This window comes from Abramis brama (assembly GCF_963993115.1).
Source record: "Abramis brama genome assembly, chromosome: 20".
Taxonomy (NCBI): Eukaryota; Metazoa; Chordata; class Actinopteri; order Cypriniformes; family Leuciscidae; genus Abramis; species Abramis brama.
Window position 1 is genome coordinate 372,338 of NC_139982.1, and position 72,089 is coordinate 444,426.

The window sequence follows — 72,089 nt, forward strand, 5'->3', positions numbered from 1 at the left end:
GTTTCCTGTAGCTTATTGGTTAGATAACAGTGCTAGCATAGCCCAAGGGCTTGGGTTCGATCTCAGGGATTGCACATACTTAAAACAAATGTTATTATAGTAATAAAGTAGCTTTGGATAAAAGCCAAATGCATATGTGTATATGTACCTGAAAATGGATGGTGTTTTTTTTTCCACAGGCTGATGCAGACTTCATCATGCAGAACATTCTTCCGAAAATGTCGGAGAAGGGATCAGTACGAGAGACTTATGAAACAGCTATAATCAACTTTCTGCCAAACTTTCTCCAAGAAATTGAAAGCTGTGGTATGTATGAACTGACAGAGTTGATTTAGTATAAATATTGTTAAAAAAACTGCAGATTACACAAATTAATGTTAAAATGTAATTGATCTAATTCAGACAGTACCAACCCTAGAGATAACAAGTTATTTTGCTTGTAGAGGATAACGATACTTGGTTACTCACGTAACCTCGGTTCTCTCTAGAGAGGGAACGAGTATTGCGTAAGCTCTGCTTACGCAGCGGGAAAAGCCTTCTTTTCTCGAGATACTGAAACCAAAAATTATCCTTAATTTCATATATTGTCAACGCAGTGCGGCTGCAGGCAGCTGAGCTAGAGCGGCATACTGCGCGCTCATTGGCTGCCGCGCGGCAACTGCTTAAGCCTACCAGTGAGCCTGGCGTGACGTCACGCCCAATGAGGGCGCGCGCGACCTCGCGCGTCACAGCCCGCCAGAATGGGCGGCGTCAGAGCGTATATAAGGAAGGCTCGTAGGCTATATTCTCTGTTTTCTGTCGACTGAAGCGACGCGAGCGATAGGCTCAGCACGGTCAGGGAACGCAATACTCGTTCCCTCTCTAGAGAGAACCGAGGTTACGTGAGTAACCAAGTATCGTTCTCTTACGAGAGGTTCTCTCGTATTGCGTAAGCTCTGCTTACGCAGCGGGAACCCTTTGTCCACGCCGTGCGAGCCTAACAATCACATATGACTCATAGAAAAACATAGAGGTGATTAAACAGGTGGCCAGCGGTGCGGGCCAACACATGTTCATAAGCACACATAGGGAAAAAACACAGAACGGCACTGCCGGTTCATGTTAACTGATACCCTGAGCGTGCAGCTCAACAGACAAGCTAATCGGAAATACAGCCTGACCCTTGGGCAGGACACGAATCACGACTAGACTGACAGAAGTTTAGCCTGCATAGCGGGAACTTCCAGGTTATAAAACCTAACAAATGTGGAGGGGGACGCCCAGCCCGCCGCCTTACAAATGTCATCAATGGAAATCCCACTGGACCATGCCCACGATGAGGCCATGCCTCTGGTGGAATGAGCCCGTATGCCTAACGGACATTGCAGGTCTTTTGACGCATAAGCTGCTGCAATAGCGTCTACTATCCATCTGGACAGTGTCTGTTTCGAAGCGGCGCGACCCTTGGTGCGCCCGCCAAACGAAACGAAAAGCTGCTCTGAGAACCTGAAGGCTGCAGAGCGCGTCACATAACACCTTAACGCCCTGACCGGGCAAAGGCAGTTAACCCCTTCCTCACTGCTGGAGGACGGCAGAGCCGATAGGGTAACGACCTGAGTCCTGAAGGGAGTGCCTAACACTTTGGGGACATAGCCGTGCTTCGGTTTGAGAATGGCTAACGAGTCGTTAGGTCCAAACTCGAGGCACGACGCGCTGATGGACAGCGCGTGTAAATCTCCCACACGTTTAACTGAAGCCAGAGCTAGCAGAAAAACGGTCTTAAGCGTCAAGTATTTCAACTCCACTGAGTCCAAAGGCTCAAAGGGATGCGCTTTTAAGGACTCCAGGACCAGGGACAGGTCCCAAATAGGAACCGTCGGGGGCCGTGGAGGGTTCATTCTCCTGGCCCCGCGTAGAAAGCGGGTAATGAGTTCATTTCTGCCCAGTGCACGGCCGCGCGCCGACTCAGCGAACGCTGCTATGGCCGCGACATAAACCTTGAGCGTGGAGGGGGACCTGCCCGCGTCCAACATCTCTTGGAGAAATTTCAGTACCTGTGGAACTCCACAGGTTCGAGCATTAGAACCCGTATTCACACACCACTTGTTAAACACTGACCATTTAGACGCATAGAGCCGCCTCGTCGAGGGGGCTCTGGACTGCGTGATCGTGTTAATTACCCCTTCTGGCAAGCCAACGAGTAATCGTTGATTATCCACGCATGCAGAGACCAGTGCTCTGGATGGGGATGCAGAATCGAGCCTCGGGCTTGAGAGAGGAGATCTCTCCTCACCGGAATCGGCCATGGGGCTGTGTCTGCCAGTCTCATTAGCTCGGGGAACCATGGTTGGTTTTCCCAACGCGGGGCTATGAGGAGCACTGCGCAGTTCAAACTCCTGATCCTCGCTAGCACTTGAGGTAGCATCGAGATCGGTGGGAACGCGTACAGCGGGGCGCTGGGCCAGGTCTGGGCCAGCGCGTCTTCCCTTTTCGAGAAGAACCTCTGGCACTGAGCATTCTCGCTCGTGGCGAAGAGGTCGATCTTCGCTTCGCCGAAACGACGCCAAAGCGTCTGTATCGTCTGGCGGTGTAGAGACCATTCCCCTGGGGGAACGTTGTCCCTGGACAGTCTGTCCGGGCCGTCGTTCAAACGACCGGGCACATGAGCTGCCCTTAGGGAGCGCAACGGGCCTTGAGCCCAGGATAGGAGGCGCTCTGCGAGCGCGCACAGGGTTCTGGATTTGATTCCACCCTGGCGGTTCACGTACGACACCACTGACATGTTGTCCGAGCGAACTAGCACATGGTGTCCCCGTATAAGCGGTAGAAAGTGCTTCAACGCTTTCTCGACCGCCAGCATCTCTAGACAGTTTATGTGAAGGTCTTTCTCCGTATTCGACCACGGGCCGCAAATCGGACTGCCTTCGTGAGTCGCTCCCCAACCCATGTTGGACGCGTCTGTCGAGATCACTTTGCGGTGTGCGATGGTTCCCATCGACACTCCCCGCTGATACCATTCGGCTGTCAGCCAGGGCTGCAGGGCTGTAACACAGCGCTGAGTCACTCTGATTGGAGTACGGCCTGAAATCCATGCTTTGCGGGGCGTCTCCGTTTTTAGCCAGCGTTGAAGCGGACGCATTCGGAGTAAACCCAGCTGCAGGACAGCTGCTGCTGATGCCATGTGGCCCAGCAACCTCTGAAAAGTTTTCAATGGAAAAACTTTTCCCTCCTGAAAGGAGGCGGCGAGGTGTCGAACACAGCGCGCGCGCTGTGCGGACAGTCTGGCTGTCATTGCCGCCGAGTCCAGATCTATACCCAGAAAAGTGATAGACTGGCTGGGGGCTAAAGAGCTCTTGTCCCAGTTCACGGAAAGACCCAAGCTTTGCAGGTGACCGAGAAGCGCTTCTCTGTGGGAAACTAGTTCCTCCGCCGAGTGCGCTATAATGAGCCAATCGTCCAGATAGTTCAGGATTCGCATTCCCCTCGATCTCAGGGGTGCGAGAGCCGCATCCATGCACTTCGTAAATGTACGGGGTGCCAGGGATAGGCCGAACGGCAGGACGGTGTACTGATATACCTGGCCGTCGAAGGCGAATCTCAAGAATGGCCTGTGACGGGGTATAATCTGAATCTGAAAGTACGCGTCTTTCAGGTCGAGAGATATGAACCAGTCCCCCGGGCGAATCTGCGCGAGGATTTGACTGGTTGTGAGCATTTTGAACGGCCGTTTCATAAGCGTTTTGTTCAAATATCTCAGATCCAATATAGGTCTGAGTGCTCCGCCCTTCTTGGGTACGAGGAAATAGCGGCTGTATACGCCTGCCTCGGAACCCGGAGGGAGAACCCGTTCTATCGCCCCTTTGCGCAGCAAATTCGCTATTTCTGTGTGAAGCAGATGCGCTGCATCCGCTTTCACTGTAGTCTCGGCCCGAGCGCGATAGCGCGGAGGGCGGCGAGCGAATTGAAGCGAATAGCCCTTTATCACTGTGTTCAGTACCCACTTCGACACACCCTGGATAGCTTTCCATGCATTCGCACTCATAGCTAGGGGTCGAATCGCCTCTGACTCTCGCCCGTCGCACAGCGCGGGACGGGGAATCTGTGGCGGTGTAAGCGCGCATCGCGCAGTGGCAGTGAGGGGGAACGGGGGTTCGCAGATGGCGGCAGCCGGCTGAACAGCGCTGTGAGAGAGCGTTTTGTGAGACGGCTCGCGGCGCAGAAGCGGGGCGGGCTCGTGCATGTTTATCGGAGAGTGTGCGTGCTGTAAAGCGGGCACAGAGCTCTTTATTATCACACAGCCGGTGGCTGACTTGTGCGTGTGTACATGAGGGTGCGCGCGCTGTGTAGCGGGCACAGGGCTCTTTATTAACACACCGCCGGTGGCTGGCTCGTGCATGTTTAGCTGAGAGTGTGCGTGCTGTGTAGCGGGCACAGGGCTCTTTATTAACACACAGCCGGTGGCTGGCTCGTACATGTTTAACTGAGAGTGTGCGTGCTGTGTAGCGGGCACAGGGCTCTGTATTAACACGCGGCCAGTGGCAGAATGTTCCGTTACCCAAGCGTGTGAGACAGAGCGAGCGCTGTGTAGGTGTGAGCACTGAAGTGTGGGCACGTGACCTACAGTTATCACTCGAGCGGCCGTAGCGCGCTTTATGTGAGTGCACTCTGTGGGGTACACAGGGGAATTTGTGCTTGTGTGTAGTGATGAGCACTGGGAAGTGGGCATGTTTACTACACTCATAACACTGACGGCGTGAGCCGTCTGACCAGACATTACACTCTTTATTCGATTTATCTGGGTCGCCGTAAAAACGGCGTTTGTGTGCAGGCGAGAGAGTTGCGAAACTGGCTCGTTGGCTGCTGTGGGCACTACTGCAGTAGCCTTTGACAAGGGGACTGGCAGAGGGATACATCTTAGTTTTGACGGTGGTCCGGCCGCGGCGGGAGCCGCCCGTCTTTTCCTCCCGACGGGTGCTAGGAGGACTTAGCAGGCTCGGGCTTCAGCGTTACCTTAGGCCGAGGCCCACGCGGGGGCGGCGGCCTGTGCTGGCTGGTGGAGCGGGACCTGGGGCGGCCGCGCTGGCGCTGCTTAGAGTCTGGGGGTCGAGACGGCCGCTGTGCGGAGCTGCGTGCAGGAGGCTGGCTAGAGCGGCCTGCAGCGGAGCTCGAGCGGCGGGGCAGGAAGAGGTTCATGGCCTGTGACGCTTTCTGTACCTCAGAAAAACGGTCCACGAGGCCGCTCACTGCCGGGCCGAAGAGACCAGTAGGCGAGAGCGGGGCGTTCAGGAAGACGGATCGCTCTTGTTCCCCCATATCGGCGAGAGTTAACCAAAGGTGGCGCTCGATGACGGTCAGCGAAGCCATGGATCGTCCGATCGCTTGGGCTGCTGTTTTAGTCGTGCGAAGGGAAAGGTCCGTCGCACTGCGCAGGTTGGTTAGGGCCGATCTGTCCAGTTCTCCCTCGTCAAGCTGGCGGAGGAGGTCCGCCTGGAGAACTTGAAGGACCGCCATTGTGTGCAGAGCTGAGGCGGCTTGCCCAGCGGCGGAGAAAGCGCGGCTGGCGAACGCCGAAGTAGTCCTGCAGGCTTTGGACGGGAGGGCAACCTTTGAGCGCCATCTCGCGGATGGGGGGCAAAGATGCGCTGCAACCGCCTGTTCGACCGGTGGAATCCGGTCATACCCCTTCTCCGTGGCTCCGTCCACGCGGGAGAGAGTCGATGAGGCCGGAGAGCGGAGTCTGGCCGAAACTGGAGCGTTCCAGGATTTAGAAAGCTCGTCGTGGAGCTCAGGCAGAAACGGCGCCGGTCTAGACGCTGGAGCCTGGCGACTGGTGGTCAGGAAGCATCCATCAAGTCTGTTAGGCGGGGGTACCTCCGGCGCAGACCACTCGAGGCCCAAACGCTCGACCGCCATAGTGAGGAGGTGGAGAAGCTCGGCCTCCACTCCGGCGGGAGCCCTGCTGGAAGCTCTGGTGGAGGAGGCGGATCGGGCGGAGCCGGACCACGCCTCGCTGTCCGACGCTAACAATGAGCATGTGTCCAGCCGATCGTTGTCGTCCGCTTCATCCGCTGTGTCGACGGCATCGAGGGCGAGAGCCGTCGGCTGCGCGTCGGGGAGCGGGGGCGGAGAGGGAGAGAGCGAGGCTCGCGGGAGAGGCTCCGGCGAGGCCTTGGCTCGTGTCTCAGGCTCCGGTGGGCGTTGTGAGCGGCGTTTTTTCTTTCGCGGCCCAGCAACGGCAGGAGCGGCGTCTGAAAAGAGGGCGAGTCGAGCCCGCAGGGTCGACATCTGCAGCTCTTCACAGCATTCGCAGCCGCCCGAGGAAAACGCGACGACTGCATGATCCCGTCCCAGGCAGAGAGCGCAGAGAAGATGGCGGTCTCCGTCGCTGAGCGGTGAGCGGCATGAGCCGCACGTGGTGCGAGGCATTTGAAACAACGCCTCGTGCTCTTTTAGAGTGCTGCGGAGAAAAGCAATACACACAAGAGCTTAACACGGAAGGATATGTATCGCCGGATAGCTGAGCTGGCACGGCAGGCTGAAGGCGGCGAAGAGATCGTCCGGCTTCCTCAGGCTGTCCTAAGCTGGCTCGTTAGCTTGATCCAAGAAGGCCACGGCGACGGTTTCCTCTCAGAGACCAGCGATGCGAGTGCTTCGCTGAAAAGACAGAAATCAGAGAATATAGCCTACGAGCCTTCCTTATATACGCTCTGACGCCGCCCATTCTGGCGGGCTGTGACGCGCGAGGTCGCGCGCGCCCTCATTGGGCGTGACGTCACGCCAGGCTCACTGGTAGGCTTAAGCAGTTGCCGCGCGGCAGCCAATGAGCGCGCAGTATGCCGCTCTAGCTCAGCTGCCTGCAGCCGCACTGCGTTGACAATATATGAAATTAAGGATAATTTTTGGTTTCAGTATCTCGAGAAAAGAAGGCTTTTCCCGCTGCGTAAGCAGAGCTTACGCAATACGAGAGAACCTCTCGTAAGAGAACCCTGACGGAGACATCCTGCCCTTAACTGTCCCCCGTGTAATGCAATGGCTCACTGGCCAGGGGCACAAACCTCTTCTAGTGTCAGAACTTAAAGAATTCAAAACTTCTCTTCATTTTGACCATGAGTGTATGCAGAGGATGCCAGAACATAAAATATGCTTCCCAGTTGTAAGTGCCTGTGCCAGAAAAATTACATTTCCCACAGTACACATGGGTGACTACAGTTCTTAAATCAGTCATGTTGCAAGTGTAGTGTAGGAAATATAAGCTGACTACGCCACCTCCTTGTTTAAGGCAGGAGGAGCCCTCTAGGGGTCACAAAATACGGATTATGGACAACAAATATAGTTTGTAAAAAGGTAACAATTTTATTGTTCCAATAGAACCATCAAATGTTAAAAACTGTTGATAACATTCACAAAAATTGGAATTAGCTCTCCTCAAGACTGCAAGAGGGTCGGACCTGCTCTTGTGGACCTCCTACCACCTGTAAGAGACAGAAGAAGACAGAAGAAACCCCACAGCATACACCGCAAATAAGTAGTAACCTTTAAGTCACTATTTCAGTGCCAACCTCCAGTACACACCACACAGCAGTGTCACACCACCCAAATCACCTACACCGAAGGAGGTTTAGTGTAGATGCAGGCCCGGCCCTGTACAAAGTCTCTGACCACTGGAACACACAAAAGAGGAGAGCAGTACCAAAGAAAACAAAGCAAATGACAAATAACATTTAAGATCAAAAATCAATATTGAATAACAATAACAAACCACAGTATAAATCTAAAATATACAAGAAACAGTGGCTGGTCTGCCCCTTTAACAATAAAGAAACATGCATGTTAATACACATCAATGCAGCCCACAATTTAAAACAACAAAACAAAACATAACCTACTTTTAGCGAAAGTACAACTGCAACACAGTTACCCAATCTCAGCTCTCAATCCCCAAACATGATTGATAAAAGGTACTATAAAACAAGAGAAAAGATTACCACAACATCAAATACATTTGTATATTAATTGAATCAAACTCATAAATGATCGGTCTTAAAGTGTATATACTGCGTTTACCGTTATTCAGCATTCCAACACGGCCATCAGCCCATTGAAGGTACCGCAGCAATAAATGTTTGTCTGCCTCATTTCCCAGACAGAGAATAAAACCTCTTAAATAAATCAGCCTAAAAGAAGAAAATAACAAAGATGGAATTGCACCATCAAGGAGCAGTTGGAAACTTCACGCAAACAACCCAATCAACTAAAAACATACCTATGAAAGGGTACAGAGGCTGCACGTTGAGCACAACAAATACACGCCAGGACTGCAGAAAAACCACCACCTGTTGCTGTAAGAACCCTTTATGCGATCTTAATGATAGAACTAACCACCTACACCTGAAACTGATTGCTGGCCAGTCTCCTCCCACATTCACCCCCCCGAAAAGATGTCGTCGCCTCGACGACAAGGACTAACTAATAGCCAGGGTCTAAAAGGATTAGCTTGGTTTAGACCTGTAAAAGCAGCAGCCCCTACCGCCCCAACATAAAAGCTTGTCACTGCAGATTGCGGCAGATGGTACGGATTTGAATGTTGACCAGCTGTTGGCCTTGAAGTACGTCGAAGGGTCAGCATCTCATCTTGAGGTTGTGGCATCTCCTGCTGACAACTGGCTTGATGGGAATGAGGTTGCAATATCTCTTGCTCCAATCCATCACTGACTGGACTGACATCTCCCTGAGCGTCGGAATCTGCCTCCTGGACACTTTTTTCTCTACCAGGCGTTAACACATGGTATGCCCCTTCTGGAAAGCTGTCGACAGACAGAATAGACTTTTCTTTAGTAGGCCACTCCGAATAATCCTCTTCTTCACTATCGAGTTCACCTTCTTGGGCACCAGCTTGCGGACAGGGCTGGGGTATTACTGGTTCACAGGGCTGATCTTCAAGCCGAGCTGCCCTCATCTCAGTCCTATGTACCCTGCGTGCATTACTAGCACCATCAACTGATGTAACTGTGTACGGAGCACCGGGTTTGTCTGGCACATTGACTACTTTATACAGCACTGGTGACCACACATCTTGGATCTTATGACGGCCTTGATGGCGATGGTCTTTTAAATAAATCATTTGCCCTTTGCTCAATCCACGATCATGTACCTGGTTGTTGTGATGCTGTTGTCGATATTCTGCTGCTTCTTCAAGATTTTTCCATGCTAAATTACGTGCCAGCTGAAGCCGTTCCTGGTGGTGCTGGACCCACTCTTCCCAGGAGTTAATTACTTCCTGGTCAGCCTCGGAGACATCCATCCCCAAAAGGGAATCAACCGGAAGTTGCGGGGACACCCCAAACATTAAAGAATATGGTGAATGTCCAGTGGAGCGATGAGTCGTCGTATTATATGCCCAGACCAGCTGAGAGATATACTTGGGCCACGCCTGTTTTTTTTCTGGGGGAAGGGAGCGAAGCAGGTCGTGAAGAGTCCGATTGAATCTCTCACACTGCCCATTTCCCTGAGGATGGTATGTTGTGGTCCTAGATTTTTCAATCCCATAGAGGCTACAGAGCTGTCGAATAAGAGCACTCTCAAAGTTTCTCCCCTGATCAGAGTGTATCCTTTTAGGCACTCCAAAACGATAAAACCAGCTCTCAACCAGAGTTTTGGCTACGGTAATGGCGCTTTGATCTTTAGTAGGCACCGCCTGTGTATATTTGGAAAAGACATCAGTCATGACCAACACGTTTTCTCGCCGATCCATACCAGGTTCCAAAAGAGTAAAATCTATTGCAAGAACCTCCAATGGCTGGCTAGCAAGGAGAACACCTTGATATGTCTTCACTCCTGGCTGAACAGCTTTTGAGAGTATGCAACGTTGACAATGCTGGCAGTACTTCTCTATCTCAACTCCCATTCCTGGCCAGTAGCACCTTTGCCTGATCAGATCAGTAGTCCTTCGCACCCCCTGATGCCCATGCCCATCATGAAGGTTATACAGAACTTCCTGGCGGAGGCAAGAAGGCAAAAGCAACTGAAAAAACTCTTCACCGTGAGATGTCATTGCCCGTCTATACAACAGGCCATTTTTCTCAGTTATCCGATCCCATTGACGAAGCAGACACTGAAGATCTCTTGACAGCTGTACCCGTTGTTCCTTAGTTGGTAGTTGCCCCAACCTCCAGAATGAGAGAAATGACTTCAACAGGGAATCTGCACCTTGCAGTGCCACCAAGTCAGCTCTGGAACGACTGGGAAACACCCCAATCTTTTGAGTTACATCAAGGAGGCATTGCTCATGCGGGTTAAATCCGTCACCACGATCCTCGCTGACCTGCTCACTGTATTGGCGAGAAAGAGGGTCAGCATTGCCATTGACACGACCTGGGCGGTACTGCACAGTAAAATCAAAAGCAGCCAATTGGGCTATCCATCGTTGCTCAGTGGCACCCAACTTAATCGACTGGAAATGGCTGAGAGGATTATTATCAGTATACACAGTGCATTTACTTCCCAGCAAGTACTCTCTGAATTCCTCTGATAAAGCCCACTTAAGTGCCAAGAGCTCCAATTTCATAGAGCTATAATTCTCCATGTTTCTCTCAGACCGTCGCAGCGACCGGCTGGCATAGGCTACTGGCTTCAACCTGCCCTGATTTTCTTGAGACAGGACGGCCCCTAAGCCCTGATGACTCGCATCAACTTCCACAACAAATGGCTTAGTAAAGTCGGCAAAGGCCAGAATAGGGGCACATGTGAGAGTCCTCTTTAATTCTCTGAAACTTTGCTCACACTCATCGGTCCACATGTTAGGCAAAAACGTACCTGGTTTGGCCCTGCCTTTCTTCGTACCTGGTTTGGCCCTGCCTTTCTTCGCAGTTTTAAGAACATCAGCAACCAGTTGATGGAGGGGGGCAGCTAATTGGGCAAACCCCTTCACAAAGCGACGATAGTAACTACAGAAACCCAGGAAAGACCTGACTTCCGTAACGTCACGAGGCCGCCTCCAATTTGCCACAGCGGATGTTTTTTCTGGATCAGTCGCCACCCCTTCTCTGGAAACACGATGCCACAGGTACTGCACTTCCTGTTTAAAGAAATGGCATTTACTTAACTTTGCTTTTAGTTCTTTCTTTTTCAGTCGGCTAAGAACCACCTCCAATCTCTGCAAATGCTGTTCCACAGAAGAAGAGAAGACAATAACGTCATCAAGATACAAAAGGACAGACTGTAAACTCTGGTCACCAAATATTCTTTCCATGAGCCTTTGGAAAGTCCCCGGTGCATTACATAACCCAAATGGCATTCTCTCAAACTCAAAGAGCCCAAAAGGTGTGCAAAAGGCAGTCTTTGCTTTATCTCTTTCAGCCACCGGGACCTGGTTATAACCACTTGCCAGATCTAGGGTAGAAAACCACTGTGCACCTGCCAGGGCATCCAAAGACTCTTCAATACGGGGAAGTGGATAAGCATCCTTCCGTGTCTTGGCGTTCAATTGTCGATAGTCCACACACATTCTTAATTCGCCACTCTTTTTCTGTACCAACACAATAGGTGACGCATAGGGACTACTGCTTTCTCTAATTACCTTACTGTCCAAAAGCTGCTTAATGTGATTTTTTACAGCCTGCCATTGTGTAGGGGGTATTCTCCTATATCTCTGACGCACTGGGGTATTATCAGTAAGCGGTATTTCATGTTCAATCTCATCAGTACACCCTAGGTCACCCTCACTTTTGGCAAAAACCTGTTGGTACTTCTCCAATAGCTCTTTTACTTGTCTACTCTCCGCAGATGTTAACCCTGGCCATTGTAATGCTGAAATAGTCTCTGATACAGGCACATGAGATCCCATAACTGTATGGGCATTCACTACAGTCACATGCGCAACCTCTTCACCCTCCCCAACAAAGTTCAACTGCTGTCCTTCAATTCCCTCAACATGATGTAACTTGCCCAGCACCTGTCTTGCATGCACTGTAGCCCCTGTAACTCCTACATTGACTATGGGTACATAAGTCACACCATTTACAACTGTCACTAAAGATGGTGACAGCAACAAACCTGGAGCAAGATCTGAGCCCCCTGGCTCCAACAACATAGGTTTTGGGGCGGTGTAGGGAACCTTTGGGCAAGTAACTTTTACAAATTTTAAGGACCCTGCTGGTGTAAAATCTCCTGCCCTTTCAAGCACACGGACCCTACCTTCGCTGGTTACTGGACAAACCTCTAGTCCAGGGGTCGGCAATAGGCGGCCCGCGGGCCAAAACTGGCCCGCCAGCAATATTTCCTGGCCCGCCGGATTATTTTGGAAGTCCGTTTTTTTTTTTTTTTTCAGCCCATTTTTATTTTACAATAACGGTTTACAAATAGGCCCCGTGTATCATTCGTTACTTATTATTTACTCGGGTAGGCCTATAACACACTGATCAATAATATGTATTAGCCTACATGATAAAAAATATTTGCACTAAATGCTGCACAAAACTCTTCCACTAGGCTACTTGAGAAAAGCCGTAGCCGCGCGGCGATTTCACCGCCGCATACTGTGTAAAACGCGCATGAATCATGCGGCGCGGGATTCAATTTTAAAATATAAAGACGGTAGCGGTCGGAACTCTGTAGCCTACCTATACTTTGGACGGAGCGGGCGGTCTGACTGACAATAGCCCACTCCCGACATCTTTGGCAGCGTATCCGCACTTCATTCTGACCACCTGTAGGCTCCTAGCTCTGAGGAGCTGTTTGGTACTGAAACCATTGTTAATAAATAATAAACAACATTATTTTTTTGCAAGGATGTTTGAAATAGTTGGCAGAAAATAGCATGCTTCATTTGTCAGTAGGGCAATATGGTTTTCGTTTATGTTGCTTAACAATTTGATTGATAGGCTTTGTCCTATTTAATTTATTTATATTTCATTATTTTTTTCTGTGACATTTTTTTCTCTGCTGACAGTAGCCTACAATGTTAAAATAATATTTTATGTTGACACGAACACAAAGCATTTATAATTGTTATAGGCTGCTACTTAATCTCTCAAATTTCCGTTAGAGACATTTGAATGTGAGATTCTGGAAACTAGATCTAAATTTTGCGGACCCGTCAGGTCGGGAAATAATGCGGGTGTATTTTAATTGCTGAATTGAACCTTGTGGGAGCGGGACGAGAAGAAAAAAAAAAAACAGTCCCGCGCAGACCTCCTTAAACCATAGGTGTGTAGGCTATGTGTGTGTGACAGTGTGTCCCGAATAAATAATAATAATAAAAAAGGAATAAAGTTCAAAAGTCGGACTGTAAGCAAATTAGGCATTGTATTGCTATTCACACCTTTATTAAAATAGCTGTAATATGTTAACACAATAGTACTTGATCTGTTTAAAATGATTTCATTGATATATGCAATGTAGACGTTAAGAGTATTCATTAAGAGTAGCTATTTAATTTGTATCCATAGGGCTACTCCGTGTAGCTGGCCCGCCATCTACTGGCTAAAAGAAAAATTGGCCCGCGGCCAAAGTTAATTGCCGACCCCTGCTCTAGTCTATGGCAATGGCGCAAAGCCTTCTCCCAGCCTGCTTTAGCTTGATCAGCATCTAACGAGCTAAACAATACTTCCCCTTGTTGTGCAAATAACTCTCGATAACATTCTCCAATTACATTCATTCCCAATAACCCTGGTACCGCCTCTTGTTGTGAAACACCAAGGGGATCTTTTGCCACTAAAACCCCCCGACCTGGAATGTTTCTGCCTAACACCTGGACATCCAATTCCAAGTAACCTACATAGGGAATATCTAGCCCATTAGCTGCCTTCAAGGCAAGCCACCCACATGATTGAAGTCTAGGGGCCATCAAAGGTTTAAATGCCTCTTTAAAGAATGACTCTGTAATGGTGGTGACCATAGAACCTGTATCTAACAGACATTTCACTTCTACCCCACCCATTACCACATCAACAATTGGACATTTACCTATAAGAGGTGGTGAATTCTGCATGCTACTAATCACATTATTAATGCTTGTTCTCCCCCCATCTCCCATACCTGAGGGTCCAGTAGCAGCAGGGTTGGCATTTGTCTCAACAGATGGGCTAGTGGCTCGTGGTCTCGGTCCCTGACGACACTGACGAAGAATGTGTCCAGGTTTACGGCAACGCAGGCAAATAGGCAGACCTTCTGCAGTAAACTGATAGAGTTAAGAGGACGAGAGGCAGACTGATCCAACACAGACTGTATTTTAGCTAAACTTTGTAGGATGCTATTAATTTGCAACTGCTGTTTAATTCAATTCAATTCAAAGCACTTTATTTGTCCCCAGGGGGAAATTTAAAAGGGCACATACAGTAGCTTACACAGGCACACTGCACAACCACACACTACATACCACACATCATCATACATAAAATCAGAATGCAAAAAAAGCAGATAAAAATCATTTGTTCCTGTTAACGTTCATAAGCTGGACAGCCCTCGGGATGAAGGTTGCTTTCCTCCTCTGTGTCCGACAAAGCGGACAACGGAGTCTACATCCCGAGGGTAGCCACTCAAACTCCGGAAACAGAATGTGAGAGGGGTCATTAATAATCCTGTGTGCCACCTTTACAGTCTGTTGGTCACATAAGGCAGTGAGAGTTCGGACAGGCTGGTCAATAATTTTTGAACAGACCTTAACCACACTCAACAGGCGGTTTCTGTTTTGCAGGGTGATGGAGTGGAACCAGCTAATAAATGAAAAGGTTATTACATTTTCAATAAAAGCATAGTAGAATGTGTTAAGAATGACTTTGTTAACCCCAAATGACTTCAGCTTCCTAAGTAAATATTGTCTCTGATGACACTTTTTAAGGATCTCCTCTGTGTTAGTGGAAAACCTTAGCAGGTTGTCAAAAGTTGTTCCCAGGTATTTATATGTCTCCACTATCTCCACTGGCTTCTGCTGGATGATAGTAGTGACAGCCTCCGCTAATTGTCTCTGTTTGGGTGAGAAAGTTACAATCATGTCCTTAGTTTTATCTATGTTCAGCTCGAGACAAGACTTTTCGCACCAAACTAAAAAGTCCTGCAGGGCTGGGCTGTGATGTTGTGTATTACTAGAAAGCAGAGACAGGAGAACTGTGTCATCAGCAAATTTCACACAGTGGCAATTTGGCTGGGTGGATCTACAGTCATCAGTGTAGAGGATGAAGAGAAGTGGAGATAGGACACAGCCTTGTGGAGAGCCCGTGGAGGTGAAGAGATTGTCGGATAAGGTGTGGTTCACCAACACCCTCTGTGATCTGTTGGTAAGGAAATCTATAATCCACAGGATAAGTTGGTGGTTGAGGTGGAAGCGTGTGATGAGCTTCTCTGCCAAAATGTGTGGCTGCATTGTGTTAAATGCTGATGAAAAGTCTGCGAAAAGAAGTCTGGCTGATGTGTTTGGTATTTCCAGGTGCTTGTGGATGGTGTTTAAGATGAATATTTTTGCATCATCGACACCCCTGCCAGCCTGATAAGCAAACTGCAGTGGATCCATCATCGAACTAGTTGCCTTGGTGATGTGCTCCTTGATGATCCTCTCCATGGCTTTCATGACCAGGGAGGTGAGAGCGACTGGTCTAAGGTCATTCAGGGCCCTGGTGGTGCCCTTCTTGGGGATGGGGATCACTGTTAAAAATTAATATTAAAGAGGTGTGTGAACTTGCAAGTACGATGTCAAGGACTGTAATTTGCTCTGGCCCCCTTCCTGTTCGCAGGAGTGATGAGATAGTTAGTAGATTATGTTCGCTTAACGGTTGGCTGTCTCGGTGGTGTCCGCTTAATAATATAGAATTCATAGACAATTGGAAAAGTTTTTGGGGCAAACCTGACCTGTTGAAAAGAGATGGTATTCATCCCTCCTGGGATGGTGCTGCTCTTCTCTCTAGTAATATGGCACATAGTCTTAGAGCTCAAACATGACAATCTGGGGCTCAGGTCAGGAAGCAGACAGACTGGCTTAACCGACTGTCTGCTAGCGGCCTCGCGTCACCAAGGTCAGATAAATCCTATCACATAGAGCCTCTTTCACCTAGCTATCATCATATAGAGACTGTGTCTGTTCCCCGAATTTGGAAATCCAAAAAACGTTTAAACCCATCTAAGGTTAAAAATTTAATTGATGTTCAACAAATAAAAAACAGCTATAATACAGATGAGCAAATGCTAAAGCTTGGGTTGCTGAATATTCGATCGCTTACTTCAAAAGCACTCGTTGTTAACGATATGATTTCAGATAATAACCTAGATGTGCTGTGTTTGACAGAAACCTGGCTAAAACCAAACGATTACATTACTTTAAATGAGTCCACCCCGCAAGATTACTGTTATAAACATGAGCCTCGTCTGAAACGCAAAGGGGGTGGTGTTGCTGTAATTTATAGTAATAGTTTCAAAACCACTAAGAAATCAAGTTTTAAATATAATTCTTTTGAAGCATTGGTGCTTAATGTAAAAATATATAGTGTAAACGATAAATCACGTTTGAGATTTGTGCTGGCTACTGTATACAGGCCACCAGGGCACCATACAGACTTTATCAAAGAATTTGCGGACTTTCTATCAGAATTAATATTGACTGCAGATAAAGTACTAATTGTTGGTGATTTTAATATACACATCGATAATGAAAAAGATGCATTGGGATTGGCATTTAAAGACATTGTAAATTCAATTGGAGTTAGACAACACGTGTCAGGACCTACTCATCGTCGTAATCATACTCTAGATCTAATATTATCACACGGAATAGATGTGGATGCCGTTGAAATTCTGCAGCAGAGCGATGACATCTCAGATCATTATCTAGTCTCGTGTAATTTCCATTTAGCCAAGGCTGCAAAGCCGACTCCTTGTTACAAATATGTGAGACCTATCACTTCTGCTACTAAAGATTGCTTTATTAATAATCTTCCTAATCAGTTTCATCATCTCAGCATCTCAGATAGCTTAGAAGAACTAGATATTACAACAGAAACGTTTAACTCTCTCTTTTCCAGCACTTTAGACACAGTTGCTCCGTTGCGCTTAAAGAAGATTAAAGAAAATAGTCCAACGCCGTGGTACAACGAGCACACTCGGGCCCTTAAGAGAGCAGCCAGAAAAATGGAGCGCAACTGGAAGAAAACAAAACTAGAGGTATTTCGCATTTCATGGAAGGAGAGCTCTATTGCTTACAGAGAGGCTTTAAAAGCTGCTAGATCTGCTTATTTTTCAACCCTATTAGAAGAAAATAAACATAATCCTAGGTATTTATTTGAAACGGTGGCTAAACTAACGAAAAATAAAGCTTCAAGCACCGAAGTTTCCAAGCAACACAGCAGTAATGACTTTATGAACTTCTTCACTTATAAGATTGATAATATCAGGGACAAAATTATAACTATGCAACCATCTACTACAGTATCACATCAGGCAGTGCATTGTAGTCTCCCTGAGGAAAAATTTTATTCATTCGTTGCTATAGGAGAGGAAGAATTTACTAAACTCATTAAATCATCTAAATCTACAACATGTATGTTAGACCCTATACCGACTAAGCTACTGAAAGAAATACTTCCAGAGGTCATAGATCCTCTTCTTAATATCATTAATTCATCTTTGTCTCTAGGATACGTACAAAAAACTTTAAGCTGGCTATGATTAAACCGCTTGTTAAAAAAACGCAACTTGATCCTTCAGAATTAGTCAATTACAGGCCGATCTCGAATCTACCTTTTCTGTCAAAGATATTAGAAAAAGCAGTATCCTCACAACTGTGTTCCTTTCTTGAAAGAACTGATATCTGCGAGGATTTCCAGTCAGGATTTAGACCGTACCATAGTACCGAAACAGCTCTCGTTAGAGTCACAAATGATTTGCTCTTATCATCCGATCGTGGTTGTATCTCGCTATTAGTGTTACTCGATCTTAGTGCTGCATTTGACACCATCGACCACAACGTTCTTTTAAATAGATTAGAACATTATGTTGGCATTACGGGAAATGCACTAGCATGGTTTAAATCATACTTATCTGACCGTTATCAATTTGTAGCAGTAAATGATGAGATGTCTCATCGATCACAAGTTCAGTATGGCGTACCACAAGGCTCAGTACTAGGACCGCTGCTGTTCACTCTGTACATGCTACCCTTAGGAGATATCATTAGGAAACATGGCATTAGCTTTCACTGTTATGCCGATGATACTCAGCTCTATATTTCTTCAAAACCTAACGAAACTTATCAATTCACAAAATTAACGGAATGCATAGCGGATATAAAAAATTGGATGACTTGTAATTTCCTACTTCTAAATTCTGAAAAAACAGAGTTTCTAATTATTGGACAAAAAACTTCCTCACGTAATAATCTAGAATACTGTCTAACACTTGATGGCTGCTCTGTTAAGTCTTCGTCGTCGGTCAGGAACCTGGGTGTGCTCTTTGATACCAATCTTTCATTTGAAAGTCACGTGTCTAGTATCTGTAAAACTGCATTTTTCCATCTTAAAAATATATCTAAATTACGCCATATGCTCTCATTGACAAATGCGGAACAATTGGTTCATGCGTTCATGACCTCAAGGCTAGATTATTGTAATGCTCTACTTGGTGGTTGCCCTGCACGCTTAATAAACAAACTACAGCTGGTTCAAAATGCAGCAGCTCGAGTTCTTACCAGAACCAGGAAGTATGACCATATTAGCCCAGTTCTGTCAAAACTGCATTGGCTCCCTATTAAACATCGCATCAATTTTAAAATATTGCTGATTACTTACAAAGCACTGAATGGTTTAGCTCCGCAGTACTTGAGCAAGCTCTTAACGCATTATAGTCCGTCACGTCTATTACGATCTCAAAATTCCGGCCAGTTGATAATACCTAGAATATCAAAATCGACTGCTGGCGGTAGATCCTTTTCCTATTTAGCACCAAAACTCTGGAACAGTCTTCCTACCATTGTCCGGGAAGCAGACACACTCTGTCAGTTCAAAGCCAGATTAAAGACACATCTCTTTGACCTAGCTTTCACATAATACATTATAGACTTCTATAATTTAATGTTAGGCTGCATATAGTAGGTCAGCCGGAACCGGGAACACTTCCCAAAAATCCTGATGTACTCGTTACATCATGAGAAGAATGGCATCTACGCTAATTTTAGTGTCTGTGTTTATCCCGAGGTTTTCCTGCAGCCTGCCGGATCCAGGCCGTATCCAGATCTGACGAAGGACCTTCGCCTGGACCGATGACAACGCATTGCTGAAGTGCCAACTAGTCTCTCCCTATGGAGGATCCCACTACCACTCTACAGATAAGGCGTTGTCGGGAAAATTCGTCTCGCGGTCCTACCCCAAAGCAACAAATAAAATAAAATTCCTTATCAAAATTTATAAGGAAAGACAAGTATTTTGTTTAGGCTTGGCTTGTAGGGAATTCCAAACCTGCGTATATTCAAACGCACATAACTATAGAACCCATTCTAAATGCGCATGTGAACGCCATCAGCGTTTCTCACAGGTTCGCGTTTAAAGTCTGTGTAGAGAGAATGGTGTCGTCTTAGCGGCCCCTAATTTAATAACAAATGATCATTGCGACGGAAGCAAATCAATTAAAAACTAACTTTAGATGGAAATAACTTAACTCTGCTGTAAAGCCGAAACAATCTCTGTTACCTTAAATTATACGCTTATCTCTGTGAAGCTGCTTTGAGACAATCTACATTGTTAAAAGCGCTATATAAATGAAGATGACTTGACTTGACTTGACTGTTGAGTTTTTCCACATCGCAGGGACTGTGTTGCTGTTCAAAGAGCCCTGGAACAGATGCTGGAACACACCTCCCAGCTGCTCAGCACAGTGCCAGAGGGTCCGCCCACAGATGTCATCTGGCCCTGGAGCTGTGTTCTTTTTCGTCCTTTTGAGGGCACTCACCACCTCTGATGTGTTGATGTTGATGCCGTAGTCATCCGGTCTGAGAGTGGAGATAATTGATTCTAGCTGGATGCTGTTGTCTTTTTCAAATCTAGTATAGAAGGAGTTGAGGTCATTCGGGAGTGAAGTGGAGCTACTTCCTGCTACCTGGATGGGTTTGCGGCTGGAAGAGACATAGTTCACTGCTGCCATGTTCTTGATGCCCTGCCAAGCCGCACGTAGGTTCCCTTTTTCAAAGGTCTGCTCCACTTTGTTCTTAAATTTCAGCTTGGCAATTTTTATGGCTCGCTTGACCTCTCTATTTACCTCCTTCTTCTCAGCTTCAGAACCGGTATAAAATAATCTCTTTTTCTTATTCAATATGTTTTTTAGATCTTTAGTCACCCAAGGTTTATTGTTAGGGAAAATTGTAACCTTCTTGGAGGGGATAATACTATCCACACAGAATGTAATGTATGCTGAGACTGTATCCACTTGCTCACTGATGTTGGTGGAGCAGGATGTGAGGGTATTCCAATCCGTGGTTTCAAAACACCCTTGAAGCCTGTCAATACTGTCCGGTGTCCACTGTTTGATGTCCTTAATGACTTTCTCTATTCTCTTAACCACAGGTGTGTAGGCGGGAGCAAGCAATATGCTGCTGTGGTCAGCAGAGCCTAAAGGGGGGAGGGGGACAGCTCTATAGGCATCTGGAACTGACCCATAGCATTTGTCCAGTGTTTTCCCTAAACGGGTGGTGCAGTTAACGTACTGATAAAATCCTTTAATTGATTTTTCTAAAAAACAGTTATTAAAATCGCCCATGATGAATTTGGGGGCATCCGGAGATATCAGCTCAAGTCTATCGAGCGTATTTCTTATATAATCTGTAGCAGTGGATGCATTTGCCCTGGGGTGGATGTAAACCAGAATGAAAAACAGTTGTGGAAATTCCCTGGGAAGGTAGAAGGGACGCAGGGAGACAGCCAAGAGTTCGATGTCAGGATTGCACAGTTCTTCTCTGACAACAACTGTTTTGCACCATCGTGGATTGATATAGAGACAAACACCACCACCATGGTGCTTGCCAGTCAATTCAGTGTCACGGTCTAACCTTACAGGGGACCCGAAGCCATCTATGTACATACTGTCACTGTTGTCACTTCCAGTTAGCCACGTTTCAGTGAAAGCAAGAATAGAAGCAGTCCGATATTCATACATGTGATAAACGTTAGCTTGCAGTTCATCAGTCTTGTTACGCAGTGAGCGCACATTAGCAAGAATCACTGAGGGGAGCGCACGGTGCTTATTTCCTCCTCGCCTAAGTTTTGCTTTAATTCCACCCTTCTTTTTTCTCCCCCGTCTCGTTACCTTCTTTCTGTTGTTGTGCAGAGTGTCTGTCCTGTCGGTTGGGAGTTTACGTTGTAGCTCCTCTGGCAACTTGTCAGTGCCTTGGTGGAAGTGAAATTGCAACTGCAATAAAAAATCCCTGGAATAAGTAATCCGTCGGGTGTCCGGAAGAGTATATCCATATGATGCAGTAGGCAGATAATCCAAAACGAAAAGTAAGAGCATAAAAATCCATAGTGTCCATGTAAAGTCCATACTTTGGAGCAGTGAGCGCAAAAGCTAGCTGGTTTAATTAACGCCGGCTTGTTAATCCCAGTATGTGAGGAAGTGGCAGCACCCTCACAAACACACCACGAAAGTGTTAAGCTAGACTATACGGTAGTAGTTGACAGTCGATCAATACCCGAAACAAAACACTCACAAATTCACGTTACGAAGAAACAAACATCCAAAAGCTACTTTCTGCACCAGCCGGTCAACCGCATGAGCAGTGACCCGGAAGTCTCTGGCCTCTAGGTTTATGAAGTTGCTCTTGTAGAGCAGACAAATCAAACCCCTTCCCAGTCCCCATTGAATTACAGGCCCCCTCAACATTAAAGTCAGCTCCTTGATGGTAAAGCCCTACTCGAGCCTGTCCAAAAGGTCTCTCACCCTCTTCAGCCCATTTAATAGCCTCCTGTCGGAGTGCTAAAAAAGAAATTGATGAGTTTTGTCTCACAATACTCTTTAATTCTCTGCGCAATGCCACATCACGCACATGTTCGACAAATTGGTCTCTAACCAAAATATCTGGATCTATTAGCTTATTTGGATAAGAACGCTGGATATCCCCAATTAAAGCCCACAGAGAGTGAGAAAACTCTTTTAATGACTCATTATCTTTCTGTTTTCGCTCAAAAAACTGTTTTTGGAGACCAACAAAGGAAGAGGAGGAACCATACAATTCTTTTAAAATTTGTAAAACAACCTCAGGGTTTTCCCGATCTGTCAAAGAGCGAAACCTAATTTCTGCTTTTGCTTCCCCCTCCAAATGATCATAAAGGAAGAGGGCCTTCTCTCTATTAGTAATACACCTATCCCAAAGACATGCTTCAACATTCTCGATCCAATCATAAACCGATAAATCAGTTTTGGATTTAGAGCCAGAAAAATAAGGACACTTCCTCTCCCGCTGAATATAAACAAACCTTTCAGATGTTGCTTGACTAGGGAGACTTGAGGCAATATTAGAAACCTCAGGTGGTCCACTAGTACTACTTGCAGCTGAACTGGCACCCCCTCCTTGATGAACCTGTGCATTAGCTACTCGCAACCTTTGTACCTCCTCACGTAGAGCAAGAAGTTCCTCCTGTTCCCCTTCAAAACTCATATTTACAACAAGATAAAATTACTGCACAACATATAACAAAATAATGAGAGAAAAAAAAGGAAGAAGAAAAAAATTTGGCAAGTTATTTGTAGTCACTGGCCTCTAGGTCCCCGCTTGGCATCTCCGGGCAGTCGCTCCTCTTGTTATCCTGTCCCAGCCACTGTTTCTATTTTAACAATCATACAATAAATAACAGTTAAGATTACATTAAGACCCTGCCGACTTACGCCAAAAATGTAGTGTAGGAAATATAAGCTGACTACGCCACCTCCTTGTTTAAGGCAGGAGGAGCCCTCTAGGGGTCACAAAATACGGATTATGGACAACAAATATAGTTTGTAAAAAGGTAACAATTTTATTGTTCCAATAGAACCATCAAATGTTAAAAACTGTTGATAACATTCACAAAAATTGGAATTAGCTCTCCTCAAGACTGCAAGAGGGTCGGACCTGCTCTTGTGGACCTCCTACCACCTGTAAGAGACAGAAGAAGACAGAAGAAACCCCACAGCATACACCGCAAATAAGTAGTAACCTTTAAGTCACTATTTCAGTGCCAACCTCCAGTACACACCACACAGCAGTGTCACACCACCCAAATCACCTACACCGAAGGAGGTTTAGTGTAGATGCAGGCCCGGCCCTGTACAAAGTCTCTGACCACTGGAACACACAAAAGAGGAGAGCAGTACCAAAGAAAACAAAGCAAATGACAAATAACATTTAAGATCAAAAATCAATATTGAATAACAATAACAAACCACAGTATAAATCTAAAATATACAAGAAACAGTGGCTGGTCTGCCCCTTTAACAATAAAGAAACATGCATGTTAATACACATCAATGCAGCCCACAATTTAAAACAACAAAACAAAACATAACCTACTTTTAGCGAAAGTACAACTGCAACACAGTTACCCAATCTCAGCTCTCAATCCCCAAACATGATTGATAAAAGGTACTATAAAACAAGAGAAAAGATTACCACAACATCAAATACATTTGTATATTAATTGAATCAAACTCATAAATGATCGGTCTTAAAGTGTATATACTGCGTTTACCGTTATTCAGCATTCCAACACGGCCATCAGCCCATTGAAGGTACCGCAGCAATAAATGTTTGTCTGCCTCATTTCCCAGACAGAGAATAAAACCTCTTAAATAAATCAGCCTAAAAGAAGAAAATAACAAAGATGGAATTGCACCATCAAGGAGCAGTTGGAAACTTCACGCAAACAACCCAAACAACTAAAAACATACCTATGAAAGGGTACAGAGGCTGCACGTTGAGCACAACAAATACACGCCAGGACTGCAGAAAAACCACCACCTGTTGCTGTAAGAACCCTTTATGCGATCTTAATGATAGAACTAACCACCTACACCTGAAACTGATTGTTGGCCAGTCTCCTCCCACACAAGCCATTCAGTTTGACGACGGTTTTAACAGATTTTAAAATGCTACTATATGTATGGAATTGTACATGTTCAGGAAAAAAACCTTTTATACATTGGTAAATGTTCTTATGGTTTTGAAATTTACTGTGTATGTGTAGAGAACACAATGTGTTACATATTGTAAAATGTTATATCTTAATGCATGTGTTAAGAGAACACAAGTTGTTATACAAGTCTTTTTCTGCTTTAACACTAGAAGTCCCAGAGAGCAGCCATTTGGCTTTTCTACCTATAAAACCCGCAGGACAGCCGATGGGCTGGAAGGCTTTAGGCTAATATCCTTAATCACCTGTGAACGGTTGCTTTTGTTATGTAAATAATGTGGGGCCATGCTGAGCCACTTCAAGGAAACTTGTGTTTCACTTTGCCATCTTAGGGAGAAATCAACACACATGTTTTTTTTTCCTTTGTTGCTGAGATTTATTGATAAAAACAGTACAAAATAAAATAGAAACCAACCATTTGTACACATATTTACAAATATTATTAAAAAGTGAGTGAGTACATTCCAGCAATCACTCACAATCCTGGCACTGCCATGGTATCTCCCGTCTGCATTTACCACATGTGTATCTGTAGCAGTGAACACATCGCACAGTGGCATGATTGTTCTTGCATTGGTGTTTGACTTGACACATGGCTCTTTTTCCAGGGCTAGGTGTGGAGGGTTGTGTCCGAAGCAATTGTTCTTTTCTTGCCTTCTTCGCACACATATGAGAGTTAGCCAACACTCTTGCAAGCTCCACCAGGAAGTCCACCCGTCTTTCCTGCCTTCCGGTGCATGCTTGATACAGCACATGTGCATTCAGTGCTGCCATGTCAATCATGTTATAGAACACGGCAACTGGCCAGCGCCGTGTCCCTGTGCGGACAGTGTACTCCCGCACCATCTGGTCCATCACATCCACGCCGTGTTGTAAAGGGTGACAGTGTTTGGCTTCCTTTTGGTGGTATTATCAGTCTGAATCACGCTGTGCATGCTGCTAAGAATGTAGACGGTCTTCTTCTGTTTGGGCGCATATGCCGTCAGCGTAGCAGCAGTGGTTGAAAACACCTAATAAATAAGATAAATTGTTATTTTCATAGCACTTTTACACACAATGACACACTTGGCGGTGTTGATTCTAAAAATTAGAAACACAAACATAGAACCACAAAAGACCTGCAACATACCTGAGTGGTGAATTCATTGCGATCTGTGTGTCTAGCGGATTGAGGGATTTCCTGGCGAATCTTGTTGACTGTGCCGAGGATGGTGGTTTTCCGGCTAAGAAGTTTATGCGCAAGTGACAGCGATGTGAAGAAATTGTCCGTGGTAACATTTCTGCCCTTGTCTAGGAATGGTTCCATCAGCCTCATCACTACATTTTCAGACAGTCTCTCTCCACTGGGACGACTAGGGTCCTTGCCAAGATATGGGAGGACATTACAAATGTACTTGGATTTTAGGTCGCAAGCCACCCAAAACTTGATCCCAAACTTGTCAGGTTTAGTTGCAATATACTGCAGGAAACAGCAGCGAGTCTTTGATGGGAAAAGCTGTTCATCAACGGTGATATGTAGACCAGGTCTGTAGGACGTGATGCAATTGGTGACAAATGATCCCCACACACTGGAAATTGCAGCAAACTTATCAGTCTTTGCTCGATCCCTCCAGGTGGACCTGTCATCAAAGCGTAGGTGTCGCATGATGTCTTGGAAGCGGTTTCGCGGCATTGTTCCAATGATATGTGGGTTTCCCAGGTTTGCTGACCAGCAGTCACGTAGTGATGGAACCTTGGTAAGCCCCCGCAAGATGACAATTGCAATAAATGCCATTAGTTCAGGGAGGGCCATGAACCAATGAACATGCTCCGTTTCCTGTGCATGTTGAATAGTCCATTCTTGAATGCTATGAAGCATGTCAAGAGTGATGAAACACAGGAAGCTCTGAAGGCGACTCGAGATACTTTTCCTGGCCTTAGCCGTTGGCTCTCCATCTGCAGCGTACGCTTTGATTGGGGTGAAAGGGAGACACATCCCCACCTGTTCTTCACGCCACACTGTGCCATCTTTCGCTGTCTCTGTCAGGTCAGTCCCCAAACGGGCTCTCTTTTTTGGTTGAGGAGCAGTCTCCTCATCTGCAGTGTGAACAAATTCAAATTGTGAGCAATGGAAAAGTCAAATGATATCACAAATGCATGCATAGATACTAATAATAATTCCAGTATCTCCTTCTCTGTATCGAAATAATGTCTGAAATATCTTCCTAAATAAAAAGATACAACTAAAGCAAAGAAACAACTAATAATGTTTTGCACTTCAGATGGCAGTGAATGTCTGCTAAGTAGTACAAACAAAAAAAGTGGACAATACAAAAAAGGCAGAGTAAATATTTATGTCACTCCACTCTGCTTTTTTGGTGTTTTCCACTTACTGGTTTGAAATGAAATAGGAAATAATATGAAATGAAACTTAACCTGAAGACAGATCAGACAGCTCTGAGTCTGAATCCGGCTGTAGTTCTAGGTCTTCTCCATCTGAGTCACAAGGGTTTACTTCACTCAGGATAATTTCCAAGGCCTGCCGAGTGGTGAGTCTTCTCTGCATTTTCTTTTCTTGGAGAGGAGGTTCGTACACCACAGAATTCTTGAGGGCACTGAAGTAGTAGGCTATGTGCAGTGAGATTTTATCCACCTCAGCACAAAAGGAATTACCTCTCATTTGAGAGCAAGCTGCATGCAATTAGATGTGCTAATTCATACCTGTTTACACCTGGGCAAGACCTTACATGCCAATGTGAGACATGGTCAATCAAGTTCTCTGCTTTTAACAGCCCTCCCTCCCCCACACATACAAACAAGCCACCAGCAACCATTCACACACACACCCCAACCCCCCTGCAGATTGCTCAGGTAATGACCACATTTACACATGAATTGATGCTAATGATAGCCAAAAGACTAGCCAGTTAGCATCCACTTGGCTAAAGGAGGGTTACAAATCTCTGGGACTTCTAGTGTTAAATATAGCCAATACAGAAAATAAAACAAGCATGCAATGTCAACTTAAGTTTGTTTTTTATTGACTTGGATGTTAATTTGCTTCTAAATGGATCATTTGGTAACTAGTCATTTCAATGATTGATTTAGTGTCAATTAAGAATGAAGCAGCACAACATTTAAAACTTCTGAATACTTGTCTCTTCCATAGTTTTGAGAGTGTGAGGTTGGGATAAAAAAAGCTTGAATTTTGGCCTTAAGTTCATCAGTTAAGGGGCATTCGACTGGAGGAACAACAATTCCTGTCCACGGCTGGTCAGAGATACTGTCCGTGTCCCAGTCAGAGTCGTCGTCTTGTGCAATCTGTTAAAAGTTGGTAATAGTTTATGGACATTGGGGCAATATCTTGCATGAAAACATTACATACATTAAAAGACACAAATTCTTAAAATACCTCAGATAGGACTGGAGGAGTGACAGGGTTTTGCAGAAGTCCAATTTCCCACAGCTGGTCTGGGCTTCGATTACTCTCTGTGCAGAGAGGATGGTTATTCCACCCACTAGTAAAGGAGTCAAGGCTGGCCTGGAGACGAGGCAGGAACACAGACTAAAAGAGCTGAAGGCTGTTGGTTGGCTCTAGTAATCCTTCCTCTTCAAGGCTGTGCAAAACATCATAATAGATGTTTGTAACTGCCATCCATATGTCACGCCAAAGGCGCTCAATGCCAAAAATGGAAGAGAAAACAGTGTGTGTAATGTTGAACACAAATCATCATTCTTAGAAACAGAACACTTTAAAATTCATATCAAGCTTTAACTAATTTATCTTGCTGCTTACCGCTGGTTATGCACGCTTTTTCCTGAGATGTAGCTTCCCCTGCCACAACCTCGCACAGAAAACATACATCTGGCAATCTCTACATTATCAACTCTTTGGTCTCCTCGAACTCTAAATGCAAATAATTAAATATGACAAGGTATTTTAGAAAAGAAACCTAACAGTATTTAAAAAACTTATGTTAACCATGTTTAAACAAGCAGGGATTCGTTTACATTTAGCTTACGCTTTTATCCAAAGTGACGTTCACAAAAGCAGCAATCATTACTGGAGGTAACAAAGCATTCATACACACTCATGATGTAAGTTGTCTTACCTCAATGGAAACCCATGTCTCTCCACTGACTGAAGGAAAAAACCGAGGGCAGTGGATGCCTTGTTATCTGTTGCAGCTCCAAGGTACATGATCTGAGAGACATAAAGTAAAGTTAGACTTATGCATTCCATCAGGAATTTATTTGATTTGTACAAAATGTATAGGCCAACAATGCATTAAAGAAAGAGAAAAATACCTTTCTGGAGTACCCATCAATGGCACCGAATATCACAAGGCCATATCTGATAAAAGATCATCTGTTATTACCAGTTGAAATGCGTATGTAAACTGTAGAGAGAAACGCCATACTCAGTGAGGCGACGTTTGATTGTCCTTGTTGACACACCAAGAAGCTCGGCAATACATGGAACAGACAGCTGCATATTAACTAGGTACTGAAGATGTTCTCTGGAAATAATAAACTTTGGGGGCCCCTTAACTCCAAATTCCACTTCAAGGGCAGTAACAGGTTCATTGTTATTGTCAATATGCCTATCCACTGTGTTTTTCAAGGTTGACAGTTCCTCTGGGACTGAATTAATCTGAATATCTGGGAAATTTGAATTAAAATGTAATTCATTTATTTGACAAATTCAATTCCTTAAGGCCTCTCCTCAGGAGGTTAGACCCTAATTTGTACAATAACTACAACACTCCTCTACTAGGGGTTGCACGACTACAAATAGTCGATTTCTTATCAAAACAATACTCGACTACTCGTGGTTTATGCTACTGTAAATGAAAAGACATGAAATAGCTAGGCTAGATCTTATCAATAAACATTTATTACTTCATAGCCTAATGCAACAATTACATAAGTAAACTCTCAAAACATTATAATTATGACATTTCATTTTTAAATTTTCATGTAACAGTCTAAAGCTAAATAAATAGCTGTTCTTGCCTTTCATTTCAGACTAGGGGCCGTTCACATATCGCATCTTTTTCGCGCTCAAGGTCGTTATTTCAACCGTAGGTGCGCGGCCGCGGTGAGCGCGCTCATAATGGAAGCAACGTGGTGCGCTAGTTTTTCCAGGCGGGTTTTTCCTTCTCATCTCCAGAAATATATCTAGTAGTAAAGCTAATGCGAGGGCTAGAAATCAATTAATCCTTTGCTGATACTTCTTCGTCGTCATCATGGAGAGCGCAGTTTGGTTGCATAGCAACGACAGACGCCATGGGAGCGCAAGCGTCTGGTCTGAAACGGCGCCCAGTGACGGATGGTGTAGCAATATTGTTGTCCGGGTGGAAATCGGGAGAAATTCGGGAGAAAGGTCGGTCCGGGAGATTTTCGGGAGGGGCTTTGAAATTCGGGAGTCTCCCGGACAAATCGGGAGGGTTGGCATGTAGGTAAAGGTTGCAGTTACTCTTAACGTCTCAGGTCAAAGAACATACGGGTCACATGACAACAGAACATGGCGGATGCAGTAACGTATGTCTGAATGCTATTTCCACCACACATACTATATTGTGCCTTTTTTTGCGGATTACATTTAAAGATTTCAGATGCAAAAAGCCTCTACAGGCCCATCTCCATCAAAAAATGAGATTATGATGTTCAGTGAAAGCTCTCCACACATAATAGCCTATGTGTTACTCAAATAATTTTACTTCAAAACCCCGCTAAATACCACCCTCTGGCCGGTCTGAAGTATCTGTTATTAATAATATAGGAGTCTAATAATAATAATAAGAAAGCGATCAATAATACATACCTGTGATCCATCACCCGCATGTCTCTACTCCGCCATTTCGATCGATCCACTCGGTCTGGGGCTCGCGCTGATGACGTAACGAGAGGGACGCGCCTTCGTCCCTTGTACACACCCCAACCTCTTGACCCCTCCCCCACGTCAAATCAGGGGCACAAAGCGAGGCGCAAAGAAAAATGAAGCGCAAAGGAAAGCTTGCGCCGCAGAGGCACGGATGACTGAAACGCAGATTTAACCCTCTGGGGACCAAAAACGCGACCGCGCGTTTTGCTCGTTTTTTTTTTTTAGCAATGAAAATAAACACTAAATGCTCTGTTAATTTTGATCTTTCATTTTCGTGTAATACATCAAACGATCCTGTTCAGTTTCTATTTTTTTTCTGTATACTCACAATAAAAATAAAGTGTTTTGCTTTTTGACAAATAAAGAAAAATTAACATGATGCGATTTCTGCCTTCTCTCTCTCAGTGAACTCCCATTTGAAACGCGTTCGAAAATGATCTATAACTCCGCGAAAATTCAGTCAAACAGGCAAACAGACCCACGGGCATAAAGCTTGAGATCGCATCTGTTAAATGAAGTAACTTATATAAAAAACAAATATTCTCATCTTCTGTAATCTGTATAAAAAGAGAGCGACTCCAGTCGAGCTCATTACGAGCTAATTCACAGTAATGTGACCACTCCCCGGAGAGCGCGTGCTATTCAAACGCAAATTCTGAGAACTATTGAAGATCTGTGAAACGCCCACATCAGCTGTAAACAAAGCGCGTCGCGATCGAGTGAGGCATAATATAGCCTACCTTATGGAGAAAAGATTCCTCAGAACAGTGCTGATATGAGGAGCAATATCTCCTGATATGAGGAGCAGATCCCGCTGAGGAAAGAGGTAGGCTGTTTTCTTTTCTCAAGTGTGGAATAACGTTATGGAATAACGTTAGTGTAGGCCTATGCAAACCGCAAAAAGATGAATCGCATTTCTATAATATGACTCGCCTTTCTGTGAGATGAATGAAGGGTACATATTTGTAAAGACTGTTTAGCCTAAATATAAATCGCGCGTCTGTGTGTGAAAGAATAAACTGCTTTGCTATAGCCTACTGAGATGAGTAAAAATCGACTGGAATATGTTGAAATAAAATGTATTTGTATAAGCAACGTATTAAACTGCAAATTAGCATTTATATGCCCTAATATTTCATAAAAACAACGTTACAGTCAGTCACTTGTTGACTAGATTTGGGTACAGTTTTTAGGCTACTGTAAAATATACTGCCACATAAAATAAGCTTTTGTTTAGCAATTTCTGCTCATATCTAACGTTTTATATATATATATATATATATATATATATATATATATATATATATTTGTCAAAAATAAAGTCATAGACTAAGATGTTAGATGTTCCAATGTTGGCTAAAATGTAGGCCTATAATCTTTTTTCTTTTTTACAAAGAAAGAGTACACTTGAAATATTGTTGAAATTGTAATTATTGTTGTAATTGTAACATTTTTAATAAAATAGCACAACATATGTACAAGAGAGATGTAAGCAAAATCTTAAATGGTCAATATAAGTCTTCTTCTAAATACATCCTTTGTCCTTGCATTGTGGCTCAGTCAGTGTCACACCTGAAAGAATGGCTCATTAGGCAGAGTCATTATGCAGAGTAGGTGTAAACTACTCCTCCCCCTCGCATATTGGCTTTCCAAGCAAAACCTGTTTTACACCATTTAAATCAATGTATTTTTTTTTTTGTGAACGATAAAGCAAGACTATTTTCATATAATTTTGAAGCTAGAACTCAAAGGGACCACATCCATTAGTCAAAAGTCTTGTGGACACATATTTAATATGTGTTTTGTGGTCTTAATTCAGCAACTTTCATTTTTATTTTTTCCAATAACCACGCATAAACATTATTCTCTTAAAAATACAAACATCTACATACAAGTTGCTCGCATATTATGGTAGCCCTGTTTGTGCTATATAGAGTGAATTTACACCTTTGTCATTAACATGTTTATAAATAACTGAAAAAAGCACAAATGTCAAGGCATGTCAGAACATCTCAAGGACCCCAAAAACACCTTGGTCCCCAGAGGGTTAAAGGAGCGGCGCAAAGGGAAATATGTGTTGCAAAGTCAATGCTGCTGAAGTTTTACTTTGCTAAACTTTATTTTTTCTCTCAGTGGTTAACTTTTCTTTTGCAATTATTATTTTTTACTTGCAAAAAGCAATTTTTTTTCTCAATACTCTATTTTTATTTGCAAAACATATTTTTTGTTTGCAAAACATATTTTTTGTTTGCAAACATTGTTTTATTTTGCAGATATATATGGCCCTATTTTGACTCCATAGAGCACACCGGTTTGATCTTACGTGCGAAATTCAGTGATTCCTCTGCGTACCACTAGAGGGAGCCTGCGTACCACACTTTGAGAACCACTGAGTAAGAGAAATGCGTTCAAAAAATCTAGGGTCCTTAATTTAAAGACAAACACAACTGTATATTATTCTGTATGCATCTGCATATGTAGTGCATGTATGTACTTTCTTACATGTAGATAGAATTTGTGTAGTATTTGTTTTGTTTTTATGAGCCGGTTAAGAAGAGGTAAAATAATAATAAATAATACATTTTATTTATAAAAGATTCGAAAATGGGATAGAAATTGAAATGAAATGTGGATGTGTAGACTTGATAAAAGTTCAAACTGTTCAAATAAGGAAAACAAGGAATGAATAAGGAAACCATAGGCATGTCAAATGTATGTATGTTGTTTAAATAGTTTGGCATATATAAATTAAACATATCGGTGACATATATGGTCAAAACATACAGTATTATATAAATAATAATCATATACATCATAATAATATATGTAAATATACTCATTTAAAATGGCAAATTTATATATGTTATGAACCTATATAAACCTATATCTAGAGATATATGTGATAGCAATATATTGTCTTATATTTAGCATATATGATGGCGTCACTAGCGATATAGGGACATATATGTCATATATTACATTTCCGTATGGGGAGTGCAGCTGTCTTCAGAAAGCAGAGACACAGCAAAGCTCCATGTGCAGAAACTGGTGGATTTCTCCCTAAATTGTTCAGATTGGCAACCCCAGAACAATGATAACTAATCATCTCCAGCTGAAATAATGAAGCTAGAAGGCAGATGGGTCTATATTTAGCTAGGGGGAGAGACGCAGGTTTGCAATGTCCTCTCTAAAACTAAAAATGCCTTTTATTCTACTGACATGTCATATGGTTCTATTCTCACAAAATGTACCCTGTATATGCCATTATATTTAGCAGGGCAGGTGGAGATTGCTATTATATTACAGCATCACTACAGCATCACTTACAGCATCATGGGCTTTGGGTGCACTCGTCTAAAAGCACAGGCATAAGGCCCAGGGCTCCTTTAACAAAATATAGTTTTTCTTTAGCTTACAAAACTAGATTAATGTAACAATTTAAATCATTTACAATTGTTTTAATTTGTTCTTCAAAAAACGTACACTCCTTTTTCACAGTTTTCTTTTTCATCCACTCTACTAAAAGTCATAGCCGTCACCCCTGTGAGTTAATGTGTCCATGCGTTTGCCACACAGTGATGCTTTCCCACATTCCCCATCAGATGTGCCTGTTGTAATGCGAGCTCAGTGATAATGCAGTGCTCTGCAGACTGAGGCATGTCCTCACCCAGTGTTCAGCGCTGGGGCCGAGAGCAGAGTGCTGCATTGCTTTTTTAAGTTAACTCTTTTTTTCCTGTTTGTCATATACTCGAGGAATGTGAATAAACAAATGGATGATAAACTCCCTACACTGATTATATCCGGCTTTACAAATCTCCAGAGGAAACACATAAGCTAACGGCACATTTATCCCTGTACACACACACATCCCGGTGTTTCCCCCATTAGTGTTGAATCATGGAAGCTACACCAGTTACTTTTGCCAAGAGATTTATTATGTATACATGTGTCATGTGTCAGACAGAGAGAAACAGGCATATAACAATATAAGGCTACATGAGAGGGTTTCTCCTTCCTCACCCCATCATCTCTATGTTTCCTCTTTCCTCTCAGCCCTCATGCCTTTATGTTCCTCTGAGGTGGTACAGTAAAGTTGAGCTTATATTCATCACAGAGAGACTTACAGCGTCCTTGTAAGGCAGAAAATCATGTTGTATACCTAATGCTTGTGTTTAAAACTGGAGTTTACCCCATGCTTTCACATGGGACAATCCACTATCCACATTAAGAAACTAGTTCTCAGTGTATACATTAGTGATATACATATGGTACATTTGCATCAGCTGAAACATCCCTTCTCTCGCTAAGAGCAACTCTACACATCTGAAGCATCTTCATCATCACTGGATCATCTCTGCTAGTGGACATTACCTCTAAGCTAACTATAACTCTCTCTCTGCTCAGCACACAAGTGCACACATAGTCTGACTTCACAAAAATTATAAAGAAAATGAATAAAGAATAATAATAATAATGGGAGGTCTGGTACGCCACCTCCCCTGGGGCAGATGTTAGCTCTGGGAAAGTTGCGTAGCCGTCAGTGTGGGCTCCTTATGAGCCAGATGCTTAAGCTCCACGGTTTTTATTCATTTTGGTTTTAAAATCGTTGTAATTTTTAACTGGATCACCTTCAGTTAACTTGAACTTTCTTGCCATCTCGCGTACCTTTTCAGCATCCAATACCCCACCACCTATTGTATATATCCACGAATTATACAGTCTGGCTTCTCTGCCTATGACTTCTTTAAGGGGACCCGTTGTACTAGCGGAAGCAGTTGGTGTGCTGGAAACTTCAGGTGTTGCTGAGCCGCTAAATCCACGTAGGTCCTTGTTAATCCAACTACCTCCTGTTGCCATCGAATGCTCTGTATAAAGAAACTTCTCTCCTTCCTCTCTGCCGCTTTCAACCATTTCCACGGCCATAAGAATCAGAGGAAATGTCCGGAAGTTTCGAGCAGATTCAGCTATGACCGATGCAGTGAAATATGTGGTGTACATGGCCTCATGTAGCTGTAGGAAAGTTGGCTCTCCAAGAAAAATATCTTTCACATAATTAGCATATCTTGTTTTTTTTATTTGACCTCGAAGGTTTCCGTAATCTACTCTGTCTGTCTGTCCCTCAATAAGTTTCTTGACTTTATTCTTTCCCACCTCATCTCTTTGATTTTGGTCAAGCCTTTTTCCAACTGGATACACATACATATTTACAGGATTAACAACGTATATCCAGTCTTTGACCATCAGGTATGTGAGCTCATCTTCTCCCTCCTTTGCATAATGGCGGATGATACTTCTGACATCTCCTGCTGTGTTAATCACATAACACCCGGCAAGAACATTATTTAGTCCTTGCTGATCCGTTATCCACTTGATGCCAACCAGCTGGTTATTTTCTTGTTTTGTTTTTACCCCTATTACATAATCCTGGTTTATGTTCTGGTTGACTGTTACTCTTTGTGGAAGTGGCAGGTCTGCATGAAAGAAGGCCCAGGACAGAGCTTCAAGTTCATTAAGAGCAGTTTGGTCAGCAGGGGTTAACTGGTCAAAAACATTCTGGTCAATAAATCTGCGTGGCTTATCAGGCCAGCTGTTTTTGTAGGTAACTTTAGTAGTACTTGTTGCTCCTTGACCGCCAGGCTTTGGTTTATTTTTTGGGGGGGCCTGTAGAAAGTTTCTTTCCTGAGTAAAGACTTGCTCTCCTCTACTGCCAGGCTCATTTCTGATAATTACGTCTCCGTTCCTGTCCAGGGTTGCCACCACCTTCTTGCTGTCATCATTGTGTCTCCACTGCAGCCCTTCCTCAGAGATCTCCTGGGTGATGATCTCTCCTGTGTGTCTGACCTGGAGCACAGCGCTCCTGAGGTGCAGCTCGGTCTCGATGTTGGCCGTCTCACGGAGCTCCCTCAGCAGGGCTTCAGCAAACTCTTCATCTGACCCCACCTCACAGGCCACCACACTGGTCGTTCTGATCCTGTCGCCCGTCCTGAAGGTGTGTTGAATGATTCTGGCGACGTCTCGAGCCGTGTACCCTGACAGTCTCGTCTCTCCAGAGCAGTCTCTCTCACCGTGGCCTACCAGCGTCAGTCGGCTGTCCTCTGACAGAGGCACAGAGGCACCGTGGATCAGTCTGGGTCTCTGGTGTTCATCAAGAGCGTAGACAGAGGTCACTGCTGGACGTTTCTCATAGAGAGAAGCAGCAGCTTTCCTGACAGTAGGGTCATCCTGCATAATGAGGATCTGCTGGTGGTCATACTGTGGGCTTGGTGGAGTTAGGTAGAGAGAGACTGAGTCAGGCTGATTCATGACCTGGTAGAGCTGGTGATTCTCCTGGACTGTTTCTAAGACTGCTTTAAGGCCAGACACAGTTTGTCCATCTTCTGAAACTCTTCCAGATATCTCCACTACAGTGTCGCGGTCTGCTTCTGGTCCACATGAGACATTGAACAGGCTTTCTTTGCTGACTGTTAATGAGTAATGAGGATCCACGCTGGACTCCTGCTGGACTCTGTCCTCGGCTGGCTTCTCTTTCTCAGTCATGACCAGAAGTGTTCGGCTGTAGCTGTGTGAGATCTCTGAAGCACTTATCTTCTGTTCATCAACATGCTGGAAAATGAAGATATATAAAACATTTAATATAAATAAAGTTTTGGTCAAGATAATAATTTATGAAACATGTGGTATCTCCTTGTTTTCTGATGTTGAACTCTTTTAATAACTCGTTTTATTAATTTAACACTGACTGTATGGGCAGAAATACAGGTGAAACTCGAAAAATTAGAATATCGTGCAAAAGTTATAATGTTGATGATTATGGCTTACAGCTTATGAAAACCCCAAATTCAAAATCTCAGAAAATTTGAATATTACATGAAAAAAAAAAAAGGATTTTAAATACAGAAATGTATAATCATGCATATGTATATAGTTATATATACTAAATATATTAGTTTCACCTTTTAATTTGAATTACTGAAATACATGAACTTTTGCACGATATTCTAATTTTTCGAGTTTCACCTGTATGTGTCACTAGAAACTGAGTTTAGATTTGAATTTGAATTGCTCAATTTAAATTATTGAATCATTTTAATGTATTAATTCCAATCATTTTTTAACTGACTGTATGAAATTGAATAAATTTGCTGTGAAACTGAATTTGTTTCTCACTGAAAATCCATCCATCCATTGTCATCCACTTATCCTGCGTGCAGGGTCTCGGGGGGCTGGAGCCAATCCCGGCTCACATCGGGCGTACACCCTGGACGGGTCGCCAGTCCATCGCAGGGCCACACATAGACAAACACCCACTCACACTCATACTTAAGGACAATGTTAGAGACACCTATTAACCTAGCCTGCATGTGTTTGGACGGTGGGAGGAAGCCGGAGCACCCGGAGAGAACCCACGCAGACACGGGAGAACATGCAGACTCCACACAGAGAGGCCTGGAACGACCAAGGTTCAAACCCACGACCTTCTTGCTGTGACAGTGCTAACCACCACACCGCCCCTCACTGAAAATTAATCTGTCTGTCACTCTTCGAAAACTGTGTGTGTCTAACCATTTTACAAAGAGGACCAGACATGTTACAAATGTTGATTTGATTTGCTTCACAACCGAAGTGCAAGGATGGGATGATACCGAACCTGTAAGTTTGGCATTTTTGTGTTGCTTTACTTTTTATTTAGCATGTTAGCCTGTTGAACTTGATGCTGATCTATTAATACGACTGTCACAGCCAGCACAACTGGATCACCGACCACTTGACATAATGTTGAGGGATTAATTCATTAAGGACTGAAAGCATGCAAGAACTGAGATACTGACAGAATAAGCACTTTTACTTTTGATACGCAAGTACATTTAATATGGAATACTTTTATACTTTTACTTGAGTATAATGTTGAGGACGTTTTGGTAAATATGGTATGTATTGTAATTGTACTATATTAAAAGACGATTGTTCAGCGTTTAGAGCAAACAGTGGCAGAGTTGTTGCCCTTTGAACAGCATTCCTGGGATTTACATCCTTATAAGGGTGAGCGCTCCACAGTCGCTCTACTACTGTTTATTTTCTTCTCCTGAGGAGGACAATAACTAATGTGACTGAGCAAGGCATTGCCCTCGAGCCTCAACTATGACTCCTGCTGCTAAATGCTGTCTCACCGCTTTCTCCTAGAGAATTATAGTACAGCTTTGTAGCCTGATATATTATTATTATTCATTAAATTAATTTTCCAGTGACACATATTTCTTCCCATAGATTTGTATTCCAGTATTGAATTCAGTTCTTCTAAACTCAACGGTGTTTACTGATTCTTCTTCTAAAGTCCACCAACCTGTTCCTCCTGAGTGCCACAGGACGTAAAGCCCTCCTCACACTGCTGCCAATGACCCTGCTCACTCTGGCCAATGCCCACCCTGAGAGAAGATGAACATGCTTATTATAGAGGCTGTGTTCACACTATAATCACACTAGTTCATTAGACAATGCCCACCCTGAGGAAGATGATCACTCTTATTACTGTATAGAGGCTGTGTTCACACTATAATCACACTAGTTCATTAAAACCTGATAAAGACCATGTGAAAACTTAATGACTTAAGATTGAGAGTACCTTCCCTAAGAAAGAAGAATAACAACACATTGGTATAAATTAAATATTTAGCAAAATTAAACATTTTATTTGTATAAAAATGTCAATCCTGTAAGATCTTGGTTATTATTATTCCATACTATGATCGATACGTCTACTTGTGTTTTGTTTTTACTTCAACTTAATCTGTGGATTATTTATTCATTTCATCAATTCATGAAGATTAGAGAACTGTGAAAAGGCCTGTTCACACATGTTGGTGTCATCGTATGTCTTGTTTTGGTTTTGGACAATTAGTTAAACCAAACATGTTCAATCTAATATAACCTTAACACAAAGGAAATTATTAATTATTAGAACATTATCGCTTTTGAGAGGCTGGAAACCATCAAATGTTTGGCATTTGTGCTTGGAAAATTACTACGATCAACTAATAAATAATGAGCTAATTGTCCTGGGGATTCTTTCACAACATCGATCATAACTTTTGAGAATGTTTTAAAACTACCTCGAGATGAACTGCTTTTTAAAGTTAGAATCCGCTACAATAATCGAATGAACCAAAGAACAGTAGGCGTCAGGCGCTCACGGCGAGACTCGTCTTTCAGCGGCATCAGTTTGGTGGTTCGGTCCGCACTAAAGACTGTATAAGACAGGTGGATGTAGACACCGTGATGTCACCCGCTGGTTTGTAGACTACCGCTTTGGAGCCTTGAGTTTGATATAGTGGCCGTCGCCATCTTTGATTTTTGGAACCAAGTGACCATATTAGGGTGGAGCTGTGGAGAGATATGCGTTACTATGCCTGACAGGTTGCCGTGGTAGCGACTTGTCAATCAGCTTGTAGCCCCGCCCTATAGCCTCCCCTGCTCTCTGGTCTATGTTCCTCTAAATGGGAACATAATTTACTAAATGAACATCATGCTGTGTTGAAGAAGACTTGAAACTAGCGACTGAGACCATAAACTCGTTAGGAAAGTGTTTACTGGGGTAATAAATCAGCTGAGAAGTAGCCTAATTTTCTCATAGACTTCTATGCAATCACACTTCTTTCTGCAGCCAGTGGGGGCGCCCCCTGCTGGTCGTTAGCTTTAAGCACTGGCTTCACTTTTCAGACCGAGAGGTTCCTGCTTGTTCTGCCTGAGAGTTTGAATGAAAGTATTTTCACAGATTTGAACCAAAAAGCTTAGATGAGAACAAAGAGTAAATGCATCCTCACCTGCTGCTGGATCTCTTAACTCTGGCCTCATGGATGGATGTGTCCCTAAGATGATAAAACAGTTCTTGTTTTATTTATTTTCCCTTGATTAAAAACACACTATAACAAACAGATGTGTAACCAAGTAAAGTACCAGTGTTGACACTAGAGCCTGACTGATAGACATCAAGATGGCGCTGAGTATAGCTGCCTCTGTGTTAGGTGTGCTTTGCTTTGTTCTTGTGTGTTAATTCAGTTTCCGGCTGTGCTTCCCGGTGCTCTTTATTATTCGTACATAACTTGCATTGTTTTATTCCATATTTATTGGAACGCTGGGCACGTTAACGCGTTATTATCGCGTTAACGCATTTATTAATTAACACCGACAATTTTTTTAATCGCACGTTCACGCAGTTTTTTTTTTTTATTATTTTGAAAGTCCGTTGCTCACTGGCTCTGAAAACACATAGGCCTACAGTCAACCCATGGGTCACAGGAGGGGTTTGATGTTGGTCAGCCAGAAGATAACCCTCCTGAACCAGCAGTGGAGGGAGGCTTCGGCAGGTTCTCTCAGGTAAAGGGAGACAGCGCTCCGCGAGTGAACGGCAGGCGCTCTGTGTATAGTCACCATGGCAACGGCTGCAGCCTTTTTAACTTAAATTAAAATTATACATAACTTTACCTGATAGGCCTGCGTTTAGTTTAGTGGGGATGCTCTGCCATGTGAATTCCCTCCTGTTGATGTCCTGATAACTATTTAGATTCTGGAAACTCATAAACAGCGAGGATCAGTCTCTCTTCCAATGATTTGTGCTGCGCGTCGTGTACAAAGAGTTCGAGACAATTCAACTTCGGCAGCGGGCGGGCATGTGCGCACAACCGCGCCAGTTTCACGGGAACGCACCCGCTTGTGCTCGACCACTTCACCTCACTGTAACTGGGACACTTGCTACTGAACACAGACTGCTTCTGCTGCTCCCTGATGACAGATACCTGTTGATACCTGTTCAGAAAAAAAACAAGAAAACGGGACTCTGATGGTAACTTGTTTAACAAGCTAGATAAAAGGAAATGCCCTGGCAGTGGCAAATAGCTTTGGTTTAATATTTGATTTGATTACATTAATGTTTAAGTTGAGATTTACAAGAAATATTTTATTGCTACTGTGTAAAGGGAATACTGCTGGTAAAAAGCACATTAGGCTATTTGTTTAAAGTTTCTGCAAACCACATGTTATTGCACTTTTGTGTATATAGCAGTACATTTAAATCAAAAGTGCGCAATACACTACTTTAGAATTCATTATTCAATTTAGCGTAACAATGCAATTAATCGCGATTAATTGAAAGACAGTCATGCGATTAATCGTGATTAAAAAATGTAATCGTTGCCCAGCACTAATGTTTATATATTTCTACATTTATTTATGTCGACTGTATGTTTGTCTCCGTGTAGCACCTCATGACCAAAGCAAATTCCGTTAGTAAGAATTATGTCAGAATGCAGTGCTTGAACACAAGCCAACCTTCAGTGCTTCAAATATGGATGTTTCTGCAAAGAAGCTACAAGTTCTAAAACCTGGATGCTTCACACACATTTTAAACCCCAAAGTTAAAGTTAACCTTTGACCTTTTACATATAAAATGTCATCCCATAATTCATCCTTGAATCTAAGTGGACTTTTGTGCCAAAGGAAATGAAGTTCCATTAAGGCGTTCCTGAGATATTTCTCCAGATACCTTTGGTCTGACGGGTTCTTGAGTCCTTCATGAAGCATGTGTTCAGCCAGTCCTCTGAGGCGGTGCAGGCCAGCGGTGTCGGGGCGGAGCGCCTGCCACTCATCTTTCACCTCTGAAACAAACATGTTATACTTTGTATGCAGGTGTTCCTCATGCTGATTGGCTGACGTCTTTATTAAAATGTCTGTTATATTTCAGCAGCTCAGTGAGTGTCAGAGAGTGAGTTAGTTTGGTATAGGAGTTACAAGGTTTCCTCACAGTGTTTTGGTTAAAACAAATAAGGGCAGTTCAGTATTTAGAGAGATCTCTCCTGGTAAATGGCCTCTGGGGGTTAGGGTTAGGGTTAGGTTACCCTAACACTTGGTCTGGGCCTCAGTCATTACAGTTCTTCTCAGTTCTGGCCCATCATCCCCAGTGTAAATCACACCTGTGGTAATGTGTAACTCTGTTCAGTAAGGGTTGGGGGCATGGCCCATCATCCCCAGTGTAAATGACACCTGTGGTAATGTGTTAACTACTGTAGAAACTCATATGCCTCGTACAGAAAGATGCAGCCTCGTGCATATTCAATCATTGTAATTCAAGCCTCAGTCATAGTTTACATCAGAAAACTCTGTTACTGACAGCATGTTGAACACATCGACTGATAGACCAAAGACACATGTTCACTGACACAAAGCTTTACTCTGAGAGAAGACTTTGGGCTTTTGCAGATAATCCCGTTTTCTGCTGTTTGAACACATAGTTTTGAGAAACCCTCTTAGTGTTAAGGATGATTCATGAAATGTACCAGAGCGACTGAGAAAAACTGTAATACACTATTGATTTCACACATTGTGTCTTGTGTCAAGCCGTTTATTCACCTTATTACCGTGGTAACCGCTGGGGTTGCCAAATCAAATATTACTGAAACTTTAGAGATGTAGAAGAGAGCCTGAAAATGTAAATATTTCTTACCCAATAGTTCAGTGAGGCTGAGGAGGCTGAGGAGGATCAGGAGACTCAGTGTCCTCCGGCTCTTTATCCCACCTGCCATCATTCTGCAAAACATTGAACACTTCTTATTATCAAAGTAGCGATGCACCTTTCCAGTTATTACTTCAGCTTAACGTCTGGTTTCCCTCTGCTGTCCTCCGGCTGCTCTGTCTCAGATCCTCTCCTGATGGACAGAGAGCTTTACAGTAACCACTGACTGCTGCAAGTAACTAGTTACACAGTTATAGTTACGCGGAGAGAAAACTAGAATAAAACTATCTTAAAGGAGAACTCCGGTCAATTTTAACATTGAGCTCATTTTTTTGTACATTTGGAGTGCTGTCAATACAGAGAACAACGACAAAAATCGGTGTTGCCTACACCGAGTTATTCTATTTTCAAGTTATTTTTATTCTAGGTTTAGTTACCTATGATCACGTGCGTGAACTCGGCAATCGACTACTTTGGACTTCAACCGAAAAGAGGATGTAAACACAGGTATTTGCGCTGGCTTAAATAACATAATTTTTATACATATCTTTCACATCTACTGCAGTCAGATTCACTCGTGTTCACTCTGAAGGAATCACTCACATTTTCTGTGCACTTGTAATGACACATCAAGGATGTTAAGAGGCTAAAAGCAGGTTTAAAACTTGCCCCATTGAAGTCAACAGGGTGCAAATTTTAAAAATAGAATAACTTGGTGTAGGCAACACCGATTTTTGTCGTTGTTCTCTGTATTGACAGCACTCCAAATGTACAAAAAAATTAGCTCAATGTTAAAATTGACCGGAGTTCTCCTTTAATGCAGCAGCTCATGACAAACATTTTAGTTCATAATAATAATTACTCATTTAGATGACGCTTTTATCCAAAGCGCATTGAATCAAGCCCAGTGAAATGTAGCAAAGGGCCACAGGTCGGCTCAAACCCATCCAGCACCCCACCAGTCCCCCACCAGCCCCCCGCCAGTCCCCCACCAGCACCCACCAGCACCCACCAGCACCCCACCAGCACCCCACCAGCACCCCACAGCACCCCACCAGTCCCCCACCAGTCCCCCACCAGTCCCACACCAGCACCCCGCCAGTCCCCCGCCAGCACCCCACCAGAACAAATCAAACAAATGACGTACAACACAAGCGCTACGCTTAAACACTACGTGAAAAGACTCGAGGCCCAGAGAGAAGGAAATGAAAGGAATAAAGTCGTTATTTGTGTTTGTTTTTGCGCACAAAAAGTATTCTCGTTGCTTTATAAACTTAAGATCGAGCCACTGGAGTCACTTGGACTATATTAATGATGTCTTTAATACATTTTCTGGGCCAGCAAGTTTCAGTCCTTTAGAAGCCTATGGAGGAGTTAGACAACTCTCAGATTTAATAAAAAATATCTTAATTTGTGTTCCGAAGATGAACGAAAGTCTTACGGGGTTGGAACAACATGAGGGTGAGTAATTACTGACAGAATTTTCATTTTTGGGTGAACTATCCCTTTAAAAGAGCCATAATGATCCAGTACCTGACACCATAACCCAAACTAAATACCCTAAACTTCTTTTTAAACAAGCATTTTCTTGTCACTGGGGAGGTGTGCGGCCTCCAGGTTGTTACTATTAACGCTTTAACATTACATTTATGATCATTGGTGATGTTACTACCAGTTTTACACATGCTCGATTAATACTTGTATTACCACTGTAGAAACTGTATGGTAGTTGTGCTCTTTAAAAAGCCTCTGCACCCATTAAAACATGAAGCCCAGAGGCGAGAGCTGTTAAACAGTTTATTGTCCTTTCAAAGATTTTCACTTATGTAGCTGACTGACAGATGATTTTAAGGTGCCCTAGAATGTGTTGAAATAATATTTTTATTTTGTTTCTGATATCTACATAGAGGGTATGTGGCTTATTTAAGGGCATTTAAAATGTCCAGATATGGTTTTACAGGTCCATTTTCAACTCTAGAAATTGGCCCTAGAATGAAATGGTCTTTTTTTACCTTATTTAGAAGGGTCGTGAATAGTAATGAGGAGTTCTGCTCTGATTGGCTGTTTCACTGCGGGCTCATTACAGTAGCTCAGAGAGACAGCAAACAGGTCCCTGATGTCCAGCGTGACAATGGAGAGATTAGGCATTCAACCGTACATGTTTGAGCCTGTTTCAGATGAAGATGCCGATTTTGAGAAACAACCAGTTGTTCTAAGATTGGAAATGGACGCTTCTGAGTGGTAAGTTTATTTTTTATTTTCAGTAAGAACTTAACTGTCACGTCAATTCTAGAACTTCCACCTAAACGTTAACTAGCATGCAGCATTAACTTTACACGTTAACTCATAACGTCAGCAGTCACAATTTTATTTTTAGCATGGTAAAAACATGTAAATTATTATAATGTCACCGTATAATTTTACAATGATAGGTTTTTCACGTTGAATCAAGAACAAAAAACAGCGAACTGTGTAGCGCGTGAATGTGTTGTTTGGAAAGTATTGGAAAGGCGTACATATTAAAGGGATAGTTCACCCAAAAATGAAGATTCTGTGATCATTTACTCTCCCTCAAGTTGCTCCAAACCTGTATGACTTTCTTTCTTCTGCTGAACACAAAAGAAGATATTTTGAAGAAAGTCGGTAACCAAATGTCTGATGGACCCCATTGACTTACATAGTAGGAAAAAAAAAAATACTATGGAAGTCAACTGTTTATTTACCAACCTTCTTTAAAATATCTTCTTTTGTGTTCAGCAGAAGAAAGAAAGTCATACAGGTTTGGAGCAACTTGAGGGAGAGTAAATGATCACAGAATCTTCATTTTTGGGTGAACTATCCCTTTAATGATCCCAACTGTTGCGTCACAGTCCGTGTTATGTGGAGATTCGCCTATTTTTCAGGGTTAAATAAGAAGGAGAAAACAATGGTGTTTGAGAACTGAACTCTTGTTATTTAACTATGTCAAGATAAATTCAATTTCAAATTCTAGGGCACCTTTAACAGCTAAAAGGCAAAAGAAAACAATAATCAGTGAACAAAGATATTCTAATAAATCTTAATCAGAGCACTCATTCAACATTGAACAAAGAAACATCATTAACTATATCCACTAATATCCATAACTTACCCAAATATTGCGTGCGGTGCTCAGCCGACTGGGAAAGCTCGGCACTATAAGGTGCAGTCCGACTCTCTGCAGCAGACACAGGGATAGACTGAGCACGGCTTCATCCAGGCCTCTTATATGCTCAGGTGTTGCCTGACAGGTTCAGGCTAAGTCCCGCCCCCTCGGACTGGGCAGGAAGGGGGATTTTCAACATCACTACTATGACCAGTCCATCTGTTATCTCACTCTTACAGCTACTGCACTGTGACTCAACTACAGGTGCTGTGTGCAGTCCTGCAGCTCCTGGGCTGATACAGAAGGGCTTTCATAGACCATGTTGACTTTGGATGATTTTAAATCAACTCATTCACATTTGTGATGAGGTAGAAGACACTATATGCATCTTCTGAAACTGCTGGTCCTGAGTTTTATTCAGGAACCCAATGACTGCATCAGTTCAACACATTCAGTCCTGCTGGGAATCAAACCATGTTACTCTGCTTTCAGACCATGCAACATGTCTCCCCTCGACACAGCAGCAGAAGCCAAAGGGACTCCTCTTTCTTCCAGAAGGGTTTCATCAACACACTTGCAAATAAAATGTGTATTTAACATCCACAACTTTTGTGAGAGTATACTGTAATGCAGAGATAAAGTTATGATCCCAAACGTATATTAATAGTAATAACTCGCTTTATAAAGCACCTTTTATAACACAGTTACAAAGTGTCTCGCAATAAAACACATTTTAAACAAAGAGAAAGTAATTTGAGGTGACTTTCCCTTTAATTGTCTCCTAAACTGTACAACTAACATATTGTACATGCACTCAAAAAAATGAAAACTGGTTGTTGTTTGTCCAAAGAATGTAATTATGTTTAAATTAAATAATGCACTTACGTTTGTGCATTAAAATTAAAATAGTTGTGTTGACAAAATTAGAAAAAGTGATATTTCACATTTACAAAGCTCACTTAAGTTAATTGAATGAAATGCAGTTGTGTTGTTTCTGCAGTACCGCACTTTGGTCAGCAGGTGGTGCTATATCTGCACATGCGCAGATGGAAAGCACATCCAACAGAGTCCCTCATTTTGACGCCATTTTGTGCTATCAAATTCAACATTTCACAATCAACATTTTTGTCTTTGTGGACACACAGGTGAGATATTTTACTTTTTATCCATTTATATATAGGCTGTCAGTAGATTAGAATGGTGTATTGCGGTTATCGTGTTTTGTATGGTATTTTAATGAAGTTGCCGCTTTCCTCGTGTGGTTTTCACATTTTTGGTAGTGAGGCCTAACGTAACATTCGTGTGTTTCGATCTTATGTAATATTTTATACTTGTTGAACTTTGATAATATTTAAATTCCCCCACACAAAGACACAAATTACTTTTTAAATGGCTAGTTATTAAGATTTTCTCAATTTATGTGTAAATGGATTGTTGTGTGTATACTGTATAAAGCAAAGCACTTTTTCACGTTTTAGTAACGTTATCAGTTTTAATAACTGTCTTAAATAACGTTAAGGGTTTTGAGCATTTTTATTAAAAGGCAAATGTTAACTCTCAAACCTCGAAAGCCTCAAATAACACATATGGCTATAAACACATTTGACACGTGACACTTATTAATAATTTATGAACGTATTAACTAATAATATATAAATTACTTATATCTGAATTAACAAAACATTTAAAAAATGTAGCATATCACTTAGTCATTTATGAATGTATAGTCATGTTTTGTAAATGATTAGTTTATCATTAACTAATAACTTATAAGTGACTTATAACTGAACGTTATTATAAAGTGTTGCAGTGTTGTTTATATTATTATTATTATTATTCTTTGGTGACTTTTCTCAGAGTTTTGGAGTTCTAGAGTCCTACATGTGGCTGTGCAGAGATTGTGGCTCGCATCACACATCTAGATCAAAGCTTTTAAAACACTTCAGGTTGGTACATGGACACGCATATCCATGTGTATATTCTTACTAAAACCTGAAATGCACTGCGGTCCCACTTATGCAGATCACATGGCAGTGAACAGCAACCTCAAAAGCAAAATTCTAGCGAAAGTACAAAGATAAATTGTCATGTTTGTGCTGTTACTGACATTCCTTCAGTAAATGATTACTTTCTCCACATAAATAATCATTTGCGCAGTCATGAGACAGTAAGTTGTATGTTTAAGGACTGCTCATTTAAAACAAATGTGTATGGCACATTCAAATCACATAAGAGTCGAAAACATTGTCAGTGTTCGTTGACTGATTTTAAGGAAGGAATAGTGAAAACACAAGAGGTAAGAGGAATATCTGATGACACTCTTTCAAACGAAGAAATCAATACATCTACATTAGAGGAGGATTCCAATTGTATTGATACAGGAGAGTTTCCAGAGAACTTGCCAAAGTTGGTAGAGCTTAAATTTGCTTCCTTGCTGTTGAAGCTGGAGAATCACCATCATGTCCCAGGCACAGCTGTCGATGAGTTGTTGGAGGACTTAATAATAATAATAATAATAGACTTGCATTATTTACTGAGTGATGCTTCTTTCCCTTTGTCTTACAGAATTATTGTACAAAAGCACAGGATTGACAATGATGAGTTTCTAGTCAAAGACCTTGTTACATCTTTAAGTACAACAAATCCTTTACTCACTGCAATAAAGCATGGTGGTCCGCTAGCCTCTGCATTTAAGCGTAAAGAATATTACAGGGAGAATTCTAAAGTTGTAGACTCCGTGGAGTATGTTCTTGAGGCCAAGGGAAACAGAACTTTTCAATATGTTCCAATACTTGAGTCTTTACAGAATCTACTTGGTCAGAATGACCTACTCGACAAAGTGGTCGAAAGTCACAGTTCTCAACAGTTAAGAAGAGATGTCCATCAGTACAGGTCAATTCAGGATGGTCAGTATTTTAAAGCAAATAATTTCTTCTCAGATGAGTTGAGGATATCAGTCTGTGTGCTTATATGTTGATGACTTTGAAATTTGCAAGTTATGTGCAATCTACTGGATTTTGGGTAATGTGCCATCCATGTTTCAGTCAACATTGTCTTCAATTTATCTTGCCGTTTTGTTCAAAACAGAAGACGTGAAGACATATGGATTTGAGAAAATCTTGTGACCTCTTTTGCATGATCTCCAAACTTTGGAACAGCAAGGTGTGCATGTCCAACAGCTGGGAACATTCCTTAAAGGAACAGTGCAATGTGTTGAGGCCGATAATCTTGCTGCACATTCAATGGCTGGCTTCATTGAGAACTTTTCAGGAGAGTACTGTTGTCGATTTTGTACAGCTTCTCGTGCAGATTCTCAGACCAATGAAGTGAAGGCAGGTGAATTTACACTAAGGACTGCAGAAGAACACCAAGGACATGTAAAACTTGCAAAGGAGAAAGGTGTGAATATCATGGCTGTGAAAAAAACATGTGTTTTCAGTGACAGTCTTAGCTACTTTAATGTTACAACAGGCTATCCTCCTGATTTGCCTCATGATCTTTTTGAAGGCCAGGGCCGGCGGGTGCACTTCTGCCGCTCTAGGCGAAAAACAATTGTGCCCCCCCCCCAAGGGCTGGTCCGAATACCATTTTTTGAGCTTCGAAGCTTCGGTAGTAATGAACATCGAATATTCGAAGCTTCGGAGAGAGGGGGCTGAACATATTCTTCTCTCTAATAAAGGCAGTATTCTCTATGTGTCGGTCTGTCCGTTTGCATTTTGATTATTTCGAGAACCGTTCATCCAATCGACTTCACAAGGGAGTGCAGTGTCGCATTTGGTGCAATATAGATGGACACGTGAGACGCGACACGTTCAGAATCAGCGCGAGCGGGAAGCGGCGCACCTCATGCGGGCAGGGCTTATATGCTCCGAGAACGGACACTGCACTAGTGATGTTAAATGCACACACAGGTCTTAAGGTAGTCTAATATTTTTCTGACTAACAAATTACTGACACAGTAAAGGGTAGATTTAAATAAAGAAAAACTAAATTTAAATAAAGAAAAAACGAAATTTAAATAAAGAAAAACGAAATTTAAATAAAGAAAAACTAAATTTAAATAAAGAAAAAACGAAATTTAAATAAAGAAAAACGAAATTACAATAAATAAAAACAAAATTAAGTTCAATTAAAAACTAGATTAATTTAGATTGATAATAACAGGTAAAAAGGCTAATACATTTTGTTTCTATTATTCTATTTTCCACAATGTCAAAGCAACGCAGCTTAACCCAAAACACAAGCTCAGGCTGTCATCATTCTGGTATCTGTCTCTGTCTCCCTCTTCTGGTCACACACACACATAACCTTAGCTCACCTTTACTCATCCTCAGCTGTTTCTAGTTACTACTTGTCATCACGCTAATTTCTTCACACCTGTTCTCTGTTCTCTCTAATTGTGTTTGCAACTTCTAGCTTCCCTTTTTCCCTGCTTCTTTGCCAGATTATTCCGCATTCAACTCATGCAAGAGGCTTCACCTTACCTGTTGTTCGAGTCGGACGATGGGTTGGACACCGGAATGGCTAAGTTGGGAGGAATGAGGTGTGATCCGGGAGGTGCAGGAAGTGACGTGGATGAAGGAAATGAGATTGAGGTAGACACGGGTAATGAGGGAAATTCAAACAACGAAGAATGGAGGATAGTGAATCGGAAAAAAATGAAAAGAAAGCAGAGAGAATCTGATGGAGATAAGGGAGAGGAACAACAAAGTTCAGAAATTAAAGTTATTCTGCGATTTCAGTCTCCTTGTACATCAAATCCCTTGAAGGTTAGTGATGCTATTCACAAGCTGGTAGGTGACGTGCGGTTTGTTAAAACTTTACGAGATGGGAATCTACTGATTATATGTAGAGATATAGTACAGCAGCGTGGATTAATGAAATGCAAATCATTGCTTGGGAAAGAGGTTAAGCCACAAGTATGGGAAGATAGAGGGAAGGTTATGGGTGTAATATCTGGAGTGTCAACTGAGATAACTGAAGAAGAAATCAGGGTTAATGTCAGAGGAGTGCGAGTAACGAGAGTTAAACGTTTACCTTTTACAAGAGATGGTGTTAAGGGGCCTAGCCTATCTGTATTGTTGACTCTAGAGGAAGACAAAATCCCTGAAAGAATCAGGATTGGGTATGTCAGCTATATAGTAAGACCATATATCCCTCCCCCAATGAGATGCTTTAAATGCCAGCGTTTTGGGCACATTGCAGCAGCCTGTAAGAGTAAACTCCGTTGTGCCAAATGCGGAGGGGAACATGAATACGGGAAATGTGAGAGGGGAGTTAAAATCAAGTGTTGTAATTGTGGAGGAGAGCATAGTGCTGCCTACAAAGGATGTGATGCACATAAAAAAAGCGGTTCAGATTCAGAATGTGAAGGTAAAAGAAAAGCTTACATACGTTGAGGCAATTAGAAAGGTAAAATCTAATGACAACAATAGTAGATCAGCACCTGTGACTCAACCCCCAATTCAAAGCATACATAAATGCTGCAATGTTACCAAGGATACACTTATAGTGGAAAAGAGAAAGTTTGTAGCGTTTATGGTAGAAATCATTAACTGTTCTGCCCAAGCAAGTAGCCGAACAGAGAGAACTAAGATAATTGCAAAAGCAGCAGAAAAGTACTTGGAAATGGAAGAGATGTCAGTAGAGATTATTAATGCAACACTTATAACGGGGATATCAGATACACAATCAACATGTGGTGGTGGAGATTAATGATGCTAATTATTCTACAATGGAATGCGAGGAGTCTAATTGCAAACGGACAAGAACTAAAACAGCATATTCAGGAGCAATCAGTTAAACCTAACATTATTTGCATTCAGGAATCCTGGCTAAAACCCTCACTTGAATTTACATTGTATGGCTATACTGCAGTGCGTAAGGATAGAACTCTTGCTATGGGTGGTGGAGTTGTCACCTTCATCCAACATGGTGTTAACTATAGAGTTATCAACAGTAGTGAAGAGCTTGAGATAATTATAATTGAAGCATGGGTCACCAAAACAAAAATTAGAATAATAAACTTTTATAATCCTTGTCAAAAAATAACTAGGGACATGTTGGAGAGTGTATGTGATGTGGAAAATTCCAAAGTTATAGTTTGTGGAGATTTTAATGCATATAATACCCTGTGGGGATGTGCTACAACAGATAGAGATGGGTATATCATTGAGGAGTTTATGGATGATAATCAGTTAGTGTGTCTAAATGATGGAAGAGGCACTAGGTATGATGTAGCTCATGGTGTAGAATCTGCAATTGATCTTACTTTTGTGTCGCAACAACTAGCAGGTACTTGCACATGGGATGTGAGCAGTGACAATGCAATGGGCAGTGATCATTATCCTATCTGGGTTAAAATAAGGAGTCAAAACATTAGTTTTGAAGAAAATTGGATTTCAAGATGGAGAATGAAAAGGGTCAATTGGGGGCTGTATAATTTTAAAACAAGCAGCAAATTAATTGAAGTCATGCCAAATTTGAGTGACGACATTGAGGAGTTGAATAATATGATTATTAACATAATATACGAGTCAGCAGAGGAAACAATAGGTAAAACATCTGGAGCAAAGAAGAAGAAAATGGTACCATGGTGGTCTGATGAGTGTAGAGAGGCTGTTAAAAACAGGAATAAAGCCTTTAAAATTGTTAAATCTAATCATTCATTTGATAATTTATTGGAGTATAAAAGAGCACAGGCTAAAGCCAAAAGAATTATAAGAGAAGTTAAAAGGAAATATTGGAGAGATTTTTGTAGTAATATTGGGACAGGAATAAAAATCAATGACATATGGGGAATGATCAGAAAGATGGGTGGCATAAGAAGGGACTTTTCACTACCAGTATTAAGAGATAATGGCACTGAGGCAGTAACCAGTAGAGAAAAAGCTGAGATGCTTGCAAAATCCTTTGTAAGGATACATAGCTCACAGAACCTCTCCAGTGAAGAGCTAGCTATAAGAAGGAGGATCATTGAAGAAAATAAAGATATGCTGGGGATGAAAAAGGTGGGGGAGAGTTCACTAGATGCAGATTTCACACTGTTTGAACTAAAAAGAGCACTGATAGGTGTTAAAAATACCTCACCAGGGAGAGATGGGATATGCTATAAAATGATTGAAGAAATATCTGATGTGGCAAAAAATGTGATACTGGTTTTATATAACAAAATTTGGGAACAAGGAAAACTGCCTACTGGGTGGAAACACTCAGTAATAGTGCCTATAGGGAAACCAGGAAAGGATAAAATGAATGTCAAAAGCTACAGACCAATAGCATTAACGTCTAACCTATGTAAACTCATGGAGAGGATGATTACTAAAAGGTTAGTGTACAAATTAGAAAGCAGAGGACTGATCACACCATATCAGAGTGGATTCCGTAATGGAAGAACAACTATGGATCCGGTAGTCTGCCTGGAGAATGAGATACGTAAAGCACAAGTTAACAAAGAATCTGTCTTGGCAACCTTTTTTGATATAGAGAAGGCTTATGACATGCTGTGGAAAGAAGGACTTTTAATTAAGTTGAATAAAATGGAAATAGGAGGTAAAATGTTCAACTGGATCAAAGATTTTTTAAAGGGTAGAACCATAGAAGTCAGGATAGGGTCAGAGTCATCAAGCACATACCCAATAGAAAATGGCACCCCACAAGGTAGTGTATGCAGTCCAATTCTGTTTAATATAATGATTAATGATGTGTTTGATGGAGTGAACCAAAGGATAAACAGGGCATTATATGCAGATGATGGAGCATTGTGGGTAAAGGGCCGTAATATTGACAATTTACAGCAAAGGATGCAAACAGCAATTAATCAGGTTGGAAAATGGTCATTTGACTGGGGGTTCCACCTTTCAGTGGAAAAAACGCAATTCATCTGTTTTTCTAAGAAAAGGGTAAAACCCACAATAGATCTTAAGATATATGGACAATCTCTCAAACAGGTTAATGAATTAAGATATCTTGGTGTGTGGTTTGATAGTAAACTTACTTTTAAAAATCATGTTCAGAAAATGGTAGACAAATGTAAGAAAGCAATCAATATTTTAAAATGTCTTTCAGGGTATAACTGGGGGGCGTCAGGCTCTTCTTTGAAAAGAATATATATTGCATTAATCCGATCAGTGTTTGACTATGGATGCACAGTATACAAAACAGCAGCAAAAACTACATTAGCTGAACTGGACAGGGTGCAGGCCAAAGCTCTCCGGCTGTGTAGTGGAGCCTTCCGAACATCACCTATCCCGGCACTGCAAGTAGAAGTAGGGGAGATGCCTTTAAATCTTAGGAGGTTAAAACTTTCTCTAGCATATTGGGTAAACTTACAAGGGCATGAAATTACACATCCTACAAAACTGGTGTTAGAAGAATGCTGGGAATATGGTCGCATTGTGAACAGTAGTTTTGGATGGAACAGCAATAAAGAGGCAGATGACATGGGAATCAGTACTATACATTGCAGCAAAAATGTCAACTTGAGCACAATTCCACCTTGGTTTTTCTGCTATCCTGTAGTTAATCTAGAAGCTAAAAATGTAATCAAGACAGGTTTGTATCAAAGTGTACAGCAGTATCTAGAAGTAATGTATGATGACACAGTACAAATATTTACAGATGCATCCAAAGAATCAGCAGGTAAAACGGGGGTGGCAGTATACATTCCTAAATATAAAGTTAGAATACAAAAAAGAACCTCAAACCACCTCTCAATCTTCTCTGCAGAGATGATAGCCATCATAATGGCACTACAGTGGGTAGAAGAAGTGAAGCCATATAAATCTGTTATTTGTTCAGACTCTATGTCCTCCCTAATTAGCATCCAGACTGGGAAATCTGCATGCAGACAGGATCTTTTAGATGAAGTTCATCAGATGATTTTCAGGATAACTCAACAGAAGCTAATAATACAGTTCACTTGGGTTCCAGCACACACAGGTATTGAGGGCAATGAGAAGGCAGACGAGTTGGCAAAAGAAGCACTTAAAGCAGAACAAGTAGAAGTACAAGTTCCACTCAGCAAATCAGAATTGAAAACAATAATTAAAGATGGTATTCATAAACTCTGGCAAGATAAATGGGATAAGGGGGAAAAAGGTAGGCATTTATATAGTATTCAACAGAATGTAACAGTTAAAATGATCAGTTCACTTTCACGACAGGAGGAAACCTGGTTCACCAGGCTAAGGTTAGGACATACAGGACTGAATAGCGGCTTACACACAATAGGGAAACATGAGACAGGAATGTGCCCATATTGTACGGAAACAGAAACCGTGAAGCATGTACTTCTGACATGTAGGCAGTACTCTGAAGAGAGAGAAAAATTTAAGAGGGTAACAAATAACTCTGTTACTTTGAGCAACTTGTTGAGTCTACCTGGAACACAGTCTACAACCAAAGCAGTGATAGAGTTTTTAAAAGAAACACAACTAGCAAGAAGACTTTAGGTTTTTTTTTATTTATTTTTTTTTTTTTTAATGGAGGTTTGAGCTGAGGTTGAAGCTGGAGGAGCTGAACACGCAGCGCTAGCTGAAGCTTGGGCTCTGATCCCTTTTTTTTTTTTTTTTTTTTTTTCTTTTTTTTATGACTTCCCAATGTGATCACACCTCAATCCTGTAGATGGCGGTAATGCACAAAGATTGCAAGCTGCCAATAAAATTCACTGAAGAAGAAGAAGAAGTTGTTCGAGTCCTGTCCGAGTCCTGTCCGAGTCCTGTTCGTGCCCTGTCTGAGTCCTGTCCGAGTGCTGTCCGAGTCTTCTCTAATGCAAGACCGATCATACATCCAGCCAGGCACAGGTCTATTTCAATCTGTTCGATTGTAACTTTTTGTTCTGCACTCTGTCCAGCCGGCCGGTTGCTGACGAACACCCAGAGCATTCTCCTCTTTTCAACTGCTTTCCGCTATTTCTCATAAGAGATCAGAGGACAGTGCCCGCTGGATCCCTTTCTCTGACTGTTTGCTGTTGCCTACTCGGAACGAAACTTTCTGTTTCATGTTATTAGAGCGTCAGCCTTGATGGCGACATTTCTGTTATTTATCTAAGAAGAGGAAATATATTTCTGTTGAACTGACTTTTCTCTCTCAATTAAAGAGACTGTTCCTCCACTTCGCTTTTGGGTCTTATCTTTCCACATCACAGAATAATCTGGCCACCATGGACCCAGCGAAGGAGAGTCCGATTCACACCGCTGCCCGACACGCGGTTGAGACGCTGGCTGCCCAAATCACCGATCTGTCTTTACAGGTCCACCAGTTCAGGACAGATCCACCAGTTCCTTCCAGGTCATCGGAAGCCCCTGAGCCCAGAATTAACAACCCCCCATGCTACGCCGGTGAGCCCATTCAGTGTCGATCATTTATCACTCAATGTGAGGTTGTGTTCTCCCTTCAGCCTACTACATACTCGAGGGAGCGAGCCCGGGTGGCTTACGTCATCTCTCTCTTGACTGGACGTGCTCGTGAATGGGGGACCGCCGCCTGGGAGGCCGGTGTAGATTTTACCACCCGTTTTGATTCATTTAAGGAGGAGATGATACGGGTGTTTGACCGCTCAGCTCATGGGGAAGAGGCTTCTCGCATACTTTCGTCTCTCCGCCAGGGCAGAGGGACTGTAGTGGATTATTCCATTGAATTTCGCACCCTGTCGACCACCTGTGGATGGAATGAGCCAGCCTTAGTCGCACGTTTTTTAGAGGGGCTTAACGCCAACGTCAAGGATGAGGTAATCGCCCGCGAACTACCCACCCGTCTGGATCCTCTTATCGAACTGGCCATCCGTATAGAGAAGCGGTTTGATCTCCGCCGTCGCACCAGAGGTATGGATTCCGCCTGGCAATCTCCTATGTCAGCTGTCTCCGGCTCTCTTCCTTCCAACTCTGAGCCTGAACCTATGCAACTCGGTGGTCTTCGCATCTCCGCCAAAGAGAGGGAACGCCGCCTCATAAATCGTCCATGCATGTATTGCGGGCAGTGTTGGGCAAGTTACTTCGAAACTGTAATGCGTTATTTATTACTTGTTACTGTCATTTCAAAGTAATCCGTTACATTACAATATTACTGTATTTAAAATGTAAGGCATTACACTACTATTGCATTACTTTTAAGTTACTCTCACCAAAATAACTGCAAATATGGATTTGGCAATCTAAATGTAGCGTATGATGCTCAATTAGCTCATTACACATCCAGTAGAAGGTGATGTGGTATCCGACTGAGCTTGGACCCATAAGAAATTTTACCATGATGTACTATAGTACATACCATGGTATACCATGGTAGTACCATGGTACCTTACATCTAACCATGGCACATACTATATAGTACTTCAGATATTATCATGGTACCATGGTACATTGCATGGTACTGTATATGTTACTATGGTACATAGTATGGTACCTCAGATTTACCATGGTACCTACCATGGTACATACCATAGAACCTCAGATATAACCATGGTACATACTTTATAGTACTTCAGATATTATCATGGTACCATGATAATATCTGAAGTACTATACTGTACAGTATGTTACTATGGTACATAGTATGGTACCTCAGATTTAACATGGTACATGCCCTAGTACTTCAGATATAACTATGGTACATTCTGCCGTACATATTACCATGGTACATACTACCTCAGATATAACCTACCTCAAATATTACCATGGTACTTTGCATGGACGCATGGTACAGACATCTTTTTACTTTAAGCCCGGGGTAAACTTTAGGCTTAAACTTTAGCAAAAATAAAAATAACTAATGAATAATAACTAAGCCAAATATTTTTATTTTATTTTAATTATTATTGTGAGTGACTGCAGTAGTGTGGGCATAGGCCATTTGGTCTATGAACGAGTCATAGATCTCCAAAATCAGTTTTAAATGTATAATTTATTATTAATGAGATTTTTATTTAAGTAATGTTCTAATTCTAGATGTTTGTAAATGCTGCATGATTTTGACGTGGTTTAATCAATGGCCGTGCGCGTGAACTTTGAACATTCGCTTTCAAACATTGGAGCGGCCGCGGCGCAGAGTTGCCATGGAAACGGCGCTGGACCACTGCGACTGTTAAGCAGGAAACTCCCTCTCTCGCTGTTGAGAATGTACTATCCGCTGCAGGCTCACTCATCTCGGCTCTGTCTGATTAATGTACAGAAAGTGAAACATTTTGCGCGGACGTTTCTCCTCTGCTGATCTCGCGGTGATTTTGGCGAATTTGTATGAAGAAAAAACTCCTTATTCCAGGTTAACTAACAATGCTTGTAACGTGCGTTACTGACATTTGTACTGAGTAAAATATTACTTTTTTTCCCCCTGTAATGCCTTACATTACCGCGTTACAGCAAAAAGCAATGCATTACAGTAATTAATTACTTTTGTAACGCGTTACTCCCAACACTGATTGCGGGGCACCCAACCATTATGTATCTGCTTGCCCAGTAAAAGCCAGTGCTCGCCAGTAGGGGAGGGATTACTGGCGAGCGCTACCTCTCTGATCTCTCCATCAAAATCATGCACCATCATTCCTATAACCCTACGCTGGTCTGGTTCCTTCGTTTCATGTAGCGCTTTGACTCTGGTGCCGAAGGGAATTTCCTTGACGAGTCTTGGGCACTTAAACAAGGTATTCCCCCGAAGAGACGTGAGGAGGCCACTCCCCTTTTTGCCCTAGATGGTAGTTCCCTTCCTAGGGTTCATCTGCAGTCCATTCCCTTATCGCTCACTGTGTCAGGCAACCACCACAAGACTCTTTCCTTTTTAGTTTTTCACTCCCCTTACTCTCCAGTAGTTCTAGGACACCCTTGGCTAGTTAAGCATAATCCCCACATTAAAGGAGAAGTTCACTTTTAAAATGAAAATTCTGTCATCATATACTCACCCTCATGTTGTTTCAAACCTGTATGAATTTCTTTCTTCTGCTGAACAGAAAGGAAGATATTTAGAAGATTATCAGTAACCAGACAGTTTTTGGGTCCCATTGACTTCCATAGTATATTTTTTTCCTACTATGGAAGTCAATGGGACCCAAAAACTGTCTGGTTACTGATAATCTTCTAAATATCTTCTTTTCTGTTCAGCAGAAGAAAGAAATTCATACAGGTTTGAAACAACATGAGGGTGAGTATATGATGACAGAATTTTCATTTTAAAAGTGAACTTCTCCTTTAACTGGTCTAATAATTGTATTCTCTCATGGAACCTGTCTTGTCATGTCGAATGTTTATTGTCTGCTAATCCTCCTGTTTCTCTTGTCTCTGTGTCTCAGGAGGAACCGGGTGATTTGACCGGGGTCCCGGAGGAGTATCATGATTTGCGGGTGGTTTTCAGTCGTTCACGGGCCACTTCTCTCCCCCCTCACTGTCCCTACGATTGCGATATTGACCTCCTGCCCGGCACCACACCGCCCCGCGGAAGGCTTTTTTCCCTGTCTGCTCCCGAGCGATGCTTTAGAGAAGTATCTTTCTGAGTCTCTCAACGCCGGTACTATTGTCGCTTCCTCCTCTCCGGCCGGCGCGGGTTTTTTCTTTGTTAAGAAAAAAGACGGCTCTTTGCGCCCTTGTATAGACTATAGGGGGCTCAATGAAATAACCATTAAGAATCGCTATCCTTTGCCGCTTATGTCATCCGCCTTTGAGTTGTTACAAGGAGCTAAAGTCTTTACTAAATTGGATCTGCGTAATGCGTACCATCTTATTCGCATCAAGGAGGGGGACGAGTGGAAGACTGCGTTTAATACCCCGTTAGGTCACTTCGAATATCGGGTTCTTCCGTTCGGGCTGGTCAACGCTCCCGCTGTTTTTCAAGCTTTAATCAACGACGTCCTAAGGGACATGCTTAATATTTTCGTCTTTGTATATCTTGACGACATTTTGATCTTCTCCCCCTCTCTCCAGGTTCACATACAACATGTACGCCGAGTCCTTCAGCGTCTCCTAGAGAACCGTCTTTTTGTTAAGGCAGAGAAGTGCACTTTTCACTCACCGTCGGTCACCTTTCTGGGTTCCGTTATCTCGGCAGAGGGCATTGGAATGGATCCCACTAAAGTACAGGCGGTAACCGATTGGCCAGTTCCTGACTCTCGTGTTGCGCTTCAGCACTTTCTTGGTTTTGCGAATTTCTATCGCCGCTTTATACGTAACTTTAGTCAAGTAGCTGCGCCTCTTACAGCCCTTACTTCGGTCAAGTCATGCTTTAAATGGTCAAAGCCTGCCCAGGAGGCTTTCGATCATTTAAAGTCTCTATTTACTTCCGCTCCCATTCTTGTGACACCAGATGTTACAAGACAATTTATAGTCGAGGTTGACGCGTCTGAAGTCGGCGTCGGAGCAATTCTTTCTCAGCGCTCTTCTACTGACGACAAGGTTCATCCTTGCGCTTTTTTTCCCACCTACTCTCGCCCGCAGAGCGTAATTATGATGTTGGAAATCGAGAACTGCTCGCCATCCGTTTGGCTTTGGGGGAATGGCGACAGTGGTTAGAGGGGTCAACCGTTCCTTTTGTTGTCTGGACTGACCATAAGAACCTAGAGTACATCCGCTCCGCCAAGCGTCTTAACGCTCGTCAGGCTCGCTGGGCTTTGTTCTTTGGTCGTTTCGATTTCACTATCTCTTTTCGCCCTGGCTCTAAGAACATAAAGCCTGACGCTCTCTCTCGCCTCTTTGATCCCCCCGACACTGCCTCGACTCCCAAAGTGATCGTTTCGCCAGGTCAAGTAATTGGAGCGGCTATCTGGGGAATCGAAAGACTAGTTAAACGCGCTCTTTCCCTCTCCGTCGTTCCACGTAATGTTCCTAGGAATTGTCTTTTTGTACCAGTTACTACACGTTTAGCAGTGCTTCAGTGGGCTCACTCCTCTAAATTGACTGTCCATCCCGGCGTTAGGGGCACGCTCTCTGTCATTCGTCAACGTTTCTGGTGGCCCACTCTCGAACGTGATACGCAACGCTTTATTGCTTCGTGCACCGTTTGCGCTCGGACTAAGTCGAGTAATTCTCCGCCGGCCGGTCTTCTTAGACCCCTCCCCGTTCCGTCTCGCCCTTGGTCCCATATCGCACTTGACTTTATTACGGGTCTTCCCCAGAACCGGTAATACCGTCATCCTGACCGTCGTGGACCGATTTTCTAAAGCTGCGCACTTTATTCCACTCGCTAAACTTCCCTCTGCCAAAGAGACGGCCCAGATAATGGTTACTCATGTTTTCAAGATTCACGGTCTTCCCTCAGACGTTGTTTCGGATAGGGGACCTCAATTCGCGTCACAGTTCTGGAGGGAGTTTTGCCGTCTGATCGGTGCGTCCGTCAGCCTCTCGTCTGGGTTTCATCCCCAGACTAACGGTCAGGCTGAGTGCACCAACCAAATCATCAGTCGACTCCTGCGTAGTTTGGCTTTCCGTAACCCCTCATCTTGGGCAGAACAACTACCCAGGGCCGAGTATGCCCATAATTACTTGCCTACGTCCGCTACCGGACTTTCCCCGTTTCACTGCTGCTTAGGGTATCAGCCTCCTCTGTTTTCCTCTCAGGATGCCGAGTCTAATGTACCGTCGGTAAAGGCTTTTATCCAACGTTGTAGGCGCACCTGGAGAAGAGTTAGGTCGACTCTCTGTCATTCAAGGGCACGTACTCAAAGAACCGCTAACAAACGTCGTGTCAAGAGCCCTAGATACGCTTGTGGCCAGAGAGTGTGGCTTTCCACACTTAATTTACCTCTCCAGGTCACTTCCCGCAAGCTGGCGTTTCATCGGACCTTATCAGATTTCTAAGATCATCAATCCTGTCGCTGTCAAGTTTAAACTTCCTCCCAACCTTCGTCGTGTTCATCCTGTTTTTCATGTCTCTTGCATCAAGCCTGTCGTGCGCGCTCCTCCTCGTGTTCCCCCTCCTCTCCCTGTTCGTGTTTCGAGGGAGCCCCTGTTTACACCATTCGTAAACTTCTAGATATGCGTCGTCGGGGTCGTGGACACCAGTTCTTAGTGGACTGGGTGGGGTATGGTCCTGAGGAGAGAAGCTGGATTACTTCCCGGGACATCCTGGACCGCTCGCTTATTGATGATTTCCTCCGGGACCGCCAGGTCCCTCCCTTGGGAGCGCCAGGGGGCGCTCGTTGAGGGGGGGTACTGTCATCATTCTGGTATCTTTCTCTGTCTCCCTCTTCTGGTCACACACACACATAACCTTAGCTCACCTTTACTCATCCTCAGCTGTTTCTAGTTACTACTTGTCATCACGCTAATTTCTTCACACCTGTTCTCTGTTCTCTCTAATTGTGTTTGCTACTTCTAGCTTCCCTTCTTCCCTGCTTCTTTGCCAGATTATTTCGCATTCAACTCATGCAAGAGGCTTCACCTTACCTGTTGTCTGAGTCCTGTCCGAGTCCTGTCCGATTCCTGTTCGTGCCCAGTCTGAGTCCTGTCCGAGTGCTGTCTGAGTCTTCTCTAATGCAAGACCGATCATACATCCAGCCAGGCACAGGTCTATTTCAATCTGTTCAATTGTAACTTTTTGTTCTGCACTCTGTCCAGCCTGCCGGTTGCTGACGAACACCCAGAGCCTTCTCCTCTCCAACTGCTTGCCGCTATTTCTCATAAGAGATCAGAGGACAGTGCCCGCTGGATCCCTTTCTCTGACTGTTTGCTGTTGCCTACTCGGAACGAAACTTTCTGTTTCATGCTATTAGAGTGTCAGCCTTGATGGTGACATTTCTGTTATTTATCTAAAAAGAGGAAACATATTTCTGTTGAACTGACTTTTCTCTCTCAATTAAAGAGACTGTTCCTCCGCTTCGGTTTTGGGTCTTATCTTTCCACATCACACAGGCACTTCTGTCCATACAAACTCCGTTGTTCTGCGCTCTAGCCAGAGAATACTCCCGTTGCAGGAACACTTTAGTAGGCCAAGAGGAAGCAAAAATTAGGTTGGGTTCCTTCAACTGTCCATCCTATTAAAATGGCTACAGGCTAATATAATTGTATATTAGATAATTGTAAAAAAAAAAAAAAAAAAAAAAGTATTGTATAAAGAGTATTGTATTTCACCAGATTTTATAGTGTTGAACATATTCAAGCGCGAATGAGAACTGTTTCGAGGGGGATGCCAGGTGTGCAAAACAAACAAACAAACAAAAAAAACCTGAATATTCGAATGTCAAAGCAGGGGGCGGGGCGGGGCGGGGCGGGGCGGGGCGGGGCGGGGCGGGGCGGGGCGGGGCGGGGCGGGGCAGCGGCAGCTCAGCAAATCATAGCCTATTTTGTGAATTGTTCATTCCCGGTTGGCACACATTTTGCCGCCCTTACAAAAGTGCCGCTCTAGGCAATTTCCTAGTTCGCCTATATGGACGTGCCGGCCCTGTTGAAGGCATAGTACCAGTTGAGCTGGCAGAGTGCTTTTTGGTACTTATTTCAAAGAAGATCTTGTCTCTTGATCGGCTCAATGAACTCATCCATAATTTTCCGTACAAGTGGGGTGATAAGACAAATCGACCTCACACGATGCCACAGACATTTGCAAGCAGAAAATCAGTTGGTGGCAATGCGCATGAAAATTGGTGTATGTTAAGATTGCTGCAATTTATTATTGGGCATTTGGTGCCTGCAGATGAACCTGTGTGGCTTATGATTTTAGACTTGAAGGATATTGTGGAACTGGTTGTGTCTTCAGTTCATACAGATGAGATCATTGCATATTTGGAATGCAAGATCTCTGAACACCGTCAGAAATATCAGGAGCTTTTCCCACGTAAACAATTGCTTCCAAAGCATCACTTTTTGGAGCACTATCCAGAAATGATTCGCTGCTTTGGTCCTTTAGTTTTTCTTTGGACATTGCGTTTTGAAGCTAAGCATAGCTACTTCAAACAAGTAGCTAGGCACACAAATTGCTTCAAGAACATAACACTAACTTTGGCAAGAAAACACCAAATGATGGTTGGATATAACCTCCACATACCCAGCCCTGAAAAGACCACCTTACAGGTCACACGTGTCTCTACCATCACGGTTGAGGTCATGAAAGAGGATGTCGTTCGTTGCCTTAATTCTAGATATCCTGGTATCACCACTGTCAATGTTGCTCAGAATGTTTCTCACGATGGCATTATGTATCGAAATGGCATAATAATTGCCCATGGGTCTCTTGGAGGACTTCCAGAATTTGCAGAAATTGCTCAAATTTGTATAATCGAAGACAACCTTGCTTTCATTGCCAAAAAAATGTGTTCATGGTATCGAGAGCACTTCAGGGCTTTTGAATTGGTACCAACTCTTGAAATTTGCTTAATGACTCACAAAGAGTTGAAAGACCCTAACCTTCTTGCAGATTATAAGGTTGGCGGTGTCCGAATGATTACCCTAAACCGACACATACTAATAGATGAGGTGTAATAACCAGCCACTGAAGTCCTGTGTGAATGTCTATTTCATTTTATAGTAAACATCTGTTTAATGTCAATAGTTTGGATATGTCTTCAGGTATTGTATTCGTATACTCATCCCCTCTCGCTCTCTTTCAGAAAAGTTTGACAGGATGGGTACCCCACACTGTAAAAAATTAAATCTTTAAATAAACGGCAAATGACTGTCAGCTACGGTTGCCAAACAAAAAACGTAAAAATAAAGTAAAATATCCTAATTTAAATTAAGCGCAACAAACTTTTACAGAACACACACATATCATCAGTGTTTCTGTGCTCATGCTGGACTGAAACACAGTCACTGTCTGTTAAATAAAGCAACACACACATTTCATCAGTGTTTCTGTGCTAATCCTGGACTGAAACACAATCGCTGTATCACGTGTTTGGGCATTCAGCACGCTGAAGCAGCCTATGTTCTCACTGCGGAAATATGACATTCTTGGTGTTGAGATCGATACTCTCATAGCTCCAAGCAGGCGGGGTCCCCATACCCCTGCCCCGATCTAGTGTCCCTTCTGGACAAATCCAGGAGAGAGCTACTTCGTCGTGTGGGATGGGTGATCTGAGGATTACACTGAGGGCTTCCCCACCCGGTAACCAGTCCTAGTGGGCCCCTCACTCCTCCATAACACTGCAGCCCGTGGAGCTCTCGTCCCTCTGTAGTGGACCGACCAGCCATTTCATTCGGGTCTCCCCCTGACAACAGGATGTCGATCGCTGCATCGGCAGGGGTGCTGGACTCTGGAGATGACGACTCGGCTGCTTTGCCTCCTTCTGGGAGAGTGACGTTGCCTGAGCCAGATCCAGAAATGTCAGCTATGCTGTCCCGGGCTGCAGAGAGGGTTGGGCTCATGTGGAACCCTCCATCGTGTCGCGAGCCCTCGACGTTGGATGATTGGTATCTCGGTGCGGGTCGTGCTGGTCCTCAGCGTGCCGCCCCCACTCGGATTGCTTCATATGAGGCCACTTCAGCTCTGGCTTCACAACCAAGTCACGTGTGACAATCACCCCAGCCTGCCGCCAAACCCTCAGGCCGTGGTCAGACCTTTAGTTTCTCCGGGCAGGAGTGCCCCTAGAACAAGTGTCCAGGCAGGCTGTGGTCACCATGGATGTCTCCACCACCGGTTGGGGGGCCACGTACAATGGGCATGCAGTTGCGAGGATCTGGACGGGCACCCAAATGCATTGGCACATCAACTGCCTCGAGCTGTTAGCAGTACACCTTGCTCTGAGCCGTCTCAGAAAGCGGCTGCTCGGCAAGCATGTACTGGTCCATTTGGACAGCACTGCGACCGTTGCATACATCAACCATCAAGGTGGTCTACGCTCCCGCCGCATGTCTCAACTTGCTCGCCATATGGGACCTCTACGGGGCCTCACAGGTAGACCTGTTTGCCTCTCCGGACTCGTCCCATTGCCTTTTGTTCTACTCCCTACATAGGCCGGAGCCACCTCAGTGACATTCCAGATGTTGTACTGCCTGGAAATATCCAGTCCATATGTGTAACTGTTGAAAAGAGATGGTATTCATCCCTCCTGGGATGGTGCTGCTCTTCTCTCTAGTAATATGGCACATAGTCTTAGAGCTCAAACATGACAATCTGGGGCTCAGGTCAGGAAGCAGACAGACTGGCTAAACCGATCGTCTGCTAGCGGCCTCGCGTCACCCAGGTCAGATAAAGCCCATCACATAGAGCCTCTTTCACCTAGATATCATCATATAGAGACTGTGTCTGTTCCCTGAATTTGGACATACAAAAAACGTCAGGTTAAAAATTTAATTGATGTTCAACAAATAAAAAACAGCTATAATACAAATGATAAAGCTCGGGTTGCTGAATATTCGATCCCTTACTTCAAAATCGCTCATAGTTAATGATATGATTTCAGATAATAACCTAGATGTGCTGTGTTTGACAGAAACCTGGCTAAAACCAGACGATTACATTACTTTAACCCTCTGGGGTCGGCGATCGCGCCGGCGATACCAGCTCACTTTTTTTCTTATCAGTGCAAAAGAGACTCAAAATACTCTGTTGATTTTGATCTTACATATAAGTGTTACACATCATTCAAAACTGTTACATGTCTTCTTTTATTTGTGTACACTCATAATAAAGACAAAATGTTGTATTTTTCGTAAAATAAAGAAAATAAACATGATGCGCGTTCTGCCGTCTCTCTCAATGTGAAGTTCATTCTGAAACGCGACAGAAAATGACCTGTAACTCAGCGAATGTTTGTCACACAGACTTGAAACGTATGTCTTTACAACGCTTGGAGTCTCTATTTTTAAATGATGTAAATGATATTTTAGTCAGTTTGAAAGCAAAACCCGCCAAACATTAGGCTTTATGTTTTTACTCCAAATGTTTCCATTCGTTATGATGTTATGAAATGAGATTGAAGTAACATGATAATCAATATATTTTTCTCTAGTGTGGTGTTACTGAAGTGTTCCTTTTTAACGATTTATAGGCCGCCTGTTATAGGCTATTGTTATTATTTTATGCAGCACTGCACGTAGCATATATGCCTACAAGGCACAACAAACCTGGTGTTCATTATATATATATATATATATATATATATATATATATATATATATATATATATATATATTTATAAGTGTGTGTGTGCATTTTGTAAATTTTAAAAAGCAATTTTAACCAGAAAAATCTAAAATGTATTCCCAAAATCTTGCAGCCCTATAGTTTCTCTGGAAATCAGCATGTTTTTTTTTTGTTTGTTTTTTTTTTACAGGGACCAGATGCTCCACTGAGGAGTCCTGCTGACTTCAACATTCACATACCTCTCTGTACATGAACATAGTAAAGTGAAAATCAAACACCTTGGAAATCACAGGTATGTACTATGTTTCAGGAATGGCACAAAGGCGTGTGACTGTTCAAGTCTCTGTCTTTAGATCTGTCTCTGTTCAGTAATGTGCTTTTTTGTCATTTGTTGTGTATCTTTGGATTATGTTGTATTGGAAATAAATCCAAACAATCAAAAAGCCATTCTTTTTTAAATCTCCTCATCCTTTATGCAAGGCTCCTCATAATGATAGGGCCTGATAGCACCTGATAGGGCCATTATGGGAGGGTCTTTGTCTTTCTCAGGTGTGAAACACTCAATATTAATGGATGGTTAATGCCTCCCCGCATAAAGCTTTCTTACACAAAACATGTCTTACAAATTTTAAATCAATATATTGTCTTATCTGAATGAGCAGTCAGGATGATTTTCACATAGTTTTAGAGCAAATATTGATTATAAGAAATAATAAGTATGGGTTTTATGACCTTATTTCAGTGACATTTGTTTTTTGTTTTTTTCACAAACCACGCATAAACGTCATTATCTTAAAACTACAAACTTTTACATACATGCTGCTGACATATTACTGTAGCAGAGTTTGTGCTGAATACAGTGTAATCAGACTTTAGCCATGAAAATGTCACAAGTAACAGAAATAAGCACAAATGTCAGAGCATGTCAGAACACCTCCAGGCCCAGAAAACACCTCAGACCCCAGAGGGTTAAATGAGTCCACCCCGCAAGATTACTGTTATAAACATGAGCCTCGTCTGAAAGGCAAAGGGGGAGGTGTTGCTGTAATTTATAGTAATAATTTCAAAACCACTAAGAAATCTATACTTCTTTTGAAGTGTTGGTGCTTAACCCCCTGGGGTTGGCTATCGCGCCGGCGCGATAGGCTCGTTTTTTTTTTTTTAAAAAAAAAAATTTTTTTTACTTTTTATCTTATATGCTTGTGTTATACATCAATCGATCCTGTTAAGTGTGTATTATTTTTGTGTATACTCACAATAAAAACAAAGTGTTGTACTTTTCGCCAAATAAAGAAAAATAAACATGATGCGAGTTCTGCCTCCTCTCTGTCAGTGAACTCCATTCTGAAACGCGTCTGAAAATGATCTGTAACTCAGCGAATACTTCTCACACAGACACGTGAGATATGTCTTTATGAAGCTGGCATTCTCTTCTTTTAAGTGAAGTAATTAATATAAAAAACAAATGTTTTCAACTCATGTAATCCGTTTGAAAGCAAGGAGAGGTGCCGTTTTTTTCCTTCTCCCTCATTATCTCTAATAAGCTGAGGCCGCCCCGCCCCCGGCACTATTCACATGGTAAATAGTTTAGGTGATCTGCTTCGCACCCGCCCCCCGATCAATGCCTAATATAACTAAAGGTCTAATATTTTAGATGAAATGTAGCCTAATTTGTGTTTACATCATAATAATATAAAAGTAGCCTATACCTATTCTTGTGTGAAATGACAAAAACCGTTGTCTTTTTTTATCCATGGCCATTAGTGATTGATAATGATAATACAAGTTATTTTATTGTGTTATCAGCATGCTCACGTGTTTTTTTTTTTTTTTTTTTTTTTTTGATACAGTACTACACAACACAGCACAAAACCATGAAGTGGTACAGAAAGATTTTTCTACACTTCTTGGACATTGCTTCCACCAACTCTTTCATTGTGCACAAAGAGCTACATGGTAACTTGTCCCATAAAGAGTTTATGGAGCATCTTATAACAGAGCTCTGTGGTGTGTCACAGAAAACAGCACCAAAACGGACCAATAGTGACCATGTACCGGTTCCAGGAGCTGAGCTGACATCAGATGACAGGGATGCTGCCACAGTTGGTCGCCGCAATTGTGTGCATTGCACAGCAGTGTGTGGTAAAAGACAATTAACACCATGGAAATGCCAGGCATGCAATGTTCACTTATGTCTTCAGTTAAACAGGAACTGTTTTCAGGAGTGGCATAAAGATGTGTGACTGTGTTCAGATGTGTGTGCTCTGCTGAACACTTTCAACTAACCACCAGCCTTCAGAAATCATTCTGATATGATGACTATTTTTTTAAATCAATGTTGGAAACTGTTGTGCTGCTTAATATATATATTTTTATAACCTGTGATAGTTTTTTCAGGATTCTTTATTTTGCTCACATTTGATTTGCTTAGAGCCCGCATCAACGGGGCATGAGCATTTACTGTGAGATACCTGCCTTTAATTTTGTTTATCGTTTATCATTGCTTTGTTTATAGCAGACTGATTATTTTTTTATTTTGCTCACATTTGATTTGCTTAGAGCAAATTTAGAACATTTAGTTCCTCCACATAGAGGAATTACAATAAAATTTGCTTCATTTTCATTTTCAGTAGCGGCTCTACTGGAATGTAGCAAATTTATGTTGTAATGTGCCATTGATAATTAAACAAAACGCTTGACTTTAAATAATAATAATAATTTGTTACATTTATATAGCGCTTTTTCTGAGACCTCAAAGCGCTTTACATAGAAGAGGGAATCCCCTCAACCACCACCAATGTGCAGCATCCACTTGGATGATGCGACGGCAGCCATATTTCGCCAGAACGCCCACCACACACCAGCTTACTGGTGGAGAGGAGACAGTGATGAAGCCAATCAGTATCTATGGGGATGATTAGGAGGCCATGATGGACAGAGGCCAAGGGGCAAATTTGGCCAGGATGCCGGGGTTACACCCCTACTCTTTTTCGAAGGACATCCTGGGATTTTTAATGACCACAGAGAGTCAGGACCCTCGGTTTAACGTCTCATCCGAAGGACGGTGCTTTTTTGGCAGTATAGTGTCCCCGTCACTATACTGGGGCATTAGGACCCACACAGACCACAGGGTGAGCACCCCCTGCTGGCCTCACTAACACCACTTCCAGCAGCAACCTGGTTTTTCTCAGGAGGTCTCCCATCCAGGTACTAACCAGGCTCAGCCCTGCTTAGCTTCAGTGGGCAACCAGTCTTGAACTACAGGGTGATATGGCTGCTGGATAAAATAAATAAACTCGTGAATAAATGGTTACCTATTTACGCATCAAGAACGGTAAAACAAACGCCATTGGCCAACATCGGTTAACAGCATGTAGGCTTCAATGAGATTCGATCTCGGATCGCTTGAAGCTCCGTGAGGCTCATGTTGTTGCGTTGACCACAGAGCTACCGTCTGAATGCTGTTAAGATAACGTCTTTTATGCTCTTGCAAAGCCTCATTGATGTAGCCTAATGTTTCTATTGCAATGTTTTATGATGAAATGTTTTCGTTATTTATTAAATTTAATGTCAGTAATTTCAGTATTGTGATTATGAATTCGTTTAACTACAATGTTTCACATGAATTCATCTGCTACCAGCTTTCAGTCGCTCTGAATGAGCCGAGGCGCGGCGGCAGATTACACAATAGAGAGAATACACTGACACTTTTCAAAGTCTGCGATTGTAGCGCCTCTTAGCGTTAAAAGGCAGCAAATACACACCCGCAATTTAGCGCCGCGGGAACGGCGGTATTATTCCGTAATATATTCTGGCTGAGTACCAACTGTATTGGGCCTTTTTTGGTAGCACATGGTCTATTATATTATCTGGAGCTATATTAAAATATCCACCCATAAAGAAAAGAGGAGAAGGATATTTAAGCAGCCAATAGTCAAATTTCCTTAAGACCCATGAGAAAACCATGCATCACTTCCACATTGTGATTTCCAAAAGGAACAGTCATTCACAGAAGAGAGAAAAACTAAAATAATCCCTATCCCAAAAACATCTTTACACTTTACAGAATCTATCATTCCCCTGGCATTTAGAGAGATAGCAGAAACAAATATAGTTTAATAAACAAGAAAAGGAACAAATTTAACAAGTTCTACAAAGGCACAAAGAGTAGCGTAACCTAAGATCCGTAGCTAAGCTGAACACAGTATATAACAGCAAATCGTCAAAACAGTTTTGGATTGATTAAAATAAAGTGACATAAAATAGAACCATTGTATAATAAAGTGTTATGCATCATACCACAGCAATGCACTAGAAACTTGACTGTAAAGGGGCGCTTGAATGCATTCAGGGTTAGGGAAGCAGACTCACCAGATGGATGAGGTTAACAGAAGTTTATTGACAACAATGAGCGGAGACAGAATGTAGGTGAGGGATATGAACAATGATACTTTGGAGAGCGGTGTGCAGGCGATGAGTGGAATGGTTCTTCTTACATGTATGAAGATGCTGGAGTATAGTCGTTCGAGAATCAAGGTTAGTGATCCCTGGGCAAGTAGTCCTCTTCGAATGAACGACACCAGAGGTGAAGAGTGTGTCTTTATAGTGGTGGTGATGATAGTGATGATGAAGTGCAGGTGTGTGTGAGATCAGGAATGACGTGCAGGTGGGAACTGAGGTGAGTGATGGGAAGTGTAGTTCTTTCTCATCATCTTTCAGTAGACGTAGGCAGCTGAATCTCAACACCATTGATATAAGCACAAGCACCAACCTAGTATGCAGCTTTTCCTGCTGCTCGGGCTTCTTCTACTTTAGGCCATTTATTTAAATTTATTTCTTCTTTCTATTTCCAGCGGAGTACGATCTTCCATAAACCACATCCCATTTTCCTTCAAAAAAGGAGAGGATTTCACTGCTTTCCATACTGCTTCCCTGACTATGCGTGAGACAAACTGTTTTATGACAGCTCGTGTGACAGGTTTGCTACTCACATGATCTTGTTTTTTTTCTGGGAACGGTCTATGGCGAAGGAGAATTTGCCCTTTCCTTCGGGATATGTATATTCACATATGCGGATGACTTCGTCCCTGATGTTCTCCTTCTCTTTTTCATCACACCCCTCGCAACTGAAGTTTCCACCATCTCGACTGGCTCTCCAGGTCTGAGAGACGGGCTTCACAGTTCTCTATTCGCCGCTCCCAGGGTCGTAACTTAGACGTAACTTAGACGTAAGGTGGTCCACTTGCACATCTTTAACTTCAGCGGAGACAAAGTCCTTCGTCTTTTTCAGACCCTCTATTTTCAAAGCATTAGTATTCACCAACTTATCCAGAGAATTAGAGCGCTCGTTGATCAGGGATGAAATTGACGATAACATCCAACCATGTCATCCAAAGATTCCGTCTTTCTTTTCTTAGAGGCAGGCTTAATCAGAGTGTCAGGGAGAGCAGCTAAACAAAAATCCAGAGCTTTGTCAACTCCCTGGATAGGAGC

The 72,089-nt window shown here is 42.8% G+C and overlaps 1 protein-coding gene and 1 long non-coding RNA gene across 2 annotated transcripts; both read right to left on the bottom strand.

Annotated features, from left to right (window-relative positions):
• Window positions 1-27,321: 27,321 nt before the first annotated feature.
• LOC311071565 lies at window positions 27,322-27,639 on the bottom strand. Its single transcript, XR_014603895.1, has 2 exons — window positions 27,499-27,639; window positions 27,322-27,407 (listed from the first exon to the last, which is right to left on the bottom strand). It is a non-coding gene; the product is annotated as an uncharacterized lncRNA (long non-coding RNA).
• Window positions 27,640-33,886: 6,247 nt separating this feature from the next.
• On the bottom strand, window positions 33,887-45,708 carry LOC311070415 (uncharacterized protein). The gene is made up of 6 exons (XM_084094243.1): window positions 45,606-45,708; window positions 42,467-42,549; window positions 41,510-41,621; window positions 39,792-39,836; window positions 38,315-38,396; window positions 33,887-36,576 (listed from the first exon to the last, which is right to left on the bottom strand). The coding sequence occupies exons 2-6, from the start codon at window positions 42,546-42,548 to the stop codon at window positions 34,540-34,542; spliced, it is 2,358 nt and encodes a 785-aa protein (XP_083950369.1). The 5' UTR covers window position 42,549; window positions 45,606-45,708; the 3' UTR covers window positions 33,887-34,539.
• Between the last annotated feature and the right edge of the window lie 26,381 nt (window positions 45,709-72,089).

What these genes read in the sequence shown, in the direction of transcription:
- LOC311070415 (XM_084094243.1), bottom strand. Translation starts at nt 42,548, where the DNA reads ATGATGGCAGGTGGGATAAAGAGCCGGAGGACACTGAGTCTCCTGATC. An exon ending in CAGCCTCACTGAACTATTGG is followed by an intron (nt 41,622 to 42,466) that starts GTAAGAAATATT and finishes TGTTTGTTTCAG; the next exon opens with AGGTGAAAGATGAGTGGCAG. An exon ending in GTGGCACTCAGGAGGAACAG is followed by an intron (nt 36,577 to 38,314) that starts GTTGGTGGACTT and finishes TTCATTTTCCAG; the next exon opens with CATGTTGATGAACAGAAGAT.